The sequence below is a fragment of the Cynara cardunculus genome (assembly GCF_001531365.2).
Source record: "Cynara cardunculus var. scolymus isolate 2C chromosome LG 12, CcrdV1, whole genome shotgun sequence".
Lineage (NCBI taxonomy): Eukaryota > Viridiplantae > Streptophyta > Magnoliopsida > Asterales > Asteraceae > Cynara > Cynara cardunculus.
The window spans coordinates 1254025-1326113 of NC_037539.1; the positions used below are offsets into that span (position 1 = coordinate 1254025).

A 72089-nucleotide genomic window follows, 5' to 3' on the forward strand; every position below is an offset into this window, starting at 1 on the left:
TTTATTTTTAATTTAATAATACAAGTTTTTATAAAAACAATAATTAAGTATTCTGTTATGACTTAATGATTATCTTAATTATATTTTAGTTTTTTTATTATTAAAATAAGATGTTTATTCTTATTTGATTATGTTTATCTGCTGTTAGTTACACAGATTCAAGCATGAAACTTTAATAAGCTATACTTACACACAATTTAATTGTAATATTGAATTTTAAATAATATGCATAAACAAACAATATTTTATGCATAAAAATAGTTTTTAAGAGTTTTTATCAAATGTTTAATAATATAATGTATATATATACATATAATACAAAATCGTTTGTTCTTACAAAACCCCTCAATTTATATGTAGCAAATATGAACATATTTATTCAAAAAGTTAACAAACACGTTTATTTTTAGTTAATATATTGTCACATCAAAATGAAAATGCGAATAAAATTACAGAAAACAGAATTCGACCCATAAATGAATAAGACAAAAAGAATCGAGTCACACACTTTATATCTGATGTTATTTAACATTTTTATTCTACAGGTTACATATTTGGATAAAAAGTTGATTACTGATAGCCCTAACTATTACTAAATCTGGACACCTTAAACTTTCAGTAGTTATGGTTGCACACAGTTAAATCTATGGTTTTACTGCTATCAAACTTTAAAAAAATTACATAGTATGCAACAAAATTTGTGGTTGCACATGTAACCACAAATCATACACGCATGCAACTAACATTAACATATGTTACTTTTATTTGTATTAACATAAAAAAAATATTCAATATTCAGCTTATTTGAAGGTATTGACACAACCTTTCTAATGATATAATTTGTAAAAGAAAATACGTATTTTTAATGTATTTTAATTAATATGAAAAGGGTATAAAATGAAAATTGAAAAAAACTGAAGTAAATTAAAATAACTGAAGTCTTTGAAATATTAAAAGCATAACTGATTTCCAACCATCATCCTCAAGTTCGACATTTTATTCTTAATTTTTCATTTAAGGGACCCCTTCCGTACCTTTTAAGTCAAATCGCCCCCATACGGTAGGGGGCGATCCTGGTGGTTATTTTATGAAAACTCGTTGAAAATTGGCTATTTTTGTTAATACATTAGGTATAAACCGGCTATTTTGATGATTTTCATGGTTTCAACGAAATTTTTTTTATGTTTTCACCGCTAAAAACTTGTGGTTTCAACACCTTAAAGTTTTTACACAGTAAGGCGTTACATTTTTATAGTTTCATAGACAACTATACCCCACAAGACAGTCCCCCCTGTTAATCGACCCCACAAGGAACCCGCCTCCAAGGACACCAATATGAGTGGACATTTTTCGGCTCACTTAACCAGAAGAGAACACTGAAACTGATACCAGAACATGCTATATATTTTAGCAAAGTCACTCCATCTTTTTACCAACTGAGGTACATGTTAGGGGGCGTTTACTAAATGCTTACCCAGTAGGTGCTTATCGGGCAATTTTTCTCACTAGACGAACATGGCAAGACCCAAGAATTTTTACCTGGTAATAGTGATGATAAGGATAGAAAGTCTTGTCCGGTAAGTGAGGGTGACGACTTTTACCTGGGTAAACGCTTACTATACTACAATCTTACCTAGAAAATAAATTATAGTGTTGACTCGTAACGAAAAACGCTTACCGGATAAGCATTTAGGTAAACAGCCTCTTAGTTTACCGGATCATTTGTAATGTGTATGTGTATGTGTATGTCCCACTTGAATGATGTGAAAGTGAAAAGAAAGCTCCCAGACACAAGTCACAAGTATCAGGGAACGACTTAATGTCTCGTGAAGCATCAGTGGATGTTACTGACTCAAATGGGAATCACACATTCCATCCAAACATTAAAAAACCGATGCAGCTTTTTGAAGAGTTTTTTTATCGTACATCAATAAATTTAACTTGTCGTAATGGAAAAAACCCGCTTTTTGTTTGTGACCGGGTGGATTTTAGCATGGTTGTTGTGTCGTAGTCAGCTAAGGGGACGTTAGATTTCGTGGGTTTTTGACGAAATTCTGAAGAAATTGAAATGGTCAATTTTGTTGAATGGATTATGTTTCAGTATTTGGTTTACGTATAGAATGAGATATTGTTTCGTGTGTTTCTATCATTTATGGATTTGATCGTTCCGTCACAAGGAAGAAGGAATTACATTGCATCCCATTTTCTTTAAAAGTGTGTGTGTGTGTGGAGAGAGAGAGAGAGTTAGACTCATACAAAAACAGTAAATAAATAAGAGAGAGTTAGACTCATACATGTAAAATCATATGTGATTTACGCGACTTTGGCTACGACCTAGGTCGTAGGCCATATTGCCTGCACACCCTTTGTTAACTGTTATTATAAAATCACATCTGATTTAACCGTTTTCGTGTTATCTTATTCAGTTATTGTTTTCGTTTGAACTTCCACATCTCTCTCTCTCTCTCTCTCTCTCTCTCTATATATATATATATATATCCATAATTTACTCTTGATTTAATAAATGGTAATGCACATATTTTTTCACATAAAACAATAATAATAATAATTATTATTATTTTAAGGAAAAAAAAACAAACCAATCACTTAATCAAACCTTATAACATTTTATTCAAACATTCTACGAACCAAACATCCGATAAAATTATAGGTTCCACTTTCTAATTAAAGAAACTCAAACAACCGAAAGAAATTACCTGACAATAATAATTATCATAATTATATTTAAAAAAAAGTTATAATATAATAAATAAATAAATAAATAAAAGGATGACGTCATAATTACGTTTGCATTGCAAAAACCAAAAAAAGAAATAAAAAAAGAAACAGTACTTTAGTGGAGTGGGATGGGATGAGGAGAAATTTCAAAGGATTGGTTGAGTGTTGGCTTGGCCATGTGCAATAATATCACATGAATTCTGATATCATCTGTTTTCTGCTTAAGTCTTGACAAATTGGCTACAAAACACAATTGGGTCCATAAACACTGCAACCCATCGTATATGGGTTATGACCATGGGTCCCCTTTTAACCAGTACAACAATTGACCTGCCAGGTTAACCCTTAACCCCAACCCAACCACCCCGTTCGTGCTTCTCATCCATATCTAAATTTGCAGAATGTGGCTTCAAGAAAGTGAACGTCGTTCATCAACATGACTTGGGTAATTGCTGACCTGGTAAGAGTATGATGTGACTTGGGTCAGTAGACTAATAGTATGTCTCTACAACCCGTTGTTTGTAAACAGTTTAACGAGACTCGCATCTTATTTGATCAACTATACGTTATTGTTTGATAGTGGCTTAATTATAGAGAAAATGGCTTATTCAGTAAGCTAATAGGAGAGCTTTACGCCAATCGCCAAGTTTTTTCCGAATCTGCTTTTTCAAATTAAAAAAAAACATGGTTATTCTATTTATGAAAAAATATTACCAACCAAAAACCTTCTCAATCATATTAATACACACATACAGTTTTATCCATCCAGGACTCACGGTCCTTGTTATGTTTTTTACCGGGTAAGATTCTTGGTTCTTGTCATACTCACCCGAAAAGCAAGCACTTACCCAATAAGCGTTTGGTAAACGACTCCCAAACAAAAACACAACAAAATAAGTTCGCTTATGAACAGTGATTCTTTACGATCCAGATTCTAGACCCAAGTCTTTACATCGATATGCTTTCCCTAAACCCCGTTTTTCTAACTTACGAAGCAAGAGGCCGTAAGCAGATAGTAAACAAGAAATCTTGAAAGTTGGTGATTACCTGCAGAGCTTTAAGAACCCTAATCCTCATATTCTGTCTCTTCGTCATCATCTTCGTCATTGTTATTATCACCATAACCCCATCGATCCTCGACATTATCACGATCTTCTTCGGTTTCTTCACTATCTTCTTCCTCGTAAACATCTTTAACCACTGGCCATAGCTGCTTCTTTATTACATTCCCGACAGCAGTAGAAACCTTCCGTTGTACAACTTTAGCTGGCGGAAGCTTTACGTTAGGTTTGGGTCGGTTTTGTTTCTGGGATTTGGTAATTTCTCGTTTCATGGTGTTCCCGTCATGATCGCTGCCCACATCCATTTCATTGTTTCCGTGAGCATTTTTGGGGTTTTCTTCCGGGAAATGGCCCGGGTGTTCTCTTCTTAAATGAAGATTTAGCTTGTATTCGTGAATGTAGGCCTTTTCACATCCTTCGTATGGACAAGCGTACGGGCGGTCGGATGAAGCCGAAGCGTAGGTGGCCGTTGAAGCTTTTGGCGCCTTCGGAGGTGGTTTTTCTATCGGTTGAATGTGTACATACTTGAGGGGTGCTTCTACCATCATGTTATTGTTGTTCTGCTGAAATTTTGAAAGATTTCAAGATTAAGGATGCAAAATCCCTACATTTACATGGAAAAGATGTATATAGTTTCACTTCCGAAGTCAAATAAACCGAATTTTAATTTTGAAAACTGATAATCAAATCAAACCAAACCAAACAAACCCAGTATATGTCACACAGAGGTAGGGTCTGGGGAGGGTAAGATGTACACAAACCTTGTCTCTATCTCTAAAGATAGAGACAGAGGCGGACCCAAAAAGAAATTCTAAGCAGTGGCACAATTTGACTATAAAAAATATCTAATTTTTTTGAGTAAATTACGATTTTCGTCCCTGTGGTTTGTTAATAATTTCTATTTTCATATATGTGGTTTAGAAATTGCACTTTAGTCCTTATGGTTTGCAATTTATTGCTATTTTCGTTCTTGGACTAATTCCAACCTTTAAGTGCAAGGGACCAAAACAGGAAAGAAGTGTAAACCACAGGGACCAAAACAGGAAAGAAGTGTAAACCACAGGGACCAAAACAACAATAAGGTGTAAACCATAAGGAAGAAAACAGCAATGAATTACGAAACATAGGGACGGAAATCGTAATTTTTAAACCACAGGGACAAAAAACGTAATTTACTCTCTTTTTTTCACAAAATTAGTATAGATCTGGTGGTTGGTTCCTTATCCTTGCATAGAAGAACATGTCTTACATAGAAGAGATCCATGTTCGAGTCCTGCCTACATATATTTTAAAAAACAAAAGTGGTATATAAAAAGACACAAAAAAAAATAAGCTAACAAACAACAAATTCGACAACAATGGGACTCGAACCAAGGTCTTTTGTATAAGGGTAGGAACGTTTCCATCTCAGCCATTAAATTCTTTTGTTAACATGTCAGTTTCAAAAACTATATGGTGGCACCCAACAAAACAATACAGTGCCACCCTTCAGAAACGTAACTTTTTCCCCTTACGACAGAACCATGAAGTGGTGGCCCATGCCACAGTATCGTTCCATGTGGGTCCACCCCTCTGTAGAGAGAGACTGTTTCCGTGGAGACCCCCCGGATTACAAAACGATAAGGGTGGTCTTACTTTGTAACGACTCGTTAGCAAATGTGATTTTGAAATGAAAATCGTGTTGAAACAGGGGAAGCACTAACCTTTTCATGGTGAGACATTATGTGATTCTTTAGCTTGTATTCATGAGCATATCTCTTTCCACATTCAGGGTATGGACAGATATGATAATTCTCTTGAGAATGAGTTTTCATGTGTGACCTTAGGTTGAAATCCAACGAGAATGCCTGTTTATGTCCGAAAGTAACCAAACAATATCAGAGTAGTCGGTTAACGTAAGCATTTTTAGGGTCTTTCGAGTTCTGGTCCCTTCCCCCTTTTGCTTCTTTGCCAATCATAAATAGGAGTTAGGGCTACACATGGGTTGGGTTGGCCGGGTTGAAGGCATTTGAACAACCCGATGCTTGCAGTTTGAAAATTCTTAACCTAACCTAACTCAACCCAACCCAAACCTTGCGGGGCGGGTTGGGTTGGGTTGAGTTGGTCGGGTTGAAACTTTGGTACATCATTTTACAATCTAGCTAAACATTTGTGTTTAAACAACGTAAAATCAAAATGATAACATACAAAAAAGGCTAACAAACTCAAAAAAGAAGTTGGAAGGTTAATTCAAATAAGAAAAGTAAAATTACGGTAGAAATTGTAATATAATTTTGAATATGGCTAATTACGGGTTGATATAATGTCTAATGTACATATACTAATCAAGAATTTAATAATCATATTAAATCCATAGTATAAAAAAAAACATCGGGTTCATCGGGTTGGGTTGGGGTCAAATAATCGTAACTGAATTCCAACCCAATGGTTGTGGTTGCCGGTTTGGCCTAATTAGTATCAACTATGTGTCAGGTTACCTCAGGTTGAGTTTTTTTTTGGGTTTTTTCAAGTTGGGTTGGCCGGGTTAGTTGGTTTTTCAAGCACCCCTAATAGGAGTACCATAATAAATGAATGAACTGAATTCCGTTCATTTATACCCTTTTCTCCATTCTCCATTTTGCGAGTCCCGTCTTCATTTCTGCTCGTACCATGTAAACAGGACCCACAAAATGGAAATGTTATAAAGAGGACCTAAATCGATATGCGAAGATAAAACTTACCTCAAAAGCAGTTTGTAATGTTAATTATATCAACCGAAATGGAAAAAAAAAAGACTGTAATGTAACACTTCACTAAAGAGGGACAGAGCCATCACCTTACCACAACCTTCATGAGGACAAACAAAATCTCTCTCTCCCGTATGAATAAGGAAATGTCTCTTTAGCTTCGAGCTGTCCAAAAATTTCTGCAAAAAAACCAATAATAGATTCATTGCACACGATGAGCCTCATGAAAGTAATAAGAATGAGTAAACAACAATCTATAATCACAAGGCAATATATGCAAAGAGGTTGTTCTGTCACTCAAACTAGTGATCTTAGGGTGCGTTTGGTATGTGGACGGGACCGGACGGGGAGAGCGAGGTAGGCGGGTGAAAGAAATCGCTTTAGAGTGTGTTTGGTACACTCGACAGGACAAAACATAAAAGAGATCATTGTTCCATGTTTGGCAAGACTTTTATGTGAAACAAACAGAATCAGAGTGGAAGAGACTTGTTCCATCCCGACCCCATGAAACAAGGTGGAACAGACCTATATTTTATCAATCTAACCTCAAAATAAAACTTAAATCTCATTCTCTTCTAGAACATCAAATACGCCTCCCTCTTTACATGATAATAGAAAAATAATAATAATATAGAAAAGGTATAAAATAGAAATTGGAAACTAAATGAACTTTTTATTTTGGTGTCATTTTAATCGTTTTGACGAAAACTTTCTAACGATATATTTTGTTATAAAAATATTTATTTTATTATAACTTAATAAATTACATAAATTAATCAGAATATATAAATAAGTCGTTAGAGGTAAATTGGTCATTTCATTTGTTATGTTCTGTCCTGTTCAGTTCTGCTTACAAATGTTGAAGAACTGTTCTGTCATGTCCTATCATGTCCGGATACCAAACGCACCCTTATGGGTTTTAATTGTCATGGGTAGTTTAGTAATTTACCAATCTTATTCCATCTCCCTAGTTTTTTGATCCACCTATTTTGATGGGACAGAAAAATGCATTTTTGTCCCACTCAGTCTTATCATGTCCTAGTCTAATGTCATGTCAAACATGGTACAATAAGTTTTTGCACCGTCATATTCTGTATTGTCCTGTGTACCAAACGCACCCTTATGGTCAGAATGGAGTGATCTTAACCAAATCTCCGTGAAGGTATGGACGCAAAAATAGCACTTTAGTATATAAAAGAATCACCTTTCCACAATTCTCATAATGGCACACATATTGTCTCTCTCCATGAATGTGAGCATGCTTCCTTAGAGCCCCAGCATCAATAAATGTTTTTCCACACCCTTCATAGCTGCAAAGAAAAAGAACTTCGGTTGTTGGTTCGGGTTCAGGTTCTATAGCCTCCACCTCTTTTGACTTCTCTTTCATGGCATTTAATTGAGCCTCTGGTTGTACAAAGACAAGAAGCTCGATATCAAACCCCAAGGAATCATATGATAATAGCATTGACATGCCTTGTTAGATGGATATTACTTAGGGTGCGTTTGGTACATTAGACAGGACAGGATAGAACAAGGATCACTGTTCCACGTTTGGCAGGACTTTTAACATAGTGGAACAGGCATGCCCCACCCCACCCCATGGAACAAGGTGGAACAGGCTATATTTTACCAATATAACCCTAAAATAAAAACTAATTCTCTTCTAAAACACCAAACATGCCACCCTATTTATATTTTATTAATTCTTAAAATTTTATTTATTGTATTTTATGCTATTTAAACTTTCACTTTACTGTCCTCAAAATATTACTTTATACGGTTTCTATATTTTGATGTCATTTTAATCGTTTTGACGAAAACTTTCTAATGATATATTTTGTTATGAAAATATTTATTTTATTATAATTTAATGAAGTCCATAAATTAATCAGAATGGATATAGACAACTCATAAGGGGTAAATTGGTCATTTTATATGTTCCTCTCCTATCCAGTTATGTGTTATCATATGTTGAACAACTGTTCAATCATGTTCTGTCATGTCCTGCCTGGATACCAAATGCACCCTTAGAGACAACAATAATGCTGGTAGAAGTTTGCCACCCTCACTACGATGACGTGTTTATTCATTTCTTTAATAAGGCCACGCAAGTTCTCGTGCTTACACTATATTCTAATTAAACCATTACTCAATTGGTTGACACGAACTATTTTCTCGGAAAAATACACTAATAATATCAAAATGAATGTTGAATTTACAGAGATTACTAACCTGTGATCCACCTCATAACAGAGCACCTGCCACCTGTTGCCACAACATCCTGTGGCACCCTGAACAAATAACGATAAGGTTAATACCAAGATTTTACAACAGTTAAGGTAAACAAATATCAAACAACTGTGAAATCTTGAAGAAAAAAGTAGTTTATCGATGAAATGAGTAAATCTTGCTTCATCCCATAAGAAATGGCAACAATTTCCGTTTTGGGATGTACCATATTAATTGCAGCATTCTTTATGTGACAAAAATAATTGCATGGGTTCAAAAGGGCTCGGTTGTATGATGTTAGCAGAAATGATAAACTATTTTTTTGACCAACATGATTGTTACAAATTTATGATGGATTGATTTTGTCACAATATTCAGCCTACTTTACTCGCAACTGAAAATAATTTTAGACATTAGATTAATGGTGAAACACTCCCATGAACTATGTGGTTAGTCAAACATTTCAGTTTATGGAACAAGCCGGGGATATGGAAATACTAAACATAAGTTTTGAATATATTTCTAATGATATTGAATAAGGCATCCACCAAAACAACACAGGATGGAGAATTTTGGTAATCCACTAATCTTGAACCTTTTGAGATATCAAAACAACAATATATAGATATATATACACACACACACACACAATAAAAACACTTCAGAGACCTTAAATACATAGGTTGGTTGTTGTATGCCCCATTAAAGGATGTCCAATCCTTTACTTTAGCACAAGATGAAGGTGCCTGGAATGCAAATACGAGGGGAATGTCAAGAGACTTGATGATGAATATGGATAGAAATGAGGATATCGTTGAAACGGTTGAGGTACCTTCAATTGAAGAGAATTTGACATAACCCACGACCTGTTTGTTAGCAGCTAAACTAGCTTAATGAGACTCGGAGCTTATTCGGTCAGCTATACATGACTGTTTGGTAACTTAATGATATACAAACTGGCATATTCAATAAGCTTCTAGGGGGAGCTTTATGCAAAAAGCCAAGTTTTTATCCAAATCTGCCTATCCCGATTTATAAACATTATACTTCCTTCTATGAAAATACCTTCCCAAACAAAAACATTATCAATCTATAGAGACAGTTAATCTACACATACAACTTAATGGAAAACCAACCAAATAAACATTGTATGGTCATCCCAAAGTAGATCTTTAGATGGTGAAAAGGGGGAGTTGTTTTAATGAAAAAAGAGCATTATGAGATGTAGGAGAAGGCCAAGGCTAACAAAGGGAAAATGTTTTTTGATGTTGACAAATGACTATGGCATTAAAACAAACACATAGAGTGCATTCAACAATCCCTAACATTCTAGAAACCTTGATTACCATTTGCCATAAATCACACAGATCAATCAAAACACGTTCTTTTTTACAACGGCAAACTCATAACTGAACTCTAACTGATTCTACTGGTCTTGCTAGTTGCAAGCACGAAATCATCTTTATCAAGAAATCAAACATGGACTGAGTAGTATCAAAATTTTAAAACCGTAGCTACTTCAAACCCACATAAATAATCAAGTCTATCTCAGTTTTACCCCTTTTTCCTCTTGATTAAAACTTCTAAAAAATTAGGTCTTGTGAGCCAATCACACTCACACGTTCGTACAATATATATAGATATAAGATAATTAAAGGGCGAAAAAGAGAGGATTGTTATTATTTACCATTCTTTGAACCACTTAACAGCTGGAGTGTTAGAGCTGATGAATGTCCGTCGTTCGAAGGGGTTGTGGAATGAGTGATGCTCCATAAATGCAATAGACTTGATGGGTCTGGTTCTGCTAATTGAACTGAACAGAATGGTTTAATTATGAAGAAATTAGGGTTTCATTCACATGGGTCATTCTTGAATTCAGAGGAAAAACAAGAAATGCGTTGGCGATTGCACGACAGCACGAGCTGGTGCTTGAAGCTGGCGGTGGCAGGAAAGTCTGAACTCTGAGGAGCGGCAAAAAGGCATTTGCGAAATGGTGAAAGACTGAAACCCGTTTCCGATTCGACTTGGGTTATGATATTAGAGGATTCGGGTAGTCCGATTCATGAACCAAATGGTTATCCGGATCCAAATTTTTATTTTGTCATAGCATCACTTGTTATAGTTTAAACGGCTTGTTTGTTTACCTTTTAATAATTTTATTAATAGATAGTTTATGAATTGTTAATAGGTGAATTTTATTTGGCAAAAAAAAATCTTAATAGTTTTAAAACTTTCTAAATGAATTTATATCATGGGTCTTCCTTAACCATTCAGTGCCCTAATTTCATTGTGTACTATATTATTGATAATCTCTTGATCATTCCGATCACTTATTTATTCAGCACCAACTCATTCAGCAACTGTCAAACAACCCTACGCGACTTACGAGATATTTGGTTGGTTTTTCAAGTCTTATATGGATAAGTTGTCTGTGTGGATTTATTTATCCGTCTAGATTGTAAATATTTTTGTTGTGAAGGGTTTTTTCATAAATAAAATAAGCGTGTCTTTTAATTGGAAGGAGGGTGGTTAAAAAAACTTGATTTTTTTACATAAAACTCTCTTATAAAATACTATTGATAAGTCATTTTTTATATTATTAAGTCACCAATAAATAGTCACGTATAACCAACAAGTAAGTTATGAATTTTACTGAACTCGTTAAACTCCTAACAAACGAGCCCTTAGGGCTAGGATTGCTCAAAATACTGACTAATCCAACCAACCCAGCCTGGAAAAGCCTAAAAGAAATCAACCTGAGGTAACATGATACATAATTGATACAAAATTAGGTCAACCAGCATTTATTAAGTTGGAATTGAGTTATGGTTATTTGAACCCAACCCGATGTCCTTCTATGCTATGAATCTAATATGATTCTTAAATCATTAATTAACATATGTACATTAGACGTTAGATCAATCTATAGTTTGGTAAAATTCAAAATTATATCACAATTTTAACCGTAATTTTACTTTCTTATTTACATTAACCTTCAGTTTCTTTTTTAGTTCGTTAGTATTTTTTTATATGTCATCATTTTGATTTTACTTTGTTTAAACACAAACACTTACATAGATTGTAAAATGATGTACTAAAGTTTCAACCAAATCAACCCTAACCAAAACGCACGGGTTGGGTTAGGTTGGGTGGTAGTTTTGCTTGAGTTGGGTTGAGGGTTGTTAAACTACAAACATTGGGTTGGTTTGTCCAAATGTCTTAAACCCAACTAACCTAACCCATGTACAACCCTACTTAAGGCATGTTTGTTATCAATTTAACGAGCTTAATGAGACTTATAGTTTCTTCAGTATATATATATATATACATATATATATATACATATATATATATATATATATATGTGTGTGTGTGTGTTCGGTAGTATATATATATGTGTGTGTGTGTGTGTTCTGTAGTGGCTTAATGATATATACAATAGTTTATTCAGTAAGTTTATAGGGGGTTTTATGTATTAAAAAAATCCCAAGTCGGCCTCTTCTATCTATGAAAAAACCTTCCAAACTAAATATAATCTATATATACATATTAATCTATACATACAGCTTTATTTATACATGACTTAATGAAAACTAACAAAACAACCATTAATTATTCTATGTTATTTTATTTGCATTTTTCGCTACATGTAAGGAGCCTTTTTCTAAACACTAACATTGGTAAGTGCTCACCGGTTCAATTACCTTAAAGGATGAACACAAAAAGAACATAGAAAATTACCTGGTTAGAGAGAAGAGAAAGATCGATAGTTTTACCCGGTAAGTGAGGGTGATGACTTTTATCCGTTAAACGCTTACCGGATTATAAATATTTATCATCAATCCATTTGGATGGGCAGGATGATATTTTATAAGGCAAGGGAGAACGGCGAATCTTGTCAGTAAGAGTTAGCATTAAACAACCTAAATCCTATTCTTTATAAATAATATATTTGATAATAAATAGTTAGGTTCGAGGGGAAACTGCAAAAAAAAAATGAAAAACTGAGAAACATCTAGGTGACCATTAATCTGGACGGTATGCAGTTGCGCATACCGTCCATATGAGTGGCTACTAGAGTGATTCTCAGTTCTTTTGGGATTTTCTTGAACCCCATCTGACAATAAATATACAATATATTTGATATACGAAAACGAGACGAGTCAAGGATCACGTTTCTCAACCCCATCCCTAGTCCCGGGTTATACGAGAAATCTCCGAACCCACTAGGTAAGGTACGTCAAGTTTCGGGTCTCATTCTCATACCCTAAAAAAAGAGTACATTTATTGGGCTCTTAACAATAAAAACTGGGCCTTGGTCTTTAGAGTTTTAGTATGGGCCAAGCCCACTTACAGCCTTTTTTAACTCTCCAGAAACACAGTATTCATTCTTCATCAACATTTTGGTACGGGCAGCCGGGCAGCTCTTCAGCAACTCATCATCGTCATCGACATCGTCACTCTTCCCGCGCCTTTCACCACCACCTCCGTCGTACGTTTTCGTCTTTTACTTTATTCTTCCGATTTGAACAGTCTGATCGTCTTTTAGTTATTACATGTACATGAGAAAATCGATATTGATTTCTCTACGTTAACTTTGATTTTAGTTTTTCCATGAAACAGTAATTTCACACACACACACATGTAGATATTCCTGTTTCTGATCTGTATGATCGTGTAGATATTTGAGAATTTTTTTGTTTTAGGAGAAGATCTCTGTTGTAAACCCTAGCTACGACAAGAGGATGTTGGTAGTTTTCTTTGTTTTAATTCACACACATAGAAGTACGTGTGTGTAATCTGTATGATTTTACGGGTTTTTTGAGATTGTTTGATGTTTAAACGACGGAGCGATATTATAAACCCTAACTAGATGGAATAAGCGTAATTCTGTCTTACAATACAAGCATGGACACGGATGGTAATTTATTTTGGTGAAACGGTAACTTTGGTAAACCCTAATACAGAAACGACACGAGGATGACGCTATCGGAAGAGGAAATTAGTCGTTTATTTAGGATCCGAAGAACAGTTATGCAAATGCTGAGAGACAGGGGTTATTTGGTTGGAGAGTTTGAGATCAATATGGGAAGAGGTGATTTCTTTAGGAAATACGGTGAGAATATGAAAAGAGAAGATCTTATCATCAGCAAGGCCAAGGCCAATGATTCCTCCGATCAGGTGCAAAACATTCTCTATTGTCTTTACCTGTTTATTTATCCTTTTCCAACGTTTCAGTTTATTGTTGTATTTAGTCGTTCCATGTAGAAAAAATAAACTTGACATTTTTTTAATAGAAGTTGTGTATGACCAAGGTTTGCCTGTTTCCAGCGTGCACTTGGTAAACTAGACATGACATAACATAACAGCACAAGCATATCGTTCCATGTTTGGCAGGACTCTTTTACGTGTAACAAAACAAAATAGAACAAGCGTGTTCCACCTCTACCCATAGAATGATGGAACAAGATGGACCCGACTAACTATTGTATTTTATGGTCTTTAGACTGTCCTCAAAATATTATTTTTACACGGTTTCTATAATTTGATTAATTTATGTAATTTATTAAATATTAGTAATAAAAAAAATAATATAGGAAAGGTATAAAATAAAATCCAAAAACTACATAAACTTTTTATTTTGGTGTCATTTTGATCGCATTGATGAAAACTTTATGATGAAATGTTTTGCTATAAAAATATTTATTTTATTATAATTTAATAAATTACATAAATTAATCAAAATATATAAAAAGTTTATTAGGGGTAAATTGGTTATTTTATTTGTCATGTCTTGTTTTGTTCTATCCTCGATATCAATCACACCCTTATTGTTCTTGCATGTGACATGTATTCATCATTTATCTTCCAGAATCCAATTTTGTGAAGTTCAAATTGATATTCACGAAGATATCAGTTTCCGGTCAGAATGAATACACTTCAATTTGAATTCCAAACTTCTAATTCGCTTTGCTAGATTTCTATCGAATAACCTTATCTTCCAAATTATATTTCTTGTTTGAGCACATCTTGGTTGCTAAACTTTGGCGAGACCGTGCATCACCATGCATCATCACCGGTGTTGTTTATATAAGATTTCTCATATTTGTGATTTTTGGATGTCAACATTCCACCAACTTTGTTTTACATAAAAATCCTGCCAAACGTTGAACAGTGATTCTTGTTCTGTTCTGTAATGTCCACACACTCTTAATGTGCAGAGACATTCAACACTTTGGTTTTTGGTTACATTTATGATTGGTCTATGATGTTTTTTGCTTGTTTATGTAAAGCTGATTCAATTCATTTTCTGTTGTCTTGTCAACCAGATCTATGTGTTCTTCCCCGAGGAACCAAAGGTTGGTGTTAAGACCTTGAAGACTTACACTGAACGCATGAGATCAGAAAATGTGTTCCGAGCAATATTGGTTGTCCGAGAAAATCTGACACCCTTTGCCCGAACTTGCATGAGTGAGATAGCTACAAAGTTTCAGTTGGAAGTTTTTCAGGTAATTTAACGTTTTCACTATGCTTTGGGGTAGGAGGTCAAGTCCCCGTAAATCATATCTAGACCCCACCTTTGGGTGGGATATATTGGGCTTGTTTTGTTTGGTTTGGTTTGCTGTAAGCTTGTTTGTTAGCAGCTTAATGAGACTCACAGCTTGTTCAGCAAGCTATACATGACTGATGACAGTCTGATAGTGGCTTAATGATATAGAAAGTGGCTTATTTAGTAAGCTTCTAAGGGGGAGCTTTATGTAGAAAACCAAGTTGTTCCTAAATCTGCCACTTTGTTAAAAAAATGCACACATTCCATTATGAAAAACCTTTCTAATCCATATAGAACTTAATGAAAAACCAACCAAACATCCACTATTTTTGGTCCACAGATGTTTTAGAAATTCGGTGTTCATGGATCTTGATTTCTTCAACCCCACTTAATAGATAAGCCAAGAAGATGGTCGTTTTTTCAATCATATTTAAAAAAGTATCATCAACTTTTTTTTCTTATTTAAATTCAGTTGCGTCTCAATGGTCAATCTGCATGTTAGCTTTATTGACTTAAGTGCAATCGTCTTTTATAATCATCCATAATTGTTTGCAAGGTTTTACTTGGTTATGTATTAATGGGAATGATTTTTGTTCCCCCAAACCTATTTGGCTACATGCCTGCATTATATAATAACATGCAAAAAGCATGATCAAGAAACTCTTAAGATATAATAAAAACATTGGAAATTAAACTACAAATAAGTTAAGAACATACAAAAATTATCAGCGTGATTAGTTATTCAGGGCAAAAAGGCGAAATTGAGTTCTTTTGTGCATCATTTTGTGTTGCATCTGGTGCTAACTTTCGTTATCTTTCTTTGCCATGATCAATACGGAAGCTTGGGCTGGTTCAGTCTTCAATAAATAATGTTTGTCATATTTCTAAGAGTACGTGTTTAGTTCTGATTTTCGGTGACAATTTATAGAAATGTATGTGTACGCACACTCATCCATTGATGCATATATGGACATATGTTCAGATATATAGAAAACTATATGAATCATTTTTTTTCGTAACTGGGAAAGCAGGCTAATCGTACCATATATTTGTCTGATAGAGGAGGTATCAACCTCTTTACAAGGCAACATTTGTTCCCTCTTCATGACGGAAATTGCGGTCTGGATTGATGGCTTATGAATCTGATGTTAGTAATGATGCTATGGTTTTGGATTACAGGAGGCAGAATTGTTGGTGAATGTTAAAGATCATATTTTAGTTCCTGAACACCAAGTGCTTACAGCTGAAGAAAAGAAGACTTTGCTGGCCAGATACACTGTCAAGGAAACACAGGTGCCTTTCTCATCATTTCTCAATTACATTATCTAATAAAGTCTAAAAATATCTCCCACTATTTTCTAGAGGAACCACTCTTGTCAATATTTTATTATTTAATATAATATTATTTCTCTCTTCAGAAAATTTATGGTTTTTTCTTTCTTTTGTTCCTGTTGGTCGGAATATATCAAAAATTATCTCTCTTGTTCTAATCATTTTCATTGGTGTTCCTCAAATTTGGAGAATTTTATACTTTGTATTCTCTCTTCTGCTTTTTCCATTTTGGAGACTCTGTCGGAGCAAAGAAACATGTCCGAAATCCTCAAAATTTTCATTTGGAAGAATCTTTGGCATGTCCAGAATCCTTAAAATTCCCATTTTAAAGAATCTGTTTGTTTGTGTGTATTTGTAGCTACCTCGAATTCAGGTGTCCGATCCAATTGCACGATACTATGGGTTAAAGCGTGGTCAAGTTATGAAAATTATTCGACCAAGTGAGACGGCTGGGCGTTATGTGACGTATCGATACGTTGTTTGAGAGAAAAGCTTGACTTTGGTTATTTTACTTTTTTTGTGTGGTTTGTATCTATCATTATATGCAAAGGAAAACCTCGACTTAGCCTAATTCTCTTGTTTTCATATCTAATACTAGATGTTGTCCATCTGATCTGATGTTTTTGCATGCATATACTAATGGTGTCGTTTACCGCATGTTTACATGGTAAGCTTTTATCGAGCGTCATTTACCTTACGGAGTTAATATGGCAAGAACAAAAATCTTACCAGAAACATAATAAAGTCCTAGACGTTAGACTAAATTGAGTTTAAAAAAACATTTTTAAACCACCATCTCTCGCATACGTAACCTATCCCCGTATGGAATGGGATCGTGAACCTTTTTCTTTCAACTATTTTCCACGTGTCATGATGTAATTGGTTGGGTTTAGTTTTTTAAAAGATAAAATGTTAAAAATATGACTTCAACAAAAAATGTTAAAAAAATACCATAATTCATGTTTTTCAGTTCCTTGTAAATGGAAATATAATATTACATATTTTCATTAGATTAATCTTATTTCTTTTTATTTCAATACTCTTATTATTTTGTAAAATTTATTTTTTTAGTTTTTCTCGATTTTCTATTATGAATCCAAACTTTTCAATATTTTTTAAACTTTTATACTTAAAACAGAAAAATAATAGCTATATATGACAAAAAATTAAATATATAATTTTTATAAAATAATATTTTAGATTGGATTGGATTACGTCTGAACAATAAAAAAGCAAGATTGAGTTGGAGTTGAAGATTGTATAGGTAAATGAGATATAAAGTAACATTTTAATTGATATTGAGTTGAAAAAAATTGTGAATAAACATGGTAAAGAAATGAGACCGGTTGAAGTTAAAGATTATGAAGTCGATGAAAAAGAAAGTAACATTTTAATTAAGATTGAGTTAAAAGAGATTCTGAATAAAAATAGTATTAAAATACATTACTGATTATGACCACTGATTTATTACCGTTACCGTTTATCAGGATTAGTCCATTCTTACGGAATAAATATGCCATCTGACAAATGAGGAGTTGTTCTGAATTCTGATTCCGAAAGAGGATATGAATCCAAAAAAGCCCAATTGGCCCACCGGCCAATATTGAAGTGAATTGATTCTCTAGGGCTAGATTCTGGTTTATACGCTTGTCGACGTTCAGACTCATGAATCATCCATACATCCATTAGAGTTTAACAGATGAAGCTCAAGCAATTAGAAAGTCTACTTGGTAATCTTCAACAATTCGACAATCCTAAGGTAGATTCATACACAATCATATACTTTGCGTATCCAATTGTTTTCTTATCGCTTTTTTTTTTCATACTGAATTGCAAAAAATCGAAGGTTAGATTCAAATGTCACATCAACTGTTTGATTTCTATATGAATTGCAGATTGAGCTGGAACAATACCCAACTGGAGCGCACATTGCTTCTCGTATGCTCTACACGGTACTTCTTTTATCTTCGTTTTGTTCTATTTTCAATTGTTTTTGTTGTTTTGCCTTTTTTTGAACTTTGATACTTGTATGTTTGTGTTTAGATGGAATTCTAGGTTTAGAATTGAGATTGGATCTCATATGTTCATATTTGAACCGATTTTGCTCCCAATTCTATTCAGCCGGATTCTAGGTGGGTCTGTTTCTTAATGGCGGTTGGTGCAATGGTACAATACGAAGTCTACGACCTAATTGTTTTGATTTCGATCAGAGATATGGGTGTAGGAGTTCATTTGTAGTCTCAATAAGAAAAAGGAATCATGGGTTCTGTCGAAATTGTGTTTCTAGTTTACTTGATGCTAGTTAACACCGACATTTGATCTATAAAAATGATGCATACAATCCGCTTTTGAGATTAGAAGGATGAAAGGGGTGTAAACGAATTGGACAAGAAAGTTAGGGGCCGATTACCCAAACTCTTACCTGTTAAGCGCTTTTCAGTAAGAGTCTGATACTCCAACTTACCTTACTAGTTAAGATTGTAGTCCATCAAAACAGTATTATATGTAACAATTAACCCGGTAAGCGCTTACCGTGTAAGAGTCGTTAGTCTCACTTATCGGGTAAGACCCTCCATCTTTATCCTCGCTCTTACCGAGTAAGATTCTCGGCCCTTGCCATGTTCATCTGGGGAGGTAAATAACCTGGTAAGCGCTTACCAGTTAAGCGTTTAGTAAACGACCCCTTACACTCCAAATTTAGTGGTTTCAACTTTCTAGTGAATGGTTTAATGAAGTTATAGTCCATTTGGCCAAATAAGAACCAGACTTGATCAGCTAAAATAAAATACAGATTGTGACTTTTGAGGGGAATCAATCACTTTTCAGCTTCAATTTTTATATGAGTCGCTTTAGTTTTTTGGGAAAATAACGAGATACTACATAAAGCTTGATCACAAATGCTTTGATTTGAATAAGTTCTAATCCATATATGACTATGTAAGGTAGTTCGATGATGTCCAATAAATGTTGTGTTTGTTTGGAGAGGAATATGTTGGTGGAATAGTTTGTTTAGAGCTTCAACATATTCTCCAAATTGGAGATTTTGGAGTTTTTATCCTATTATTTTGCACCAACAGATCCTCTAATATTGAGAAAGTGGGAGAGTGTGTAAAAATCTGCAAATTTGAAGAACCCTCGAAACTAAAATTCTGGTAGGGAAGAAACAATATTTATGTTTCCACAAATTAGATGTTGGAGGTTTGCGAGGACATTAACTGTATTGAATATTTTAACAATATTATTAATGCCCGAATCTCCAAAATCAGGAACCTGTTGGAGTTGGATGTATTTTTCTAGAGATTTTTCCTTCTTCGTTTTTGAGAAATTACAAAGAAACTGTTGGAGAAGAGCCATGTATTATGGAACAGTGGCAATGCAAGCTTTGTTGATAGAACTCCTAATTGTTATCATTTCTTTCTTGGAGAGAGACATGTTAATTTCTTTGATAGTTTCTTTTTCTCCCCCTATCTAGCTTCGTAAAATGAATGCTTTTTTGTTCATTTTTACTTGACTAGGCAGAGAATTCATTTGGGGATGTGAGCAACAAAGTAGTAGCGGATTTCGGATGTGGGTGTGGCACATTAGGTCTTGCTGCTACTCTCCTCGATGCAGAGTGAGATTTTCTAACTTTCCCATTGGCCTCTTCTACATTGTTTTTTGTCAGATTTTGTGTTCAACATCTGGGATGTTTTATATGTATCTGCGATTCGAGTCTTTGACTCTAAGTTGGTGTTTAATAGACATGTGATTGGCCTAGATGTTGATGACGAGTCCCTTGAAATTGCATCAATTAACGCGGAGGATCTTGAGGTAAATTCTTCTTTTCTACTTGTGGTTCTTTTTTGTTACTAATATGAACTTTGGAAAAAAAATGCATTATTAGGTCAATACTGATTAGATACTAATGGTGTTGAAGTCTAGGCGAGTAGGATGCTAAAGTGTTTGATTTCATACATATTTTTACTAAAATGTTTAATTGTTTGTCTAATGTCTTAAGCCACCCTTTAAAGAAAGACAAATAATCTTTTGGACCCAAACCAAGGTCATCATTTTTGATATTGATATTAATGGGCTAACATGTAATTTCACCTTGGAATCTTTATTAAGAAAATGAATTGTTGATTTTCTTGACATTTCAAAAGAAACATGCTGTAGTTTCCATAGGAGAATGGGAGTAGTTGTTCAAGACACGAAAACCATATACTCCCTCCATCCCAAAATAAGAGTCCACTTTCGAAAGTAAGTGTGTGCTTTCCAATTCTATCCTTAATTATGAGATAGAGAAATTCATTACGTTCTCTATTATAAAGGGTAAAATTGTCATTTTAGTTTATAAAAAGTGGGATCTCTTATATAGGCACCAAAAGGGTCTTCAAGTGCTTAGAAGTAGATCTTGAGAGCATCTCCAACAAATTCTCTAAAATAGAGAAAATGCGGGGCTTTTGTTTTCTATTTTGTTCCAAAAAATTATCTATATGGTTCTCTAAAGTAGAGAAAACTAGAGAAATCTCGAAGTTTAGAGAATTCTCTAAAACTTGATGTGTGGAGAGAGAAATTATTTTTTTATTCATTCCCACCAATGAGATTGAGTCACTATTATATTATATAAATTATTTTTTTATTCATTCCCACCAATGAGATTGAGTCACTATTATATTATATAAATTATTTTTAAAAAGTGGATTGAGATATGATAAATTTATAGAATATTTTAATATTATAATGAATGTTGAAATCTCTAAAATAAAGAATCTGTTGGAGTTAAATGTAATTCTTTTTAGAGAAATTATAGAGAATCTGTTGGAGATGCTCTAGGACCAAAATATAGAACTACTTTTTCTAGCATCCTACTTCCAAACGGGATTTCGACATCATCAAACATCCTTGATCATCTATTATAAGAGATTCTTAGCATTATTGTGATATGTATCAGGTCGAAATGGGTTTAATTCAATGCGAAATCAAGAACTTAAGATGGCAAGGTCTCTCTCTCTCTCTCTCTCCCCTCTCCTCTCTTTCTCGCCCTCTCTCCGTGATCTTAGCACCATTTTATAAAGTTCCATTTTATTGTATGCAATGCCATGTTAGGAATATTGTGATCTTGTCATTTTTTTGCATTTTAATGACTATCAGATTATCATCTTTGTGCTATTGCATCGGTGATTCATTTATCACATATATCACACTCGCAGACTGACATAATACTCCCTCTGTCCCAAAATAAATGTTCACGATGAAAAAAAGACAATTTTAGAAATGTAATTATCACACTTTTTAATTAACTAAGGGACTGTTTGGTTGGTTTCCCATTAAGTCCTGTATGGATAAAGTTGTCTGTATAATTGGGAAAGGGTTTGTTTGTGAGGGTTTTTCCATAGATGCAAGGAGCGTGTTTTTAATTGGGAGGGGCAGTTTTGGAAAAAAAACTTGGCTTTCTACATAAAGATCCCCGTATAAGCTTACTGAATAAGTCACTTTCTATATCATTTAAGCCACTACGAAACAATCATGTATAGCTGACCGAATAAGCTGAGTCTCATTAAGCTGCTAACAAACAAGCCCTAAATGACAATTTTACCCTTAATAGCAGAGGGAGTAATGAGTTTCTCTGTCTCATAATTAAGGATAGAACTGGAAGTAGGCACCGACTTTTGAAAGTGGATGCTTGTTTTGGGACAAGCCAAAATAGAAATTTGGACACTTATTTTGGGATGGAAGGAGTAATCCACATTGATATGTTCGTTTGCTTGGTCAATTTACGGACCTAGGATGATTGATATTTAATTTTGATTCTCCATTTCGAAGAAATTTTGGAGAATCTGTTGGAGATGCTCCTAATTTCGCAATTGTATCTTTACGAGAACTTAACTACTAAAATGGTGTTATCTTTGAAGGCCAAATTGTTGATACCGTTGTAATGAACCCTCCATTTGGAACGCGAAAAAAAGGTGCTGACATGGAGTTTCTGTCCACCGCATTGAAGGTAAAACTGATGGCATGGATCGCACTTTTAACTTCTCGAGTGTGTTTTTACCCCTATATTTAAGTGACGTAATGCATACGAACTTATCAGGTTGCTTCTCAAGCCGTTTACTCGTTACACAAGACAACAACACGAGAAGTAAGTCCCTGTTTTTGCTTTCGATTCATGATTGCCAAGTACTTGCCCGTTGTCACATAATAATTACATTTGATATCCCACATAGATTATAAGAAGTGTTTGATCATTAACCGTACGTTTTATTTATCGTTTGATAATGACAAAATAGACAAATCTTGTGGCTCAAATTCACGTCAACTATGACTGATAAGTTGGTTGTTAGCTGGAAGTCTGGAACAGTAGTTGGCTAATAAGTAATTGTTAGTTGATAGACTGATCATGTTTAGTAAGAGCTTCTCCAACACATTCTCCAAAATGGAGAAAATAAAGATCTTGGGGATTTTGGGCAATGTTTGATGAGCTTATTGAAAAGTTTGATACGCTAGTTGTTAGCCGAAACGATAGTTGTTGGCTATTAAGTAACTGTTAGTTGATAGACTGATCATGTTTGGTAAAAACTAGATGACAATATAAGATAACCTAAAATAACATGTTTTGAAAAATATAAGGGAAATTAGTGGAAATCAAAGTGGAAAAAGTTTTCTAAAGCTTATCGAAACGCTACTTGAAGTAATGTTTCAAAAAGCTAGTTTATGGCTGCCTAAACGGCAGTTTTTCAATAAGCTAAAAAAATAATCGGGCTAATAGTTGCCAAACATGGCCATCATCACTCGTCATTTTGTTGTAACGAATACAGGAACGTAAGTACATAGATAATTTTTTTTTTTTGCAATTTTCACAGTACATCCCGAAAACGAAATTGTTCCATTTTCATAGGACATCGTTAAACAAACATGTTCATGATTCATAGGGAATGAAGGAAAACTGAGAACATATCGTAAGAACTGCCATTCCAGCTCGTTTTGCAGCTCAAAATCTTGTTCTAATGGTTTAAGGGCCTGTTTGGTTAGCAGCTTAATGGAATCACAACTTATTTGGGCAGCTATACATGACTGATTGATAGTGGCTTAATGTTATATAAAGTGGCTTAACCAGTAAGCTTGTAGAGGGGAGCTTTATGTAGAAAGCCAAGTTTTTCTAAACCTGTCCCTCCGATTAATAAACACGCTCAGTCCATCTGTGAAAACCCCCTCCCAATCTATATAGACAGATTAATCCACACAAATAGCTTTATTCATAAAGGACTTGATGGAAAACCAACCAAAGGTTAACATTTCCGGAGAAGAATGATTTGATCATTTCTCTTGCAAAATTTGAATCTTTTTCCTGGTGTGGTGATTGTAGCATATCAAAAGAGCGGCATTGCGAGATTATGGTGCTAGCAGCGCGGAGGTTTTATGCGAGGTACGTCAAATTCACTCGAGCTTTACCTTATAACTCTTCCTGTTCGGCCATGCTTGGCTTCCAAAAGCTAGCTTATTTTCTAAGTTTATTGAAAAAGACTCGTTTGGTCAGCCATTCAAGTAGCGTTTCAATAAGTTCCACGAGTTTTTTTCTTCCAATTATGCCCTTCAAGTAGCGTTTCGGTATGTCCTTTTATCTCGTTTTACACTTTCATCTAATTTTCATCTAGTTTATCGGCTAATAGCCGGTTCCCAGCCAACAACCTGCTTTTCTGCTAACAACTACCTTCTCTGCCAACAATGACCTTTTTGGCTAACAACCAGTTTATCAGTTATTTAGCCAAAGATAGCCTTACGATCCGTTTGTTTGCAGCTTAATAGGACTTGCAACTTATTCGGTCAACGATACGTAATTGTTTGGTGGTGGCCTAATGATATAGAAATGGCTTATTCAGTAAGCTTTTAGGGGGAACTTTATGCAGAAAACCAAGTTTTTTTTCCAAATATTCCCCCCAATTAGAAAATTTATTCCTTGCATCTACGAAAAAAACTCTCTCAAACAAAAACCTTCTCAATCTATACAGACAAATTATTATACATACATGACTTAGTTGTTTTTAGCTTGTTCAACTATATATGTTTCTTAACCGAGCTTGCAAATTTCCAGCTTCGATACGATCTCCCAAAACAATACAAATTTCACAAGAAAAAAGACGTTGATATCGCTGTGGACTTGTGGCGGTTCGTTCCTAAACCAAAACATGAATCTTCTTCATGACGAAAACTCTTGCATCGATCGCTCATAAAATTTGTTGATTTATGTAATTCTGATGTTCGTGTTCATATTAATCTTGGATTTTATGGAAGGATTTTGAATTTTTGGAGTGTTTGGTTTGTAGGGTTTGGAATCGAATTGAAATTATATGGATTGTAGAGTTCAAGAAAATTATTTAAGAATTATAATTACTAGGGATGAAGCTGGTACAGTACCAAGTTTTTTTTTTTTTTTTTTTCTTCTGTGTATCAATCAGTTATAATTGGTACATAAATTCTTGTATCGTGTACCAACCACGTGTACTTGATACCGACTTTTTTTTAGGTTGATACATGTTTTTTTAAGTAAATAATATTTATATACGACAAATAGAACAAATAAACTTACACATTCTTCTCACTCTTGGTGAGGTTTGAGCCCCTGACTTGTTAGGAGGCCAAAGACTCACATACCGCTAGGCCAAAGGCCATTTGGTTGGACAACGTACTTTCAAAATTTCTATTTTAGTATCTAAGATGTAAAGTTTTAAACATTTAAGTACCTGGGTATTCGGTTGAAACATTAACCGTTTACCATGCTGATGTGACGAGTAATGTGGTATTTAACTCAGTATTATTTGCTGACATAAATATCTTAATATAAAATTAGTTTTTTGGTTTATTAGAAGAAAAAGTTAATGTTTCAACCGTTCATCCGAAAATTTTAGAAAATTTAAATGTTTAATATTTTACATGATGGGTATTAAAATGAAAGCTTTAAAAATATGTTACTTAAAATAAGAATCAAATTAAAATACGTAATTTTTTTTTTTATGCTATTTGATTTTTCTTTCCAACATTACTTGCCGGATTTTCTCATTAATATATTTTTGTTTCCAAAAAAGAAAACAAGGAACAGCGGAACATGTACGGTCTAAAGTAACAAAAAATGCTAGCGTTCGATTTCACGTCGCTAGAATCTTGACGGTTTAAAACGTATGAACCTCTCGTTAGACGGTGGACGCCGAAACACTTGATAATTTCTCGTGCTTGGAGTTCAAGGAACGAAAAAAGGAACTAATTCCAAGTTTCAAACCTGTGGAAAGTTTCTGTTCACGAATTCGAAGAATTTTCCTGTAATATGCTCGATTGATATGAGAAAATGACGATGATGATGTTAAGGAGCGGTTTACCGGCGGCGAGAAGATTGATTTTTCTACGTTTCTTCTCATCATCGTCGGCCAAAATTGATGCGATGCGTTCTGGTGGTGTTGCCAGTGGTTTAGCGGCAGAGGATCTGCTGTTGGACGAAGAATCTGCTCCGACCACCGCTGTAAAGTCTAATATAATACCTACGCTTCTACAGCCGCGCGTTGTGGTCTATGATGGAGTCTGTCATCTCTGTCACCGAGGTTTGGTCACGATTCCTGCTTATGGTTGATAAAATATGCTTTGTAGTTTGTGATTTGGCGGTCTAAATTGTTTGATCTTTGTTCCAATCCGTAAAACCTTTGGAAAGTCTGGCTCGTTATATCTTTGTATCTTCATAATTTGTTGTTGAGCTGTTCGTGCATTTCACACATAATGTTCAAATTTAGGGTTAACTGATGATTAGTGATTACAATTCCAGTTTACTAAGCATGTCTATTTTTGTTCCTCTAATTATGCTTTTGGAAGCTGGATAGGATTACCTGCCAGTGAAAAAACCTGGATTCCAACATTTTTGCAGGCAGGCAATTAGAAATTGATGGCTGAAATGAGATGTTAATGATTTATTTCCGGAGAAATAATGTCTGATTTTAGCATTTTCAATTCAGCAATTACTCATTGAATGCTAAAATGAGATGTGTTTTGTACCACCACTAGGGAACTAGCAGAAGACCCAGTCCATGCTCACAACCCATGTGTCACAGGATCTCACATGCTCAAGGGTCTGTTTGGTTGTTTTCCATTAAGTCCTGGATGGATAAAGATGAAGGAGTGGATTATCTGTCTGAATAAATTGAGAGGGTTTTTGTTTGCAAGAGTTATTTCATAGATGGAAGGAGGTGTTTTTGTAATTGGGAGGGGCAAGTTTGGAAAAATCTTGGCTTTGTGCATAAAACTCCCCCAAGAAGCTTACCGAAGCCACTTTCTATATCATTAAGCCGCTACCAAACAGTCATGTATAGCTGACTGAATAAGTTCTGTGTCTCATTTAGCTCATTAAGTTGTTAACAAACGCCTTAAAGTTTACCCCTTCACAAGAAACTTTGGATGATCTTTAACTTGTTTCTGTAGGGGTGAAAGTTGTTATTAAAGCAGACAAAGATAGGAGAATCAAGTTCTGTTGCCTACAATCTAAGGCGGCTGAACCATACATGAGAATTTGTGGTGCCGATCGTGAGGATGTTCTTCGTCGTTTCTTGTTCATCGAAGGACCAGAGGCATACCACCAAGGGTCGACTGGTTAGTGCTCTTTTTTATACTAATGTTCTTGTTTATTTATATGGTCTACTTCTTCCACCATTAAAGAGCTTATGCAGCCACCTACAAGACGTATAAGTCCTCGCATTAGAAGTCATACTTGGTTCATGGGATTGCTGTCAAAGTTAAGTCACTTTTAGTTTGATATACATGGGTTCTTTCTGCAAATGTGGATCCTTGTTGGCATGAACAGGTTCTGGATGGTAATTTTATTGAGTAATTGACATTTGTTAGTTGTAACTGCAGAAATTCCAACAAAAAAAAACTATGCATGGACACCTTGAACATTTTGTCTCAATTTCTGCCATTACAATGTTTTTTTCTGAAAGCTAAACCAATTACCAATTTACCATGGTTAGAAGTGTTCATGTTTTCTAAGTGTTAATGTGTTATTTTTTCTTTTTTGAGATTTATGCGGCTGCAATGTTTTTTTAAGCCAAGCCAAGTACAATGATTACAAATGCTGTGCACTCTATTATAATTTAAGGTGCCTATCGTAAATGAGTGGTGGCTTGGGTAATGCCATTCGATGAGACGATGATGGATCTAGAGTTTCTTTGGGGACATACCAACCGACAGTTTAGACTGAAATGTTGCTTAAGAAGGAGAGTAGGTTGTGAACAATGTTTGATTGTGAAGAGAGAACACAATGCCTTTATACTCTCATGTCATGAAAATTGCAACTACTTCATTTTGGGACTTTTTTTCTTTTTAGAAAGTTCTAAGATTTGGAGTTGGTTGTTTGCTATTTATCACCATTAAAAGTAGATTTTAGGTATGAATTTGGGTTCCCAATATTCATTTAGTTCGTCTTTGCTTGATGTTATTTTAGGTATTTGACTTGATTGGCTTCCTGACACTCACAAATCTGATAGTCAATCATTTTGCTTAAACTATATGCCAAGTTATTCATTGATGGTTGGAATGTGATTCAACAATAATAGTTTTCGGGAGCTACTTCAAGACTTGCAAAAGAAACTTTATACTCTACTCAGAGAACAGTTTTGGATAATTATATATGTGCAACTGTGCTGGGACAAACGATTTCCAAGATGGTAAAATCTTTAGACTTAAGCTCCTACTAAGAAAATTTGCAGATTTAAAATCAAGTATGAGACAGGAATAAAGGACACATAGAATGAAGGGACCTATTTGGCTATTTGTGAACTGTAATAGTCAGGGGTTGTTTTCCAATTGCTGGCCTCCTCTTATTGGGTAAGAGACTCTTAACTTGGTAAGTGGTGAGGTTGTTAATTACACACTTTGACCGATAAATGATGCTGATTGAGATGCTGACTCAGTAAGGCAGGAAAGACTCTTACTCGATCAGCGCTTATCCAGACCAAACCTCTTACCCAGACCAAACTCTTACCCCTTTAGCGCTTACCCAGGTTGTGTTGGTTAACACCCCCTTAGTTTTTCTTTGACATTTTTAGGTCTCAACATTTTGATTCATATTTTTAGGTATGAACATTTAGTGGTCGTTTACTAAACACTTACCTTGGTAATAGCTTACTGGTTCAATTACCTTACCGGGTAAACATAACAAGGACCGAGAATCTTACTGGTAAGAGGGAAGGCAAAGATCAAGGGTCTTACCCGGTAAGTGAGGGTGATGACTCTAACCCAGTAAGCTCTTAGCGTGTTTAAGACACTTAATCAACAATCCATTTTGATGAAGGGGAATGTTAAATAATCTACTATCTCTTGCCGGCAAGTGCTTACCGGGTAAGTGTTTGGTAAATGGCCCTTTAGATGTTTAGGTATGAACATTTAGATTCATATATTTTTAGGTAATTTGGATTAATGTATTTTAAGGTATGAACATTTATGGGGTGTTTGGTTCAAGCGGGGGGGATGGAAATGGGAATGAAAGTGAAAATGACAACCATGAATGAAAATTTGGGCTTATGAGGGAATGAACTCATTATATTATATAAAAATAAACAGTTTCTTTTATTTTCAATCCCATTAACTACTGCTAATACCTCAAATCGAACACTCCCTAAAATTCATATATTTTAGGTATTATAAACATTTGGATTCATATATTTTTGCAGCTGCACTGAAGGTGCTTTCTTACTTACCATTACCGTACTCGGCATTAAGCACTCTCATGATCGTGCCAACTCCCATAAGAGATGCTGCATATGACTACATTGCCAAGCGCCGATACGAGTGGTTTGGCAAGGATACAAATTGCTTGGTGTTGAAAGAGAAGGAATTGCTTGAACGGTTCATCGATAGAGACGAAATGGTTAAGAAGAAATGGTCAGATGACTAATTCTGCATCTTTAAGGTTATATACCTAAAGAGTAAGATTCAGGGAAACACCCAAAAAAAATGAAAAATTGAAAAACACTCTAATAACCGTTCATCTGTAATACAGATATGCACATGTTCATACAAGTAATTGAAGATGTTTCTTGGATTCTATGCGTGTATATACTGTTCAGATGAACGGTTATTAGAGTGTTCCTCGGTTTTTTATTTTCTTACGGCTTTCCTCTGAACCTTACCCTATACATAAATATCTCTTTTTTCCATATCTCAGCAAGAAGCTTAGTTTTAGGTTGTAAATAAGTAGCAAGGTTACAAAGTGAGTTGGGGGGGGTTAGTCTGTTGATGAAGGGAAAGAATAGAAATCCAAATCGTTCTTCTATTTTCCGAAATGTTCATCTGAGTCCTCGTAACTCGGAATCCGAAGGAATTGTTTGGTAACATGAACGGGGAAAGTTCGAAACTGAACGGTTACGGATTGTGGTACCTGTTGGCTAAATTTACACTTATTACTTGTTAAATGCACACCTACTTACTAATTTCCTTTTCATAAACACCGGCTTCAAGATTGAAGACCAACTTTTTTTTGTTTTTAATATATGATTTGACCTAATTTTGATGTAAATGTGCACGCATATAACATCCATAAACAAATTTTGTATAAGGACATGGGTATACATGTAAAATTTTAGACAAAATGATGGGATTTTTGAAGGAACCATAACTATGGGTTTTGAAGAAATTTCAACTTATTTAGGCATTTAGCAAATCATTGATACAAGTTATTTGAACAAATCCATTTATTATTATTTGAAGATGGTTCATAAATGCTCGTATAACTTGTAAAAGCTTATATAAAAATGGTGTATTAACTCGTGAGATTTCTAAGAAATGGTGTATCATGTGCTGTTTCATATGATTTTTTTAGTTTATGGTTAGAATTTAACATAGTGATTAACATATATTTGTTTCATGTGTATTCAGCGTTCACAATGTGAAGCTTTTTCGTGTGTTTGTGGGAAAAAAATACATGTAAAAAAGTTTCAGGTTATGAACTGAATACATATAAAATTAACACATTGTGAAACAAATATTTGTTAATCAATATATTAAATATTATACTTGGATGGAAAAAAACATGTAAAAGGAACATTTTATAAAAGTTCTTATGGATCTCATAAATTTTAAAGTTCTTAAATGATTAAGTCTCTCTCTATATATATATATAATCTTAAACTAGAACGGTACCCGCACAAAGCAACGAACTATATCTTCATTTTAATGTTTCTTTACATTTTGTCCGTTGATATAATACGATTTATGTGGTTTTGAGAAATATAATGTTTTTTACGATTTAGTGAAGTAATTTATTATTGACTTAACAATAAAATTTCATAAAGATAATGATTCTATTAGAACTTAATGATTATTCTAATTATATTTTAGATTTTTTATATTTAAAATGAGATGTTCATCACGTATTTAATTATTTTTATCTGCAATTAGTTATACAAATTCAACAATAGGGCTTTAATAAGTTGTACTTACGCACAATTTACTTGTAATCTTAAATTTTAAATATTATGCATTAATACACAGTATTTCATCCATAAAGAATGGTTTTTAAAATTTTTTGTCAAATGCTTTATAATACAGTATAGATAAACAATTTTATCTTTAACAAGTCCGAAAAACATAAATTTAATTACAATCTAATATTTCATACAAATTAATTTTTTTTACAATGACAAAAAGTAAAAGTAAAAGTAAAAATGGTAGTGATTCTATCATACAAATAAAAGCCCAAAGACATGTTTTCATGAATAACTTAACAAATTTACAGCTTCAAGAAACAAAAATGAAGTCATAATAACATAAAAACCATAACAAATTTACAGATTAAGATGACAAGTTTTCCAAAAGAAAAAAAGAAAACTCTTGTTTTATAGAAATCCTATCTTAAAAGCAACAGTAGCAAAATGTACAAACACAAATGCATGATGAATACAAATGCTATATAGATTTGTTATTTCCATTCAGCAGTTTCTTTTCACATCATCTTTCATTTCCATTCAGCAAGTTTTCCTCTTGTCAACCTTTACATGAATATTGAACCATTTCTTCTTCTTTCCTCGATGGTCCCTTGACGACGCCTTTTGATGCCCATCTTCTTTCGACTCTTTTCGGTTTTTACTTCTACGACCACTGCTACTAGTACTACTACTGCTACGTTTTGTTGTTGGGCTTGTAGTTGTGTACGACGCATGTATCTCGTTTCTTTCTTTAAGAAGCTCATCAATCTACCAAAACAGTTAATCGTACCTTTTAATTTGACAATGTAAAATCATAATCCAAATATTATGCAACAGCCTAGAGTAGAGGGATCCTTGCGGGTGAGTTTGGTACATAAACAGAACTGAACTGGCGAATGTGTGGTAGGCAGGTGAAAATTGTGCAAGTTCGTAGGGTTTTTTATCTGACATGGGTAGTTTAATAATATCTCCAATGAAAGGTTTTCATAAGCAAAAGATGTCATTCTTATAAGTCACTACCATCAGAGAGAGTTCTAAGCCACTCACATTTTAGTATTTACGTTGAATTTTGTGTGAAATGACATTTTATTAATTTTTATATATTTTTTACTTTCGTTATTAAAAATATAATAAGCATATCATGTTGAAAAAGATACATGTGCCCACAAAAAGGGTTCTTATAAGAACCCAGTTTTTGCAATTTTTTTGCCAAATCATTTCCAACTCACCAAATCAATAACCTATATAAAACCCCATAATGATAGTTTTTATAAGAACCCATTTTGTAGGTCCTAACTCCTACGTATAATATAAGTTAAATAAATATATACATATTAATTATTATGTTATTATGTTACTAACAGATTGTCACTCCACACAAACTTCAAGGTAAAAACAAGGTTCTTGTACAAGAACTCAAACTCAAAGAAGGTGAGGTAGTTATAAGAACTCTCTACAATGTTTGGTTCTTGTAAGAAGCTATATTTTGAGTTATTATGATCCCATTGGAGAAGCTCTAATTTACCAATCTTGTCACATCTCACTGATTTTTGTTTTGACTATTTGGTTTGGGATAGAAAAATTGATATTATTGTCCCAGTCAATCCTAACTTATCTCAGTCTCACTATCGTACCAAATACGGGACAAGAAGTTTTTGTTCTGACTTGTACCGTGACACATGATTATGGAAACAAGTTCAAGTCTTGATCAAGTGTTCTAACTCACTGACCCAAATCGGTAACTATAAAATGATGACAATGGAAAATTATTTTCTTTTTATACAACTAAAATCGGTTGTGCAACATCCCGGACTGATAGAGGAGGTATCCAATTCCTTACAAGGCAACCTTCGTTCTCCTCTCCTAAACCGATGTGGGATCTTACAATCCACCCCCTTGGGAGCCATCGTCCTCGCTTACACACCAGTACGAAACCTGACTCTGACACCATTTGTAACATCCCAAACTAACCGTACCAGATTTTGTCTGTTTTATCCACACCTAGACTCACGGTTCTAAAAAGCGTCTGATAAAGGAAGTGTCCAGTTCCTTATAAGGCAACCTTCATTCCCTTCCCCAACCGATGTCGGATCTTATAAATTATAGAAAAAGAAATGCGAGAATTATCACGAGATGGTGCGAGTGTCGTATTTAAAAGAGATGGGAAAATATTTTTGCTTACCGCTTGCATTTCGTGAGCGTATCTGCTAGTCATCTCTGTGAATTGTGCAAGAACCTGTCAACATACAAAAAACATCGAATACGAGCATTAAACACAGGAGATGCCATTTATTTTGTAGACAGATGAAGCCGATCATTAATTAACTGACCTGTTTATATTCACTTTCAAACTTCGAGAGTTCCAACCGTTTCGACAAAATCTGTGCTTCAACTGCTCTCAGACTTTCCTTTTCTTCTACAAAAGAAGCTGTGCAGATAACTTCTATTGTGTAGCTTACACTTTTAAAGAAATTGTCACCTACAAAAGTAGCCCACAGTATCAACAACCATCATGAATATCTATCAGGTTTTCAAATATTAAGGTTCTCATTTGACCCTGCCCCTCCCGATATAAAAGCCACATTTGCCTTCTTGGCATTGTTACGGTTAAAATGACTTGTTTGCCCATTTGTGACCATTGCAAATGTCAGCAGTAATTTGTTTTTGGCCCCTTAGACTTCTCTATTTTGCCATTATTATGAGATATATGCAAGAAATCTGACTAATAGTCAAACACTTTTTTCTAAACTATATGATCAGTTGCAACTAACCATAAACAGCAAATGTATGCATGCCAGCTTTAATTTCATTTATTTCACACGGCTGAAATCCATCGAGCTTTTGGAAGAATGCAGCATCTGGATCCTTCGCAGATGCCATCTGAAGCCGATTCAACAAGAAATTACAGAGAATAAGATTATGTGAATCGAAGTACCAGTTGAATTGTCACAATTACATAAATCTGTGGCTCAAAATTTACTCACCGAATTAGATGGTCGATCCAATCGATAGACTGGGAAACCAAGAAAATACATTCCAGCAGATGTCACTTTTCCTGTTTTTGCACTATCTTCCTGCAATGGTAATTGATCTTATAAAGTACAGATTATATAATTAACTGGAACTGATATGAACACAACTCCGGCAATCGCATACACTTCCTCCGTCCAAAATAAGTGTCCACTATAAAAAACAAGGGTCCGTTTGGTATCCAGGCAGAACAAGACAGTTGTTCACCATTTGATAAGATGGAATTGTACAAAACTGAACAGATAAAATGACCTATTTACCCTTGATGAGCTGTTTATAGCTTTATATATTTTGATTAATTTATGTAATTTATTAAATTATAAAAAAATAAATATTTTTTACAACAAATTTCATCATTAGAAAGTTTTCGTCAAGAATATTAAAATGACACCAAAATAAAATGTTTATGTAGTTTCCAATTTTTTATTTTATACCGCCAAACGTGGAACAGTGGTCCCTGTTCTGTCTTGGCCAGTGTACCAAACGCACCCTAAATGTTTGGTTTCCCATTCTATCCTTAATTATGAGATGGAGAAATTTTCTCCATCTATTATTAAGGGTAAAAATGTTCAATAGTTAATTAAAAGGTGTAATAAAGTACATATTCCTACAACTTTGTGCTATTTTCATTGTGGACACTTATTTTAGGACGGAGGGAGTAATGAATTGGCCCCTAGAAAGAATATGATTTTGTGAAAATACAGACTTTAAATCTTCTTACACCTAATTAGTTGTAAATGATTTTTGAGTTTCTACTGTTTTAACAGGTAATAGTAATTATACCTGCAGGGCAAGATTCAATCCACCATTTTCTTCCTGATCAAAATACAAAAGCTGCACAAAGTTGAAGCCTTTTAGGTAAACAAGGGGAAATAAAATTGACTTTAAAAATAAAATTCGAGCATATGGTGCAACGAGTAAGATACAACCCATCTGGAATAATACAATAAAGCCTATCTGGCAAAAAATTAACTAAATATCAATCGTTAATGACCATATTGGGAATGGCGAATGACCTAGGCAACTTTTGTTAACATGGAATAGTACATACATATATAAAGGTCACTGGAACTCCATTCAAGTCTGTCAAGGAAAAGACCAGTTACAAACCTTGAACTTGCTCTTGTCTGCGGATTGCACTCGGCAAACTAATCCAGCCTGTGCTTCCTTCTCTGTTATTGTAACAGAATAGAAATGAGCACATTGCTTCTCAACCTGTAAAGAAATGCTAAGATTCCTTATGAACAATAGAATGTAAATAAAACTGGAAAAGAAGAAAGTGACAGCCTACCTTTCTAACAACCGGTTGCCCAAAAGCAATCGGGTGAATAGTAACTGTACCATTTAGTGCCTCCTCTAACACAGTGGCAGATACGGTAGTTTTTATGGGCACTCCAAGTTTGCTGCAACAATATGCATCATATATAAACCTCAAATTCAGAGATGGTTGCAAGCTAAAACAAATGAACAGAAGAAACAAAAGCGTTTGAACGTTTTCATGTCAAAAGACCTGAAAATTGCAGCAAACATGGTATTCATAGCGCCTAAACTTGAAAGATCTAGCTCCAAATCTTGGCCTTCACTTTCAACAGCCTGCACCCATGACTTTTTTGTCAACATAAACCAAATACCCACATCTGTAGATCCTATATAAAAATCAATTGTGAAAAATGGCCAAGCAGAAAAGTAAATTCAGATTTATTTCATGACAATATGAAATATACTGGAGAATTTGACCTCAAAACCAGCAGTGTCATATTGATGCCGTTTATCTGGATCTGACAATATGTTATAGGAAAAGGTTATCTCGTTAAACATATCAGTTGCTTTAGGGTCATTCGCATTCTTGTCAGGATGGTACCTAGGATACAGTTATCAACATAAATTCATCAGCCTCTGAACTGCCAATAAAAGATCTAGCATATGAATACCTTTAGAAGCGATACATTTGCAACAAAACCAAAAGTTTTAATCTACTGAATGTTGACACTTGAGAATGTAGCTCAGAAACTATCATCCCCCCAACTCATAAAACAAACATAAAAGGTCCAGATCCATTTACAGATTGATATACATGTCAAGAGGAAAAAGTATAGACCACATGGGGCATGGCTTAAGAAGCTCATAACTGCAAACTAAGGGAACATCAACCTGAAACTGCTAGCTGAATAGAAATACATCAATTATCTAACTTTTTTGCAAAGCTGTTGTTATCTTGAATTCATAGGCTTTGCAACTTGCAAAACTGGAGCGATATGCGAAAGAGTATTATTTAACCAAAATGAGAATGTTGTTACATGTTTGGGAGGAAGTGATTTGGGGATCCAGAAGATGAAGAAGAGAAGTTATAGGAGGAGAAACAGTGTAGTTTAAAGAAGATATTGACTGACTTCCACCTGATACATATATCAGTTCCATACTCTCAAAACACAATTAAACCAACAAGTATCTATAGAACAATCATGCAGATTTACCTTTCCAAGTGAAAGCATAAAACCCTAAATGAAACCCTAAATCAATGAGGAGTGAGGTCTTAGTTTCATCTTTAAGGACAGTAAATATATTTAAGATGAAACAGAAAATGCCTCTTAAAATCAATTACTTGTAATAATAGCATTATTTACAATGGACTTGGTATCAGTTCTACAATATGTGACAACCGTTCACCTCGACTGTTTTTCATGAACACATTGGTCAACTACAACACCACCAAAAACCACATGATAACACCCACGAGGAGATTCATAGCTATAGGTTATGGTCATCAACATAGAACATGTTTTAATCCGCTCTGCAAGAAGTTTAACCCATTAACCAAAAACATACAGACCCATCTGATGCAAAAGAAATCCCTCAAATATGCACCTAGGCTAGCAAGTTATGTATGATATCAATTATCAACAACGTCCAAAATCCTGCTTTCAACCATATGTGTCATCTAGACCACAAATGATAATAGGCAGGGAAGCCTTCCACTGTATTCAAGGCGTATATTACTTGGTAACATCAACAAACAGCTGATCTGAAGACCTCCCGTACTCAAATAACATTTACTCCAACGCGAAACATCAAGTGTCTAACGATATAAATCGTTTTGGGAAAACTGTGAAAAATCTATAAGACTACAATCACACGGATACCAAGTCTACGTTTAATGATTCATAAGAAATTAAGAATTGCTACTACATCCCCAAAAATACGAATAAACCCTACGAGATCAAAAATTCTAGGTTACCATAGTCATAACGCAGAATTTATCTGTATATCTAGATATAACATACATAACTAATTCAACCGAATGAAAACCTACTTCGAATCATGTACAGAGAAATAAAACCTGACAACTAATTTCTACAAAAATTATCAAAAAAAAAGTAGTAACATAGCTTACTTCAGAGCCAATTTACGATAAGCACTTTTGATTTCTTGATCTGTGGAGTTGCGAGGAACGCCGAGCACCTCGTATGGGTCTCTAAGCGACTGCTTTTCTGCATCACTCTTCTCCGATTTGGACTTATTACCCGGCATTTTCAACGATTTTGAGCTACCGAAAACTCGGAGCTCAGAAAAACCTAAAAATTGTCTTCCAAAATACACAAAAGACAAAGTTTGTCGATATGAAAATTCGAAGGTGAACCGTAATCAATTTCTACGAAATTTGAAGGCCAGATTCCGTTGTGACGGAGAAGTAAAAGAAGCTATGAACAGTTGGAAAAACCCTTGCGTTGTAGAGAATCGCAGCTCCTCATGGTTTGGTGGCTGGCCTCCCTCTTTGGAGGAGAAATGAAGTGTTGTTGATAAAAGTTTTGTCATGGTATGAAATGTTGCAAAAATCCCCCCTTGAGGTTTTGGATATTACAAATACAGTCCTTGTGTATTTTCGGTGCGCTTTTGAAATACAAACAGAAGAAATCGATCACGGTGTAAAGTTTGTGAATACAAATATGCTTGTGTAATGAACAACTCCGCTCATATTGTTGGTATCCAGTTGCTTGTAGCTCCTGGCAACTGACCTCGTTGGAGAATAACTGACAACCGGAAAAAAAAAAATCGTTGCAATCAACTAGAGCTTCATTACAGCAGGGAAAAAAGCAGATATAGGATTTTCACTGATTGAAAGACCTAAGTTTGTTAGACTGTGTTAATAAAACGTTTTTTACATGAATCTTTATGGACTAGCTATATCAGATATGTTACAAGCTGACATTATTAAAAGAAAAATGGCTATGCATACTGCTTCACCATTAACAACAGAAACATTGGCAACCCTGGTGCCAACATAGTTTTGTACCTAGGGTATACTGTTTTAGAAAATCTGGAATTTTGGGAAATTTTACTCCAACAGCTATGCTAAACTCTCTTAAAATAGAGCAAAAAATGAGAGAGAATGGAGAATTCCCCAAATTTGGAAGAAAATATAACATACTTGTTGGAGATACCCCAACACTTGTATTTAGAATAGAAGTAGATGTAAAAAAAAAGTATGTGGTGGGACCGTTAAAGATGGTAAAAAAATTCACATCATGTCGAAACAATTTTGTGATGCCATAAGACCCGTTGACAGTAACATGGATCCACCCTTAATTCAGAGACATGTCAGAAAAATTTCATGATGCCATAAGACCCGTTGATAATAACATGGAACCGCCCCTGATTCAGGGACATGGGTTCAACCTTGTTCTTGTCATTTCGTATGAACAAGTCATATATACGTTTCTTGAACAAGGTAAATATATATGGTTCATATGGAACGTTGTTTTGCATTAATCGTTGTAGACTATAATTAATCGTAAGTTAAAACCGAACGACCGGCTCACTTCACGTCTTCACCTATTAGACATTGGTTTATTAGGGATGTAAAATGTAACTTTTGATTGTTAAGGGGGTTAAAATGAAAAAGCAAGTTATTCAAGTATATACATAATAATGACAAAAACAATAAGCATTGCCATTGGTATTATGAAAATAGTGAGTATGTCATCATATGGTATCATTATTCAATTGAGATGTTCCATTATGCAATAATATCTATGTCTCAATGAATTATTAGATTCTTTTATTTATTCATAAATATATAAAATTGGTTTATAAATATACGATATTTTTATATCTGTTAAGTATATAGTACACTGGAAACGTTAAAGCAGTATCGCTGCTTTATCTGATTTGTCTTTCTTATTTAAATAAAATTTAATTTGTTGATAGTATTTCAATTTGAATTCATTTTATGTTCGTTATTAATCAGTGCAAAATACAATAACTATTGTTTTTCATATGTAATAATAATTTATGATGTCGTGAGAAATAAAACTTTATCTGAATTAAATGTTTGTGACGTTGAAATCAGATTTACGTGCTTAGAGAACCAAGATTCTGTTACTACAATTACCCAAAAAGTTTGTTTTAACGGACACTGAATATTGAAATAATAACCAAACATAGTACTTAAACTACGCATCAAATCAAATATTGTATTCATTTTTTTTCCTATAAATGAAGTTTAAATTGGTTTTAAAAAGTAAATAATCAACAATCAGTATCGAAATGATGTTTAACTGATATTTAAAATATATGTATAGTTGTATTACATGTATTTTAGTAATTATTAAATTTTAGCGATTCTGATTCACATTAATTGTGTATTTCTTATGATTAACTGATTATGAGTTTTACAGTAATTTTGCATTTTTATAGAATCATGTGTTAAACAAAAAAAAATAATGATTGTTATAATGCAAGATCCTCGGTTTTCTATACAGTTAGAATCTATCCAATCAGTTATAAATGACTTTAGTTTCGTCACGGAATACCATATGTATGTTAAACCCAAACAGCTATACGTAACTTAAAGAAAGGTACTCAGTTGAAATCTTGTAAAAACGACAATCAACTTTGATGTTAGTTTCAATCACCGAAGTTTGAAAATCAATAAACAGAAAAGCTTTGAATTTTGCTTGAAATTTTTTCGCGTTTGATAATATGGACCGAGTTCAATGTTATTCTTTGTATTTTACTCAATATCAGTTCAAAAATTACAACCAACTTGGCATGTATAACCTTTGAATGAAACTTTTTACAAACTTCGACTGTTTCATTAATATATATATATATATATATATATATATATATATATATATATAATTTCTATACGTATAGGTTAGCTATAAAGAGTAATGTGAAACAAGAACTTATATTGACGATTTATCATCTATCAAAAGTATCGATCTTTCCACAAACAAGCTCACGGATGGCATTCATGATAGTATCAGAAGTCTGAAAGGTATCCAAAAGGTTCTTACCGTATTCCATTTGTTAAACAATTGTTGAGATTAATCATGACAATGAAAATTTTATGAAAATCAAGAGAATTTTGCAAAATGTTTGCACCTGATTTTACAAAAACAAATTATTGATTCAGATTTCAGACTTCAGCACCACCTCTTATTAATCAGAAGTGAAAAAAGAATTCAGACTTCACCACCTCTTAAAAAACAAACGCCACCTTAGACTATCATTATTTACATTTAACCCATATAATAACTAGAAAAAGAACGTTATAAATCCATCAGATGTGAATTTTTTACTACCGTAAAAAATGTAAATTAAGAATTCACTTTTACTTTTTATAAAAAAAAGAAAAAGAAAAAGAAAAAGAAATAAAAGGAAAAGTAAATAAGAATTCATGAAGGAATTAATTATTACTTAAAAATTAAGCAACTTAAATAGAGGTTGATTTGATACCTAATCGAAAGATAGAGAAGCTGTTCCTCAATTTCCCCATTTTTGATTCACACTCCTTTGTTGACAAAGTCAACATCACCATCATCCAAAGTCAACAAAAATATACTTTAATATATATATATATATATATATATATATATATAAATAAATATATAATATATTTATATACGGTAAATATAACAAATAAATTCACACACTCTTCTTACTTATGGTGGGGTCAATAACTCATATACCACTAGACCAAAGATCTTTTGTTTTTTTTTTAATTTAACTGTAACAGATTATCTATATTAAAGATTTAATAATCCCAATATAATTAAAAATTATATAAAATAATAACGACCCAATTATACCAGATTACTAGTAGAATCTCTACACAACAAGTTTTAGATAATTATTTAAAGGGCAAATTGCATGAAAAAGTAACGTACTTTAACTTGATTCCTATTTTGGGTAGCGTACTTTCAAAACTTCTATTTTAGTACCTAAGATGTAAAAGTTTAAACATTTAAGTACCCGGGTAACCCGATGAAGACTAATTTTAGACTAAAAAAATACTAATTTTAGATTTAAAAAAATCCATGTCACTGGCCACGTCAGCAAATAATACCGAGTTAGATACCACATCACTCGCCACATCAGCATAATAATCGGTTAATACTTCAACCAGTTACCCGGGTACTTAAATGTTTAAAACTTTGTATCTTAGGTACCAAAATGAAAGTTTTGAAAGTATGTTACCCAAAATATGAATCAAGTTAAAGTATGTTATTTTTTCATGCAATTTGCCCTTATCTAAATTTGGAGTTTTTTTTATCTAGTTTTTCTATTTTAGATAATCATATGGAGAATCTATTGGAGTAAAATAGAGAAAAGAAACATCATTTTCTTTATTTTAGAGAATCTGTTGAAGATGCTCTAATATTCCATATCAGATACGGTCGCATGAATTTATTTAGTTTGATATAGAGGTGGGAGCCTCCTCCTATCAAGAGAAAAAAAAATCAACAACTTAAGCACTCGGGTGGGGGCAAACCATATCCATCAGAAAGAAACCAAGGCTTCTAAAGGGAAAGAAAGGAAGAAAAAGGGAGGGAAGAGAGAAAGACCATCCACTAGGGAAAATTCCAGGCAAGACGAGTCCGGAGTCCGGACAACATTCGAAGAAGACTTAAGGGTCGGGCTAAGAAGCCTAGACCGGATATCACCAGTGATGATCTTGACCACTATATCACGAGATCTCATAAAAATAAAATTTCATGAAAGATAAAACAACAATTAACAGTATGACACGTTTCATTAACTGACATTTGATTAAAAAAAATATATATATATATCATAAGTTTTACAGATATTTTAGGTCAAAAATTGTTATAAATACTGATAAAAATGTCTTAATTATTGTCAAGATGCTAAATCTTATGTCATGATTTTTAATATTCCAGACAAAAGTTGGGTTGTGAGTCACTTCTTACATTAGATGAGATAAATGCTAAATTAAATATTATTGTTGGATAATTAAGTGAAAGCTATTTTATAATTTTGATAACCAACTTGCCATTAAAATTCCTATTTATGCACCTTACATTACATGTATGACTTTTAGGGACGATTCAGTAAATACTTATCGGGTAAATGTTTATCGGGTGTCATTTATTTTTTAGAAGAATCTGACAAAGATCTAAAACATTATCCAGTAAGAGACATAACAATAAAGGATAATCTTACCCGATAAATGATTACCAGATAAACGACGTATACCAACAGTCCATTTTGTAGGCTGAGAATATACCTGGTAATGTAAGTTATAGGGGAAATTAATTGGAATAACCATTTTCAGAGACCAAAATTATCTCTTACTCATTTATCTCTCCAGATTTTCAAAAAATCACTACCTCCTCAAATGAAAGAAGAAAGAAGTTTTTAAATATGGTCAGCAAATACAGATACCAAAATCTGTAAATTAGTCCAAATACTTCTGCAAGTAGCAGAAGCGCTACTTGCAAACCCAGACAAATTTACATATTTGGTCTTTGTACTTACGAACCATGCTCATAAACTCTTTTTCTACATTTTGACCCCTCCGACAAATTGAGAGTGCCACTTTGCTGAGGTAATGATATTTTTGAAATTTCCAAAAAAAATGGCTAAAAGATGAAGTTGGTCCCTGAAAATGGTTATTTATATTAATTTCTCTAAGTTAGAGTGGTACTCTTGTCAGTATGTGTTTACTGGATAAGCGTAAATACAAATAACGTACTTTATTATCATGAGGTGTCTATCCATGGCTATCGTCACAATTTAGTCAAATTCTCTTATCCTTTACTGCTACAACCGATCTGATTGATTCATTTGCTGCAAAAAAATCACAAGATATTCAGTTACGCATACAACCTGATGAGAACAAGAGTTTCTAAACAATAACATGGACATTTAATAATTACACTGAAACATCTCATACAAGCCATAAAACATCACATGAAACTCAATGAGTGGACTCAAAGCTTCTCGGGTTCAATGAATTTCCTCTGAGTTTAGAAAAAAACTTATAACATATGAGTTATCAATAACTTTCATCATTTAATTAGGATGGGCCCACAGAGAATTCCCTATGAATTTAGGGAACTTTTTGTAACATATGGGTTATAAATAACTTTCATCATTGTTCTAAGCTGATTTGGAAATTATCGGGCAACTTTCTACTTTGGGCTTGGAACAGTACAAAATAATACAAACCTACCAGAAAATTGAACAACGGTGTAGATCATAGCATCATTTGATTGATCAATGACAACGGAATCGAAGTCACAAATGGGTAGAGAAGAAAAGACCCGAGTCTATTTGAGGATCGATGGATCTAAGATTACGACTCGATTTTGGCATTTTTTTGGCCTTTAAAATAAACTTATTTGTTGGGCTAAGCAATAATGGGCCCAATTGATTTGGGCCATGGGCCATGAGTTGAGGCCATTTTAGGACTATAGGAGTGTTATGATAATATATGTATTATCAATTTTAAAGTGTAATTAATATATAAATACAACTTATCATGACAACCTTTTAACATATTTTTTCTCTGACATTAAACTCTGTTACATATGACTAAGGGTTTGTTTGTTTACCTTTTAATAGTTCAATTGATGTGAATCTTGTTTGATAAAAAAAAATCTGCCTCTTAATGGTTTCAAAACCCTATGAACGATTTTGTATATTGGGCCTTCCTAAACCATTAAGAGCCCTAATTTCATTTTGAACAATTACTAAACAACCACATTTCATTTTGCAACATATCATAAGAGTTTCTTAATCATTTTTGATCATCTTGCACTAAATCATTCAGCAACTGTCAGACAATCTCTAAATCATTTTACCTAAAACAAAACTGATTTAATGTTGCTCTTTGTTGTGATAAAAAACATGGTTTTTACATGGCCCCTACAAAAGAGAAATTTGAATCTTATCATGCTCTAATTTTTGTTAAAATTCATTAACAAAAACGTTCATAAGTATTTTAAAATATTTTAAAAACGTTCGTTTTATAATAATCAAATATATAAAATATAATTTAATTATTTTCATAAGTATTTATAACTTGTTTTTATAAATTATCTATATGGAATGAAATTCAATTATACAAACAAATTATTTTTATAATTATAAATAATTAAATTGTCTTTTTATTAATGAATTATTAAAAGATAAGTGATTTCAACATATTTAAAAAAAAATGATTATACAGAAATCTTGTGAAATCCCAACCACCACCATGAGATTTCAAAATCCTATGTTTGAAAGATTTCAAATAAATCATAGATTTCAAATCAAAACAATCATTCAAACCAAACATGAGATTGAAATGAACTTGAAATCCAAATCCCTTCAGATCCATTCCATTGCTGTAAACCAAACGGACACAAGGATTACAAATCAATCCAATTCCAAATCATTTTAGAAAACTCAAATCCCTCAAAAACATTCTGTCGTACCCAACATATCTTTTAATTTCAACATTTCTATATAATAATTAAATTAAAGGTTATAATAGAACAATAATTTGCATTTTGTACAGTAACATCCAATTATTACATTAAATTTATCTCAAAATTTTTAAAGGTGTGCATCAGGTGGGTCGTGCAGGTTTAGGTGAGAAAATCAAGAACCTGATCGGATTTTGGATATAAAAATCAAACCTTAATCTTTGGATTTCGGATTGCTTCGGGTTCGAGTTGGTCGTGTTTTGGGTTGAGGTCGGTCGGGTTCAGGTTTAGTTATAATGCAATATATATATATATATATATATATATATATATATCCAATCAACTTTGACGATGAATTCAATTGATTTAGAGAATTGATAAATCGATAGTATAGCTAGAAATTAGAAAAACAACACGACCGACTAAGTTTTTTAGAATTTTCAAAAGATAATTAGATAAATAAGTATATTCATATAGTATTCAAAATATATATGTATATATATTTCGGGGTTTCGGACGGATCAGATGACCTAAAATAAACCCAACCCGAACCGAATTTTCCCAAAAAAGCCGGATTTCGGATTTCGTTTCATTCAGGTTTTACATAAATACCTTATTTTCGGTTCGGGTTTGAGTTCAAATTTCGGATAATTCAGGTTTTGCACACCCGTGATTTTAACATTAAAGAAGATATATAATATGTAGTTGGGGTTTAAAACTTATCTAGTTTGCTTTTGTCCTTGGAAGATTAAGCATTTAAATTAACAAGGTCTTTGTTAGGATCAAGCGCTTACCCACTACACCAAAAACAATTGCCTTGGTGAAGACGCAACTTTATTTCCCTTATACGTAGCAGCCAGCGCCACGTTTCGATTTAGGAAGATGCTGGAACCGTGACCAACAATCCCCCCCCCCCAGCATCTGCCGGTACTAATAAAAGCTTCGTTAGAAGTCAATGGCCGCGCAACATGTCTTTCTCATAATTATGCACTCCTTGCATATTATGCACACCATGAGATTCGAACCCGTGACCTGCTCTGATACCAATTGTTAGGATCAAGCGCTTACCCACTACACCAAAAGCAATTGCCTTGGTGAAAGCGCAACTTTATTTCCCTTATAGCGTAGCAGCCAGCGCCACGTTTCGATTTAGAAAGATGCTGGAACCGTGACCAACAATCTTAATGCTTTCTTTATGTAATTAAGCTAAAAAATCTTGATGCAAGTTCTTTTCTGTGAAATAAAACACGTGTTTGAATTAGATTCTTTACGCCCTCTTTTATATCTCGATCAGTATTCAGTAGTTTACAGTTTGATTAAGCAGTCTCAGTATAAAATAATTTTAATCAGTATTTTCAAAGAGGGAATATTATTAGAAATACAATGAATGATGCAAATTAGAAAGTATTGATTTAACAAGTAATTGACAAAAATTAAGAGAAAAAGGAAGAATCATTTCAAACAAGAATTACATATTGGGAAAAAGTTAAACCTCATCATTCCAAAAAGACATGGTTATGTATATCTCATCATTTCCAAACATTTAATTCCCAATTCCCAAATTTCTATTTTTATTTTACTCCAGTTGATTCAGAATAACAGATCGAAAACAATCATAAGAGTGATGTCTGATTGGTTTGAGCTTATGTTTCAAAGGTCAAAAGTGTCTGGAAGTCTCATGTTTAAATACAAGGAGGAAAAAGAATCCCTTTGTGGCCATAGAGGTTCAAATGCGATGACTTCGAGCTATCCATAAAGCAGGTAGTCGCCTAAGATTAGTCTACTCGATAGCGGATTGGATATCTAGGTTAATTTTTTTTTTGGTAAATAATGAACAAATTAAGCAATCAATTGACTCACATGAGAAACCTTTAAACCAAATTTTAACATTGAGGTCAAATTATTGATGGTTCAAAACTAATACCATAAAAGGGTTTACAAATTTCATAATAAGTTGTTAGTTGTCACAAACTTTTTTTTGAAGTATATAATATTTATATACAGTAAATAGAACAAATAAACTCACACATCATTCTCACATTTGGTGAGGTTTGAACCCTTAACTTCGTAGAAGGCTAATAACTCACATACAGCTAGACACAAACTTTTCCACTTAAATTCTTGATATGTCCTTATCAGTTCTACCCAATATCCTCTTTGTTCATCAATAATGTGCTATTCCCCTAGAATGCTACATACATCCCCTAGAAACTCATTGTTCTCGACGAATTTACCCCACGATGAGACGACTCCGATAACATTTGTATCAGTCTAAGCCCAAAGCAACAAATGACGATAATAACCTCCAAATTTAAACTTAAAAGTTAAAACAATGATATAAGTTATTGGTAGATCAATACTAATGGTTTATATGGAAACTTAATATAATCACACAGATTAATTTCTCTATTCAACCCCAATTACAGGTTGCACTTTTCAGTGATTGAGGAACACGACGAGATTTATTAAGAGAATGATTTATTCTCGAAAACATCTGAATAATTCATCTAATTACAAACTACACGAAAGTTCTACATCATCCAAGAATTTGGCTAATATTTCTACACCCTATAATAAGATAACAAGACAAAATAATAATACTGAAAATGCATTCAATTCAGACGCTGTTGAAACGAATTTTTTTACCTGTAGAGACGTATAGGTCACGGTCACTCCACCTATGTCCGACAATGCTTACAGCTAAAATTTCTCAAAGAAGGCATAACTTTTTAACAATTATTTGTACTTAGAGCATCTTTAACAGGTATGTTATATTTTTTTTCTTTGTGTTTCTAAATTTGGAGATTTCTCAATTCTCTCTTTTTTTCCCTCTACTTTAAGAGAGTTTAGAATAGTTGTTGAAACAAACTTTTTTCAGATCTCCAAAATCTCTATGATAACATAGTTGTTGGAGATACTCTTAATATCCCATTTGTTATTGATTCACTTGCTATACACAAACTATACATACAGGGCTGAGTTCACGTGAGACAAGACTGTTTTATGAGACACGTGAGATACGATTTTTACATTTGAAATTCACAGCAAAATGCTGTTAAGGTATAAAAAACCGAACTTTCATAGTGTTTTACCTTCACAGTATTTTGCTGTGAAGTTTCAAATATAAAAAGTAGTCTCATGGGTCATACAAAAACAGGTTGATCTAACGTGATCCCAAATCAATATATATATATATATATATATATATATATATATATATGCATTGAGAAAAAACAAAGAACCAAATCATTCTTACTCAATATGTAGGCTCTTTTACATCATCATTATGTCAAATGAGAATATATTTCCCAAATGAAAATAATGGAAAAGATGTCAATCCTTTCCCTTTAATTAGTGCTTTTTTTGACTTTTAAATTCTTTAATTAATTTAAATTATATAATTAGATTTTGGTTTTTTTTTCTTCATGATTTTAAATTTATTTTCTATTTAAATATTAAAATATTAAAATGACAAATGATAGAGATGAAAAGGAAATGCTAACTCAATTGATTCTAGAAGTTATAGATTTACATTATATTTATATGAAGATTTTTTTTGTGGGTAATTTTAGATTTTTTAGACCAGTTTGTACTTACCTCAACTGATTGATTTAATATGCATCGAAGATAGTGTTTTTTTTAAATATATAATATTTATATACGATAAATAGAACGAATAAACTCACACACTCTCCTCACATTTGGTGAAGTTTGAACTTCTGACCTCCTAAAAGGTTAAAGACTCATCACATACCACTAGACCATGGTCACTAAAGATAATGTTAATAGCCACAAAAATCCTCAACAGTCTTGAATAGAATCAAACAGACGAATAGTAACAAACAATCAAAATCACATTCAAAATGTATTGTTAACCTGGATATTCAACCTGTTATGTGAGCCGACTTATCTCAGGATGACCACCTGTTTTACAGGTAACCCAAAGTCAACTCATTTGAACCTCCGTGGCCACAAGAGGATTTTTATTCCTCCTTGGATACCAAATTGTTATAAAACCTCTAAACTCACACAAGGTTTTAAAAAGTACACACACACACACACACACACATATATATATATATATATACAAACGCTCGTATATGTATGGGGACCTTCTTTTGAGAATAGATACATTTGTGATAACCTTGGGAACTAGTGTATCATGTGCTATTTCATATGATTTTTTTCATCTAAGACTAAAATTTTAGAACAACTATTACCATATATTTGTTTCACAATGTGTTTGGTTCACATGTATTTATTTCACAATGTGTACCTTTTTAGTGTGTTTGTGAAACAAAAGTTACATACAGCAAAACAAACACATTGTGAACTGTATACGTATAAAGCAAATACATTGTGAAACAAATATATGTTTATCAATACATTAAATATTATTCTTAAATGGGGAAAAATCATGTGAAACAATAGATTAAGATAAAAGTTATAAAATTAAACATATATTTTCTACTTTTATTCAATTAATCAATGATATTAAACAATTTAAATTAGGATCCATATTAAAAACTAACAAATAAAACAATAAAATTAAGGTAAGAAAAATCACACATTAGGCCACAACGTTCTACAAATTTAACGTGATGTAAGACACTACTCTTACAGTCATTGTGACTATTGTGTTGAGCCTCTTTAGAACATTGATATACATACGAATACATAAATATGTGAATATATATATGTTACTTAGGGACCGTTTACCAAACACATACTTAAGCGTTTACCGATAAATTCAATACTATCAGTTTCTTATCCGGTAAGATTTTTAGTCCACCAAAACCATGGTAAAAGTCGTCATTCTCACTTACCAGAAAAGACTCACATTCCCTGCCTCGTTCTTACCGAGTAAGATTCTGGTCATATTCATCCGATAAGTTAGATGTGACTTGGTAAACACTTATTCAGATAAGCGTATGGTAAACGACGCTTTACGCATACTCTGTGTGTGTGAGAGCATTAAGAATATAGGTTTGGTTTTTATCATCAAATATCAGAAAATTACTTCGATTCTTAATATATAATTAAGTTTGTTGTATTCAAAAGATTATACCATATAATACACTAATCTCAAAAGGAAAAAAAACAACTAGAAACATGGATGCTAATTAGGGTCTTTTCGATCATGTTAATCGCTTAATTACATTTGATTAATTTTCAGATGTAAAGAAACTCGACATAGGTATCCGATTGTATTATCCAAGAATCCAAAAGTCGATATCGAAAACCCTAGTTTGAAACAACATATAGATATAGATATAGATACAGATACAGATATAGATACAAATATAGATATAGATACAGATATGTAAACAAAGAGAGATCTATATAAGTTTGAATAGATCATGTATATATGCATCGTTTCCATGCAATATAAAATGGATCCACAATGATGTAAAACATTAATATCTTATATAAATATGGAAACTTCATACATATATCTACCACTTTCTTTGTTTCAACTTTCACAACATCAACAGCAAATCATTACGAACACATTTATTATCTTCTTTCAACCCCTTAACAGAGATCTTGATACCAAAAACAAGAACAAGAACAACACGACGAACATACACAAAAGCAAACAATTACATGATATATATATATATATATATATATTAAGGATATATAGGGTTGTTTGATCTATGCAAACAATCGGACCAATATGCTTTCATTCCCCATGAGATCGAGATGAAAATAGTTAGAGAGAGAGAGAGAGAAGAGAGAGAGAGTGAAAAAAGGGATTTTCAAGAAAGAGAATAAAGAGTTGACCTTTGACCTATCTAGGGTTTCTTTTCTTCTTCTTCTTCAATGAACCCATGTCTTTTTCACTTCTTCGATCGTCTTCTTAATTCTTATTCAAATGAAACAGCTCCTTACCTTCTCTCTAACTCTCTTCACCGATCTTTTCTTTTTGGGTTTTGTGGGTTTGATCGATCTTTGAGGAGGAACTAATGATGAGAGAGAGAGGTCAGCAGACATGATCATTGCTGCTAGCTGCTCTTGCACCTGCTGGAGAGAGATATATATATATATATATGTGTGTGTGTGTGTGTATATATATATATATATATAGAGAGAGAGAGAGAGAGAGAGAGATCCTCAGATATTGAATTAAGCAGAATTGAAATGAATGATGTACCAAGGTATAATTAATACTGTAGATATCATGAAGAAAGGGTTTCTTTTCCTTTTTTTTTTTTGCTTATTAATTGTGTTCCTATATGCATTACAACAATGGCTGCCCTCAACTTGAATAGTAGTTATGATGAAACCCATGAGAGAGAAGTTAAAAAAAAGACCCTTTTACTTCCATTTTTCACTAGAGTTCTTCAATTCACTTTAGAAATGGAAAGAGATTTGCTTCTTTTAAGGAATATCACAATATCTTATTTTGTTGATAATGTTCTAATTAGAGACTGTTTGACAATTACTGAATGATTTGATGCAGAATGATTAAGTGGTCAGAATGATTAAGAGACTCTCATGATATAGTGCAAAATGAAATATAATTGTTTGGTAATTGTGTACAATGAAATTAGGGCTCTTAATGGTTAAGGGAGATCCAGGATACAAAATCATTCAGAGAGTTTTAGAACCATTAAGGGACATATTTTTTTTTTGGCAAACAAGATTCACCTCTTAACGGTTCAGATGTTGCCTCTTAATCGAACTATTAAGAGGTAAACAAACAACCCCTTAGTAAAACAATATAGATTACTACATTATACAAGTTATTGGGTCAACTTGTCTTTTTACATTTTAGGGACGTTGCAAATAGTATTGGAGTCTATCTTTATACCATTTGGGATGGTATGGGAAATCCTCATCGAGGACGGTGAGCGTGAGCCCCTAAGATGTTGTCCATAACATATTATATAAATACGCATCACTGAGGAGTTAGAGGGATGTTGGCGTGGGGAATCCTAACTGATGACGAGGACGTCAAGAATTTACGTGAGTAAGTTTGTAACTGTTCCTCCCACATTGCTGGAAAATAATATGTGAAACTGTATTCATTTAAGTATGGTGTATCAGGCACAGAGAGGGAGTAATAACCCATCTCACGTGAATAAAAAATAAGATTTGTAAGTTTCTTATAAATCCCAAGTTGTGGACAACTAACATATAATCAATTACATGGTTTAAAGTAATTATAAAATAATATGTGAACACTCTTGTACTCTTATCGATTCAAATTTCAAACTTCAGCACCACCTCTTATTAATCAGAAGTGAAATAAGATTTCAAACTTCAACACCTCTTAAAAAACAAACACCACCTTAGGTTATTGATATATAACTTATTGGATCGTGTAACTTTCTTCTCATAATTTGTTAGAATGTAAATTTCCAAAAATGATTTTATTTATTTTATCCTTATTTATCACATAATATAATTATTGCTTAATTCTTATTTATTTATTTATTCCAAAAAAATAAGTCAAAAACACCATAGTTTTCATTAATTAAGTTTCAAAAAAAAGATTATTACATGTACAATTAATGATCACAAACCACATATAGTAGTTAAGGTTAGATGGGCCTTACACTTATTCACACAACAATCCATCTATCAATTTTATAATTACAAGATCAAGAACCAATTTTTTTTTTATTAACTTGGATATCTAACCCGCTATGCGAGTCGACTAATTTCAAGGCGACCACCTGCTTTACAGATAGCCCGGAGTCAACGCATTTGAACATCCGTAACCACAAGAACCAATATTTTAATTACATTGGATGCGGTAAATATTAAAAAGTTGTATGTTTTGATCCAATCTTATCATGAAAAACTCTATTATGTATTGGTTGGATTTCGTGGAGATAGTTAAAATTGTGGAGTGCACATCATAATTTCAGATTTATAAAGGTTATCGAAGCATACGTAAGGGTTGTTTACCAAATATTTTCTTAATTAAGTACTTATTGGTAAAATTCAACAATATCACTGGCTAACCAGCACCACTAGAGAACAGAGTATTAGCGATAGATGAGCGAGAGAGAGAGAGAGGCCAAAAATCAATTCCGTCATTGATTAACGAGGGAATGGATTTTTGGCCTATTCCCTCACAAATCTCTCGCTGATTTGTGACGGAACTGGTTTTTGGCATATTTCTCGCAGATCCTTTGTTGATTAGTGATAGACACGTGGCATCGGTCGCTAATTAGTGAGGGATTTGCGAGAGATTAGCATATTTTTCTTATTTTCTCAATTTTTATGTGTTATGGGTAAGGTTTTAGTTCATCAGAACTGTATCGTATGCAACAATTTACTCTATAAGCACTAACCGTGGTAAGAGTCATGACCCTCACTTACTAGGTAAAACTCTCGTCCTTACCTTCGTTCTTACAAGATAAGATTCTTGGTCATTGTCATTTACATCCACAAAGGTAATGTGATTTGGTAAGCACCTACCTGGGTAAACATTTGGTAAACACCCCCTAAAAGTTATCTTGGAGAGAGTTAAAACATCTGAAACATACGTCTTGATGAATTAATCGATCACATCTGTTTAGTTCTTCAAGAGATCAAGAAGTCTTCTTTCTCTTATATTTTTCTTACACCAGATAGGATTTGTTCACGTAAAAGTTATGAGTTGTAATTTGTATTTCTTACGTGATATTCAATAATAATCAGAACATATCTTATTTTTTTCACGGTAAATAAATTTATTACGATTCAAGAAGTATTGCGGTAATTAATTTTTTAATTTTGGTATATACAGGTCGTAACGGTAACGAACTGAAGCCAAGTAAACCCACGTCGAGGTGTAAACAAGATGAATGTGGTCCAAGTTATGGCGGAGATTAAAAATATATCCATGATTATAAAAACACCTCACTATAATTTATCGATAACATTATAAAAAAAATTAGGGACGTTCTCAGTGTGGTTTAGAATCAAAATCACAAATTAAACATGATATCTGGTTTAGAATCAAAATCATAAATTAAACATGATATCTGGTTTAGAATCAAAATCACAAATTAAACATCATATCTGGTTAGCATAATTCAAAACCATAAAAAAAAAACGTATAGTATAGTTTGAAAAAAAAAAATACTGATCACAAACTGTAACGTAAAAGATCCAAACCATCTGATTTAGCATGGTATAAGCATGTTATATAGTTTGTATGGCAAAATGAACACCTATAAAACACACATACACAGAACTATGTGAAACATCCCAAAGTTCAAAGCAATAAATAATTCCAAAATCAACTTGGGGATTATAAGGAATTCTCGGGTCTCGTTTTATATTGGTATGGATCGAGTTCATATATGCTCGATCTCCCATTTAAGTTCTCGCCAGTCTCGTTAGGCGTACCCAACTTCCACCTTATTCAAAGTTGACGATGTGAAATTTGCATATGATGTTTTAAGCATCCCGACCCCTAAGGAGTCATCGTCATTGCTCTACTATCTTGATGGCACAAGTGTCGATTCTCATACCATTTTTAACGGTTCAAATATCGAAAGAGGAGAAGGATCTAATAACTTTTAAGTCTAATATAAAATCATAGTGATATATCTATATGGAGGGAGTTATAAAAAGTCTATGTAATATATAAGGAAAGGTTAAAACGAGAAGATATTTATTTTATGAAAGCGTGAGAACACCATTTTTTACTATAGTCAATCATAGTGGTAATATAGTCTATCACATATGATTTACATGTGATACTAATTCAGAGATGCGGACGACTTTTGACATGACCTTGGTTGCATGCCAAGTCGCACGAACGCTACTAGGCCCTATCATCTGTATTATCACATGTGATAAGGGCGTTCTTCATATAATACTAAATCTGGGACACTAGCTAATAACCTTTGAGTGACCTAGATCACGGGCCAAGTTGTCCGCACTTCACCACGTCCTCTCACATATATTATCACATGTGATAAGGATGCTCTTGTGTTTTCGTAAAATGGAGGTGTTATTATCAGTCTGTTTCGTGAGACCACTTTTTTACACTTGAAACCTCACAACAAAACTTTGTGAATGTTACTTTCACAGCGTTTTATTGTGAAGTTTCAAGTGTAAAAAAATGATCTCACAAATTTTACGAAAACATGTTGGTCGAACGTGATATGTGTGTGTGTGTGTATAAAGCCCACATATATGTGTGAATGTAAACATAGTCAAATGTATCAATGGTCCATGGATTGGACACTTAGTGGGATGGCTTCAATCCAACCCATGACCCATGACCCATAACCCATATAACTCATTAAAAAGCTATGGACCATAAGCAAGTATACAATAAACCATTCCCATTTTGTTATATTTATTTATTAAAAATTAAAAAAAAAACATATCACCCTTCCTATTTACATAAAGCAATTTTAATTTTAAATATAAATATAAATTCTCCACACACACACACACACACAAATTTAGGTTAATTAATTAAAACAAAACTAAAATTCAAAGAAAGGGTACCCATAATTTCCACATCTTTATTTCACTATCCAAACTCCCACCATATACGACATAAGATGTACCACCATGAATAGCAGCAGGAGTACAATCCTCCAATGCAGCAACCAAACATTTTATTGGACCTTTATGCCCTTCCATTACCCCTAAACACCAATAACTTTTTCCATTTATACCCCTCCTCCATGCTCTAATTGTATTATCCGCGGATCCACTAAACACCACATCTGCCACCACACCCATACACAAAATCGCCTTACTATGCCCCCTAAGTGCACCGGCGACCACCATGTGCCGCCCATCACATCCGCCCCCCTCCGCCTTTTCCCACACTATTATCGACCGATCGCAAGCACCGGAATATAAAACCGACCCGTCGGTGCTTAACGCCAAAGCATTCACCGATGATTTGTGTTTCTCCAAAGTGTCCACCACTTCATGCTTCTTCTCGCCCCCTTGTCTCCGCCACACCTTGATTTTCCGGTCGGCGGAGCCGGTGTAAACGTACCCATCATGGGACACAACGACGGCGTTAATGGCGTCATCGTGTGCGTTCCAAACTGACTCCAAACACTTGTAGTCGGACGTCCGCCACACCTTAAAAGTCCGGTCCCATGAACCCGAGTAAATCAAAGAACCGTCTTTCGATAACGCCAACGCCGAAATGGCGTCCACGTGATGCACCCACGTACGCCGCCGATGCCGCCGTATTTTAACATAGTTTTTAGCTAACACCATCTTCATCAGACGGTCGTGGAGCGTCGGTATAGTAGCCACGTGCTTGACCGTTTTCTCTTTTTCGTCTAGTTTCCAAACCCGAATCTTATGGTCCTGGTGGCCGGTGAATATCTTGTCGCCGTGAACCACCATGGCTTTCACGGCGGTTCCGCCATGGGAAAGAGGGGGCAGCGGTGGCGAAGATGGGTCTCGAGGCCAGATACATATTTGGGTATCGTAGGAACCGGAGAAGAGGTGTCTTTCGGTGAGGGCAAGGGAGAGCACAGAAGATGTGTGTCCTTTGAAGGTGGTGATGTAGTGGTGGTTGGCGGTGGTTGACGGTGGTTGTAAATTTGAAGTTAAAGAAGCAACTGAGGGTAAACTTGGTTGTGAAGAAAGAGATTTAGAATCGTAGTGGATTTCTTGAAGATCTGGTAATTGATCTTGTTGGTGATCATTTGATGAATGGGTGAACAATGTGCATGGACATGGAAGAAAACCCATCACCGGCGGCGGTGGCGGAAGTCAACAGTGGCGGTCAATGACGGTGGAGAAGGAATGTGGGGATGAAGGAGATTAGAGTGAAATATAAGGGGTTGGGTGGTGGCCTATTTTAGCATCAAGAAGGTACTGGCGTATTTTAGAATCAAGAAGGTAGTGGGAATAGAGAGGTGGGACCCAGTGATGAAAAAACGGTACACTGAGTCGTACTTCCGAGTTACGAAACAATTTTTTTTTGGTTTTCTGCATAAAATTACTAAAACTATTTTTATATTATCAAGTCATTATTATACAGTTATTTATAAGATACTGAATAAATTGTAAGTCTCGTTAAACTGCTAATAAATATGTCATCAGAAACATAAATGGGAATCATATAATTTTTGTTAATTTTTTAATTACGAATTTAAATATTTATGAAAAATATTAAAGGTCATTAATTACAACAAACTTTTTATATTATATTAAAATATTTTTGAAATCAAATATTTATTAAAATAGATGAACGGTTGAGATTGATTTATATAATTTATATGAATGAAATGATTTGTATTTAAAACTCCTTCGTTTTTATATATTTTAAGTCAAACAATTTTTTGAATAACAAAATATTTAAAATTATTTATAATAAAAAAAAAAAAAATACTCAAAGTTATCCTGTCGACCAAAGGTTAAAGAAAAAAAGGTTTATGCGTTTGGATTGCTTGCAAGTTGTACGACACTTTTATGCTCCCATAGAACAAGACCGGCGACTCCTAAAAATGGATACTTTTTAAACCAAAATCATCATTTTTTTCTAATATAATATTTATATATAATAAATAAAACAAATAAACTAATACATCCTTCTTGTTTTTGATGAAGTTTGAACCCTTGATTTCTCATAAGACCAAAGACCCATATTTATTTTATATTTTTTTTCTGTTTCAGATTAAATGTATGTATTTCTATTTTAGCTTGTTCTAAAATAAGTGTTCATAACCATAAGGGTGATGTCTGATTGGTTTGAGCTTAGCTCCAAATGTCAAAAGTATCAGTAGGTCATATGTTCAAATCTAAGCAGGAATAAAAATCCTCTTGTGGTCATGGAGGTTTAAATATAATGACTCCAGTCTATCTACAAAACAGATAATCATCTTAAGATTAATTAGCTTACATAACAAATTAGATATCTAGATTAATAAAAAAAAGTATTCACTTTTGAAAGTTATTTTCCAATTTCTCATTCTACTCTAACTACGAGATGGAAAAAAGTGTATCTCACTATCATGAGGGGTAAAAGTGTAATTTAATTACTTAAGGAATGTAATAATTACATTGCTAAAAAGTCATGTCATTTTTATTATGGAAAGATGTAGAACAAGGGGGAATATGGATTTGGATCCATATTTTTTCAAGTATTTTAATATTTAAGGGATATTTTACGATATTTTTTTGAAGTATATAATATTTATACATGATAAATAAAATAAATAAAACCACATACTTTCCTTATCTTTGATGAGGTTTGAACTATTGACCTATTAAGATACTAAAGACTCACATATCGCTAGGCCAAAAGCTTTTTGATGTATTTTGTTATTATTTTCATATGTTATATAATTTTTTTTATATTTTTTATTATTTGAATTGTATTTTTTTAACGTATCGAACTATATATTTTTAACAACTCACATGTTTATAGAATCATATTAATTACATTACTTTCTTCTAAATTTAGTAAATTATATGATATAGTTATCAATAACGACACATATGTTAAGAATACTTGTGCCGGGAATTTTCTCCTTTTGTCTTCACGTTCAAAATTGACTACTGATGTGAACTATTTTGGTTAAAACTGAAATAAAAGAAATAAAAGATACGATCGTAAAAATATAAATGATATTATTAAATAGATTTTGTCCAAGTAAAAATTATGAAATTATAGTAATTATTTTATCTATTTTTAAAAAAAAAAATACAGTTCATTAATGGTCATTATTGAAATTTTATACATTATTATCTAGACGTTTTTGCACCACATGATATGAGACGGTTTGAAATTGACAAGTCAGATACCTAGGGGTGTATAAAAAACCATCTAATCTGCAAGGGTTGGGTTGAGTTATACTTTTGAATGAGTTTGGGTTGGGTAGAGATTTTTCAACCTGTCATAATTAGGTTGGGTTGTAAAAATGTCAAAAATCGTCTAACCCAACCCACATACACCCCTACAGATACCTAGTTCGTCATACATTTAAAACAAAACATCAATTAGATGCATGAAAATACATATGAACATGAGAGGAAGTACAAGATTATGTCTTATTGCTACAAAACATACTTTAACCATTTTATTACATGTTTCAGTTACTTCATCCGCCTCATTATAAATGTTCACGATAAAAAACGTACATAGTTTTATGGAAGTGTAATTATTATACTTTTTAATTAACAAAAAAAAAGACAATTTTACCCCTGATCATAGATAAAGAACTTTTTCTCCATCTCATAATTAAGTACAACATAAAAAAATAGATTTTTATTTTATAAAATGAACACTTATTTATGACAAATCACTTATTTCCATATTGATGAAATATATATTTGTGTTGCTTTAACTAGGATGCTCATGGGTTTGGTTGATAGGGTTGAAGACATTTGAACAACCTAACCCAATGCTTGTGGTTTGAAAAATCTTGACCCAATCCAACCAAAACCGTACGGGTTGGTCGGGTTAATACTTTAGTACATTAAAATATTCTTCTAACCTTGAATATCTTATTTTTCTACTCATGATTTTTTTTCATCATCAACCATTTGAAACAACTTATCCATACTTCTTACGTATATTACATTCATTTAATTTTCTCAATATATATATATATATATATATATGTTCACAGTTACTAAACATATATAAGAATGAGTTATATAAAATGCGAATGGATTGAAAATTTTACAATTCGATTAGACATCAGGTTGCTTCGATTTAAGTTATTTCACGTTAGGTTATGTTAGATTGATCGGGTTGGTCGGGTTTTCAAACACTCTCAGTCAGCTATGGTATGAGAACCAACTTGAAAAAAACTATGAAGTGTGGATTAGTTTTGTGTTAGTATTTCTTATTTGGGGTCAATCCCATGACCACATTTTCTGTTTCTAACTTTTGCATTTCTTTAAGATTACTTTAATTCTTAAACCTAATTAATTAAGTGTTTGAGAAGTCATAATATGACTATTGATTGTTGAATTTTGACCATCTTTTTCTTTATTTTACATTCTAATACCACAATTAACATGTGAATTTAACCGACAATCTGCGAGTCAGGAAATAACGCACACGGTCCCTCGTTCGCCCTATTTTCGTCTACACTTTAATTAAAATTTAAGGGCTTTTTGGGAGTTGTTGAATGGTTTGGCGCAGAATGATTAAGAGACTCTCATGATATAGTGCAAAATAAAATATAATTGTTTGGTAATTATTTACAACGAAATTAAGGCACTGAATGGTCAAGGGATGGTCAGGATACGAAATCATTCAAAGGGTTTTAGAACCATTAAGAGACAAAAAAAAATTTTGACAAGCAAGATTCACATCTTAACGATTCAGAAGTTGACTGTTAATGTAACTATTAAGAGGTAAACAAACAACCCTTAACAAGAATGTAGCATTGATAACCCAAAAAATAATTAAGAAGACTTTTATGTCTGGTTGTGTCATTTTAAGTATCAAAATCATTAAAATCATATAAAACTCGTGTTCAATATATTTATCTGTGTGTTAGGTGAAACTAGAAACATTTTATAGTCAATCTTGATATTACGAATAATTTGTGAACATGCCATCGAATTATTTTTCGTAGTATAAAGGAATTAAAATAGTTGCATTACACGTATATCTTTTTTATAATGCATGATTACCCGTATCAAAGTTAGAAAGATTTGTTTCATCATTGCTTGATTTGCAAAAACATCTACGTATTATAATACACGGTACGCTAACAAAATGAACAATACAAACGAAAATCGTCCCCGACGTCTCATCAAATCAATGCGTCATAAGTTGTCAGTGACCCAACAATCTCCACCCCCTAGCATCTGCCAGCACTGACAACATCTTCGCTAGAAGACAATGGCTGCACACCTTGCCTTTGGCATTATTATGCACCCCCATGAAGATTCAAACTCGTGACCTGCTCTGATACTACATGTTATGGTCCAAACGCTTACTACTACGCTAAAAGCAATTGCTAGTGGAGAAGGCACAACTTATTTCATTTATAGCGTAGCAGTCAACGCCACATTTCGATTTAGGAAGATGTTGGTCAATGACCTAACACTTATATATTACAAGATATCTTTCACGTTTCATTGAAGATATCAGGAATAATTATAACAACAACCATTTGTAACTGATATCTTCTACGTTTTATAAAACTGACCCAATTTTTCGAAAATTATTCACATGTAGTTTCTGAAATTCATTTATTAGCTTAATGTCAATGACTACTCTAAAAATTTTGCGAAACCGTTATGCAGAATGTTGGCTATTTCATATAAATTTAAAAAAAAGATATATATATATATATATATTTGAAGTATATAATATTTACGTACAACAAATGTAACAGATAAACTCACATACCCTTCTCACATTTGGTAAGGTTTGAACCCCTGACCTCCTAAGAGACTAGAGACTACGATACCGCTAGACTAAAGATCATTTGATAAAAGAAGATATATTTTGTGGCAAGTCCATGTCAAATGGGGAATTATTATAATTAACCCAAAATTATTTCTATTAAAAATTTTGATTAAATTATCAAATGGTCTTTGTCCTAGTGGTATCCGAGCCTCTTGCCTCCTAGAAGGTCAGAGGTTCAAACCTCACCAATGGTGAGAAAGATGTATGAGTTTATTTATTGCATTTACCGTATATAAACTATATTATACGCTTTAAAACAAAATTAGATTAAATTAATGAAAATGGATTGTGTGGAGACAAAACACTTTGTTGGAGGTAAGATTTGTAGGCAATTTTCTAAACAATCCATAATAAACACATCACATGGCTTCTTGCAAGATTAATTAATCCAACAATGTGGGTTTCCTCCTCATTAACCCTAATAACAAGATTAAGCATATAGAACCTTCCATTCAAGTATATGATTTGGGGCAAAGTATTTATGGTTTGGTGGACTACCAAACATGTGTTCACAATATTATTTATAATAATCAAAGTGATTTTGGCCTAGCGGTATGTGAGTCATTATCCTTCTAGGAGGTAAATGGTTCAAACCTCATTAAAGATGAGAAATGTGTGTGAGTTTATTTGTTCTATTTTTTCGTATATAAATATTATATATTTAAAAAAATATTTCCTAAAATGATTTCACAGTTTTTTTAAGAACAATTCTTTATAGTTATGTTTTTTTTTCCTGACAAGTAAAAACATCTTTAAAATAGTTTTTAGAATAAAGAAAAATGAATTTTTTTTAATCCAGTAGGTTTTCTATGTTATTCTCGAAAACAGATAAAAAAAAAGTTCAAAGTTAGAGAATTTTCTGAAATTTGAAGTGAGGAGAAAAATGATTTTTTTTAGGCATGTCAACGGGCGGGGATGAGGCGGGTTTTGTAATCCCTGACCCTATAACAGCCCCCGGTCTCGGTTTCTGGTCAAACCCTTGTCAAACCCTGATTAAACCCCCGTTAAATAATATCCGTTAGTTCGAGTTTATAAGGTATTCTGGCGCCAACCCCGGTTTGAGTAACAGCCCACGACCCGACCCGACCCCCATCCCGGTTGGGGATCTCCGACACCGGAACCCGTTTTAGCGGAGAATCCCAGTCCCTGTGCAGGTCAGGTGAGCTGGGTTCCCCACCTATTCAGGGCAAATCACCAACCTTAATTTTTTAGTCATTCCCACCAATTTGAGAATGAATTATTATTATTTTATGTAAAGTTCTTTTTGTAAAAAGTGTATTGAAATGCTAAAATTATAGAATATTTTAATAATATAATTTATGTCGCAGTCTCTAAAATAGAGAATTTATTGGAACTGAATTCAATTTTTTTCGAGATTTTAACTTTTTATTCTCTGTTGTAGAGAATTTCTTGAAGCTGAATCTAGTTCATTCCAAAGATTTTAACTTATGTTCTCTATTTTAAAGAAAATGGAGAACCCATTGGAAATGTTGTAATAACTCGAGGTTGGTCCCATATCTAAAGACTCAACCCCCCTTTTTTTTTGGTAAATAATATTTATATACGACAAATGTAACAAATAATTTTATGCCCCTTTCTCACCTTTGGTGAGGTTTGAATCATTGATCTCCTAGGAGAACAAATACTCACATACCGTTAGACCAAATGCCCTTTTATTGAGTTTCTACATGTCATATTTAAACATTTTTTAAATTCAATCTTATAATTCATCAGATAACTTTTATACTGATAAAATTCTAGTATTTGATGAAGTACAAACTACTCAATCAATTTAATACCTTGATTGTATTTTGTCACCATAAAAAACATAAGTCAACTAAAACATTAAATCGCTACTAGGAATATGGAATTTTGCGTATTAAAGTAACAAGTCTTTGTCGTAGGAAGACTTTTGACCCTTAAAAAAATCTTGTATGATTTTTACATACCAGATGCATAACTGTAAATATAATGGTAAATTGTATGAAAAAGTATCGGATTTTAACTTAATTCTTATTTTGGGTAACGTGCTTTCAACACTTCCATTTTGGTACTTAAGATGTAAAGTTTTAAAAATTCAAGTATCCGGATAACTGGTTGAAGCTAGTGACATGGTATCCAACTCAGTATTATTTGCTGAAGCATTAACCGGATGCCACATCACTCGCCACATCAACATGGTAGCCAGTTAATGCTTCAACCGGTTATCCGGGTACTTAAATGTCTAAAATTTTACATCTTAGATACCAAAATAGAAGTTATGAAAGTACGTTATTTTTTCATACAATTTGTCTTTTTCAAATAAGCATAATTGAAATTATTAGTTAATAAACCTTCATCCGGCTTATCACTAACAGTCTATTCAAGGTTCCAAACTACTATGTTCACAGAAGCAATAACGACATAAATTATTGAGAGGATTAAAAAAGAATAATCTTAGTAATTAATTTATATTATTATTATTATTATTCTTATTTTAAATTGTTTTTTTATATTTGATTTTATTTCTTTTGGATATGAGGCTCCAATTACAAGTTGCCATTTTGGAACCCTCATAAATACTTTTGGGTCCACTTCTTTAAATAATTATTATTTTTAAATAAATTCTAGAACCACAAAATTATGTTTACAAAAGCAGCGTTTCACTTTCATGTTGGGTCGGGTTGGGTTACAGACGAACATAATATGTTTTAAAATCAATGCTTATAAATACTGATGTATGACAAGTAAATGACAAATATTTATCGCCAAATTTATTAAAATAACCATTTTTCAAGGTTGCTTTCACCTTTTAGTCATTTTTCTCTTCAAGTTTACCAAAATAGCCATGGGTCCACAATTACGTACCCAGCTACACGATAAAAAATATTTACACTTTCTACCCCTGTTCGCAAAAAAAGTTATATTTCTCACCTAGGTTCACAAAAAAATTTACATTTTTCATCCAGATCTGTAAAAACGAATTAAAAATTACAGACCTAAGACTATTTTGATAAACCATAGTTAAGAAGTAAAACCAACCAATTAAAATGACTATGATCGACCGTACATAATTAATTAATTAATTAATAATAAAATATTTCCACCATGGAAATGATATAGATTTGAAAGCTACAAAGGTATGGAGACAATAAAGTTAATAGGGTTTAAAACATTATCCTCCAACCCAACTTGCACAACATTCCTTCTATCTTTTTGACATTATCACAAACTCTTACTGCTTTTTATGTTTAGGGGTCAAATCAAGAAACAACATTGATGGACCGTTTACTAAATGCTTATTTAGGTAAACGTTTATCAAGTTATATTATCTTATCAGATGAATATGATAAGGACTAAGAATCTTATCTTGTAATAATGAGACAAATACCGAGAGTCTTATCCGGTAAGTGAGGGCAATGACTCTTCCCACGGTCAGCTCTTACCGGGTAAATTGTTGCATAGAAAGCCGTTTTTGTTGACTAAAATCTTACCCGGTAAATAAATGATAGTGTTGAATTTTGCCGCTAGGTGCTTACCGGGTAAGTGTTTGGTAAACAGCTTTTGATTACAAAAAAATAAACCCTTTTGTCGTTTTTTTAGAAATGTAGAGAGAGAAAGTTGTTCAAAGGTTTTTGTGTATTGATCTTCAAAGATTATAATGCTTGAATGAAGTGTTATCTACGATTACAAGACAACTACACTATCTATACTAAGGAAATACAAAGAAAATTACAAAGCTTGAATACAACAGTTAAACATATTAGGGTTGAGTTCACGTGAGACCAGCCTGTTTTCTGAGACCCATGAAACATTTTTTTTACACTTGAAATTTCATAGCAAAAAGTTGTGAAGATAAAAAAAAAAGCCGAACATTTACAGCAAAAACACTGTGAAGGTTACCTTCACAACATTTTACTGTAAAGTTTCAAGTGTAAAAAATTAGTCTCATGAAAACAGACCGGTCTCGCATGATCCCAAGTTCAAAGCGCTACGATGGATAATATTTGATTTGACTTTAATTAAATAAAACAATTAATTAATAATTACATTTCTTAAATTATTTCTAACAAAATAAGTATATAAATTTATACTATAATCTTATTAAATGTTCCGATTTATCACGTGTCATATATATTTTAGGTTTTTTAATATTAAATAATGAAATTAAATAAAATATTAATTTTGTTTAAATTCAGATATTTTAGATTTTCCATTTTCTCATCAAATATTAAAAAATATCTTGGAATAAAAATGTTGAAAAAAATTAAATTGAAAATAAAAATGGAGAAAGAAATTGTGAGGCAGGTAAGAAACAGCGAAAGCGGCACCTCAACAACATACGTTTACACCAATAATCCAACTGTAAACCATTTTATTCCCTTTTTTTTCTTTTTCTTTTTCTTTCTTATTTGGTATAATTATCCGTTGAAAACGATGACATGACAGTAGAAATGAATCTGGTTAACGTATTATTACTGGTAATTGAAAATTCAAAAGGAAAATGTATGTTTTTGTAATATTACCATCTAGAAGCAGATATGTCAAACGGGTCTTTTTTTGTCGGCATATCAAGACGAGTTAAGTTTAAATGAGCAAGACCCACTGACCTCACATGTGTTGACGTTATATAGAAATTATGTTTTTTTTTTATACAATTACTCCTGATTTATATGGAACTTATAACTGTATCACACACATGTTCATCGGCTGACATCTATTGGATGTGAGGGGAACCGGACCGATCTAATCATCTATTCGATGTTGGATTTTGCCAACCGATCTGATCCGATTAATATTGGATAACCGATTTGATCCAATCCAATGGATGATTGGATTGGTTTGGTTTCATCCAGTGGATACTTTTATTGGATATCCGGATGGATGATTTGTTGGTATTAGATTCATCTGGTGTGTTAATTTAATCTAATTCTCCAATAATGATATAAATTGATTAATCACTTTTAGAATTCGTAAGTTCAATTCCTATTGGATGCACGCCAATGGGACCCTCCAATAAGTCTATTGGAATTAGCTCTGTATCAATGAAATCTCATCATCCATAMATAACGAATTGATGTGGTATATTCATATCATACTATATGAACAGTAAGAATTAGTAGTCTTATTTATATGTTAAAACCAACACAAAGGAAGTTAAAAGTTCAAAGCCTCACATAAAACAAATTTTGATTTAAGCAATTTGAAAATAAATTAATTGGATAATAGTTGGATGATGGTTGGATGGTTATTGGATGATTAATTGGATGGGTAATTGGATGTTGATCGGTTCTGGACTGTCATCCGAGAATCGATCGATCCAAAATTGGATATTGAAATTTTCAATCCTATCCGAAAAAATGGATTTATATTTATATCTATAAATGCGTACAAAAATAAGTAGAGGGACTAACTGGGTAACTTGTTTGACGAACCAGATCAAATGCATAAGAACCAGTATTTGATGTAGAGACCTGCATTACGAGTTATATTATATGTCATGTTGCAATAAATTGTATTATATTATTAATTTAATTTGCAGATTTAAACGTGTGATGTAGTTGTTTAAGTTGTATGAATAATTTAAGTCTTGTGTTTTCGATGGTTATGATATGTTATTTGATATTAAATCAAAATCTGGGTAAAAGCATAATGCCAAAAAAAAAAAAAAACCCTTTAATATTAGGCAAAATGATTTGGTATAAAATGATTAAATGGTCAAAATGATTAAGAGACTCTTATAATATAATGCAAAGTAAATATAAATGTTTTGTAATTGTTTAGAACAAAATTAGGACACTGAATGGTAAAAGGGAGACTCAAGATACAAAATCATTCAGATGATTTTAAAACTATTAAGAGACAAATTTTTTTTTATTAAACAAGATTCACCTCTTAATGATTCAGAGACTTTCTTTTAATAGAACTATTAAAAGGTAAACAAAGAGCCTCTTAGGCTTATAACCATCTATTATACCACCTCTAAACATTATATGTTTACCCATATATAAACTCAACAATCAAGTAATGCACCGTTTACTAAACACTTACTAGGTAAGCACTTGCTAATATCACTTATCTTACCGATTAAGCATGAATAAGACCGACAATCTTATCCGGTAAGAGACATAGCAAAGACCGATAGTCTTACCCAGTAAATGAGGGAAATGCTTACTGAGTTTAAGGATGATGTCTCTTATCGGTAAACACTTATCCGGTAAGCGTTTTGTAAACAGCCCCAAAATGTGAATAAACTTATTTATTTAATTAAAAATTGAAAAAAATGACTTAATGGAATTTAGTACCCAATTGAACGTTGAATGGAATGCATTGCTACAAAGTTCTGTTTACTTTGAATTTTTCACATTTTCTTTTTATCAAATTAATATTTAATAAAAAAAAAGAATCTTTTATAACAAAAATCCATGAAGAAAATTACAAAAAATAATAATTGTGTGTATATATATTTGTATCAAGTAGGAATTTTTTGTATGTATATTAACATGATGGAGATGGTTTATAATTATAAGACATTAACGTTAAAAACGTCACAGTTGAATATAGCAGTCGATACAATATCTTTTATTTTAACGATATTTTCTAAATGTCAATACAAAAACGATCAACGTGATTGTAGAAACGGGAAGATGTAGGGGTGTGTAGAAAATCAACCGATCAAATTGGAACCGCTTGATCCAGTTAGAACCGACTGACCATAGTTGGATTGGATCAGATTGAAAATTTCAACATCCAATTTGGATGGGTCGGTTCTTGAATGGTAGTCTAGAATCGACCAAAACCGAACCGAACCGATCAATATCCAATTAATCATCTGATGACCATCCAGTTATCCATCCAATTAATTTATTTTCAAATTGCTTAAATCGGAATTTTTTTATGAGAGACTTTGAATTTTTAAGCAGTTTGTTTGACACCGTATAAACAGTTTTTTTTTCTTATCCAAATACCATAAAACAGCTTATCACCGGTGCCAGACTGAAATAAGTTAAAAAACAACTTTTATAAGCAATCCCAAACACCCCCTTAGTTAGCTATATATTATTGTTTGGTAGTGGCTTAATACAATAAGCTTTTTAAGAAGAACTTTATGCAAAAAACCAAAATTTTCCAAATTTTCCATTCCAATTAAAAATGACGCTCCTTCCATCTATGGAAAAAACATTTCTAAACAAAAACTTTTCAATCTATCCAAAAAGATTAACATCCACGTACAACTTTTTTTTGATTAACATGGGTATCCAACCCGCTATGCGAGCCAACTAATCCAATGGCAACCACCTGTTTTACGGGCATCCCGGAGTCACCGCATTTGAACCTCTGTGACCACAAGAGAATCTTTATTTCTCATTGGATTTTAAACCTGAGACCTCCAGACATTTTTGACCTTTGGAGCGCAAGCTCAAACCAATCAGACACCACCCTTATTTATACATACATGAATGATGAATCTGAGAAACCAACCAAACATCCTTAGATCAGATAAAAATATGTAATTATTGATCTCAAAACCTCGTGCTAAGTTAAACTTCGATCTGTAAATAGAAACAACAAACAAAAATTAAAATTAAAATTATTGGATTTTTTATTTTATTTTATTTTATTTTATTTTATTTTATTTTATTTTATGTAAATTGTGAAATAAGATTAAAATGTGATAATATTGTCTAATACATGTTGGTTTGGAGGAATTGATGCAATTACATGAACCCAAATGTATGTGATGATTTCATGGGGTTCATAATTATAACCAACTCCACATTAATATAAAGTTTGTTTTATATTTTTGCATCTTTTAAAAAAAATAATAAATTGTATGAAAAAGTAACGTACTTTAATTTGATTTCTATTTTGGATAACGTACTTTCAAAACTTTCATTTTGATATCTAAGATGTAAAGTTTTAAACATTTAAGTATCCTGGTAAGCGGTTGAAACATTAACCAGTTATCATGCTGATGTGGTGACAAAATAAGAATCAAGTTAAAGTACGTTATTTTTTCATGAAATTTCCTCTTCAAAAAAAAAATGTCTTAGTTTCTTCCAAATATTAACTTGTAGTTTGAAAATGATACGACTTAAGATCATGTGATACCATACTCTGTTCATGAGACCTGTAAGACCACATAAATAACACTGAACCTCTACAACAAAAAGTCGTGAAGGTAAACCTTTACAGTGTTTTTGCTATGAAAGTTCGATATTTTTCGTACTTTCACAATATTTTGTTATGAAATTTCAATGTTATTTTATGGTCCTGTAGAAATAACATAGTCTCACATGAATCCAACCCAAAATGAAACAATTTCTTTTGTTATTTGTTTAATAATATGTTTTTTTAATCAATTAAATAATAAATTTCAAGCTCAATGATTCAACTTACAATAACAACATTTAAACAAACTAAATATTTGTTTTAATTGATATCTAAATTAATAATTAATTTGGAAAGAAAATGGAGCTTTCAAATGTTTTAGTTTTCGTGAATTAAATTAAATATTTGATGTTAATACAAACTAATGGACCGTTTATCGAACACTTACCCGGTAAATGCTTACCAGTAAAATTTAACATTATTATTTACTTACCGGGTAAGATTTAAGTCCACAAAAACGACATCGTATGCAACAATTTACCCGGTAAGTGATTACCGTGAAAAAAAGTTGTATTCATCCAGTGAGGTAACATGACTTAGTAAACGCTTATCCGGATAAACGTTTGATAAACGGTCCTTAAATCAATTTAAACTCAGCAGTCCTATTAACAATTGACAAATAATAATATTCATATACTTTTAATTAAAAATAATATAATATGAGATTGAACTAAGTTTATTTATCATGAATTGTTAAGTTGGGAAAACAATAATATATTTATGGTATGGGTAAAGAAGTGTCAGAATTAGGCCCAATGGGCCACCAAATTCTTTGCTTATATGACCTTTATTGTTATCACAAGGAAGTAGAGATGGCCAAATCGGGCCGGGCCGGAGGACCGAGACTAGGACCGGTTATGCAGGGACCGGTTATGGCCGGTTATGAGAAATGTGAGGACCGATTGGGACTGGTCCGGAACCGGTTTTTGGCCATCTCTACAAGGAAGTGTTATAAAGGGGTTGTGGAGTTGTTTCTCACTATTGCATGGATAATAATCTATTTGTTAATGAGACTCGTAACTTATTCGATTAGTTATACTTGATTGGTTGGTACTTGGTAGTGGCTTAATGATATGGAAAACGGCTTATTGAGTAAGCTTTTTGGGGGGGGGGGGGGGGGGCTGGGCTTTATGAAGAAAGACAAGTTTTCTTTTCAAAACTTATGTCTCCTATTTAAAAAATTTACTTCTTCCATTTATGAAAGAACTCTCTCAAACGAAAACCTTCTTAATCTATATAGACAGATACCATATGCAACTTTATCCGTACAAGACTTAATGAAAAACCAAACAAAGAACCCCTAAGATTGTCTATGTGGATTAATTTGTCTGTATAGACTGTGAATATTATTGTTTGGAAGAGTTTTTTCATAAATGTAATTAGCATGTTGTTTAACTGGAAGAGCAGGTGGAAGAACTTGACTTTCTGCATAAAACGCTCACTTAGAGGCTTACTGAATAATCAATTCACTTTCTATACCATTAAGTCACTACCAAACAGTCATGTATAGCTGACCAATAATCCCTGAGTTTTATCAAACTCATTACTTTTAAATGTCGATAATAACCATCATTGATCGATGCACCAATTTCAATGTAGAAGTCACCTTTTGTCCTAGAGGCTCATATTCAAAACGGGTTATGGCTTCTGTTATTCTTGATACGTTCAAACTTCATTTTCCGTGCTCTAAATGGATTGACTAAATAAATGTAAGAATACATATCGATTATCTAATCATGAACGTATTTCTCTAATCGCATTCTATCAAATGACTGTAGACGTTACTCACGCTATATATGATATCTTATTTTGAGCATGCAAGTCTCATATACGATATCTTCATGCACACTACGCAAGAATACACATTTATAATTAGAACGGGATTTCCAACTCATTATGGAACACAAATTTTTTTTTCCTGAAGAATTTGTCATGATATATCTGATCTATGCATAATATCATAATATAAATACAATATTTTGCAAGGAAAACAAGATAAAAATTTAGAGTCAATTTTTAGTATTCTATCTCTCAGTTACATATGATTAAATCTAACATCAAATTATACGAGCCACATAGTTAGGCTTCAAGATCATCGAGCCAAATGACGTTATTTATAATGACAACATGAAAAATACTGATATAACAAACGCATATGAACTTCTATGCAATTTTCTCATATTGGATTTGTACACTCCACGCTCCACAGGTTTATAAACTTATATCCATTTATTAGCTTTAGACAACCATAAGTTGGGTTGGGTTCACGTGAGACCACTTTTTTACATTTGAAACTTTACAACAAAACGTTGTGAAGGTAAAAAAAAAAAAAAAAAACAGAACATTTACAGCAAATATACTATGAAGATTACCTTCACAACGTTTTACTATGAAATTTAAGTATAAAAAAAATGGTCTCACGAGTCTCATAAAAACATGCTAGTCTCATGTAATCCTATGTGACCATTAGTTTCTACTTATAAATTAAGAGCCTCAATTATACTATTTCAACCAAAATCTAAAATAACACTTAACTAGTGGGCTTTAAAAATTAATTATTCTATGGGTATATTTGTAATTTTCATCATATAATACATTGTATTTAAATGAGTATAATAATTAGATAATATATTTATTAATGAAAATTATAACTCAATTTTACAAAATACAACAATCCAAAGATCAATTGTAAAAAAATATTTAAATCAAAATTGATGTTTTCATGAAGCAAAAAGCCAAAAATAGA

At 32.9% G+C, this 72089-nt stretch overlaps 6 protein-coding genes across 11 annotated transcripts; 3 read left to right on the top strand and 3 right to left on the bottom strand.

The window, feature by feature from the left end:
- Positions 1-3115: 3115 nt before the first annotated feature.
- LOC112523331 (zinc finger transcription factor YY1-like) lies at positions 3116-10702 on the bottom strand. 6 transcript variants are annotated; one of them, XM_025132887.1, is made up of 7 exons: positions 10443-10702; positions 8759-8817; positions 7731-7930; positions 6616-6705; positions 5504-5647; positions 3787-4363; positions 3116-3196 (listed from the first exon to the last, which is right to left on the bottom strand). In XM_025132887.1, the coding sequence occupies exons 1-6, from the start codon at positions 10526-10528 to the stop codon at positions 3806-3808; spliced, it is 1137 nt and encodes a 378-aa protein (XP_024988655.1). In that variant the 5' UTR covers positions 10529-10702; the 3' UTR covers positions 3116-3196; positions 3787-3805. The 6 variants fall into 6 exon arrangements, with proteins under 6 accessions (XP_024988655.1, XP_024988657.1, XP_024988656.1 ...); XM_025132889.1 differs by lacking the exon at positions 3116-3196 and adding an exon at positions 9425-9501 and having other exon boundaries at positions 3498-4363; positions 10443-10466; XM_025132888.1 differs by lacking the exon at positions 3116-3196 and having other exon boundaries at positions 3498-4360.
- A 2453-nt stretch (positions 10703-13155) lies between these two features.
- LOC112523199 (DNA-directed RNA polymerases II and IV subunit 5A-like) lies at positions 13156-17276 on the top strand. Its single transcript, XM_025132710.1, has 5 exons — positions 13156-13247; positions 13723-13936; positions 15085-15264; positions 16485-16598; positions 16996-17276. Exons 2-5 carry the CDS (start codon positions 13736-13738, stop codon positions 17119-17121), a joined length of 621 nt encoding a protein of 206 aa, XP_024988478.1. The 5' UTR covers positions 13156-13247; positions 13723-13735; the 3' UTR covers positions 17122-17276.
- A 951-nt stretch (positions 17277-18227) lies between these two features.
- Positions 18228-25014, top strand: LOC112522905 (methyltransferase-like protein 5). The gene is made up of 9 exons (XM_025132241.1): positions 18228-18396; positions 18533-18589; positions 20153-20250; positions 20378-20447; positions 21571-21619; positions 22532-22620; positions 22711-22758; positions 23983-24042; positions 24709-25014. The coding sequence occupies exons 1-9, from the start codon at positions 18337-18339 to the stop codon at positions 24817-24819; spliced, it is 642 nt and encodes a 213-aa protein (XP_024988009.1). The 5' UTR covers positions 18228-18336; the 3' UTR covers positions 24820-25014.
- An 808-nt stretch (positions 25015-25822) lies between these two features.
- Positions 25823-30056, top strand: LOC112522428 (uncharacterized protein YuxK). Its single transcript, XM_025131528.1, has 3 exons — positions 25823-26206; positions 27075-27242; positions 29321-30056. The coding sequence occupies exons 1-3, from the start codon at positions 25957-25959 to the stop codon at positions 29542-29544; spliced, it is 642 nt and encodes a 213-aa protein (XP_024987296.1). The 5' UTR covers positions 25823-25956; the 3' UTR covers positions 29545-30056.
- A 1335-nt stretch (positions 30057-31391) lies between these two features.
- Positions 31392-37880, bottom strand: LOC112522565 (chaperone protein dnaJ 16). Its single transcript, XM_025131768.1, has 11 exons — positions 37494-37880; positions 35840-35963; positions 35613-35695; positions 35394-35505; positions 35213-35317; positions 34886-34936; positions 34057-34146; positions 33844-33952; positions 33403-33551; positions 33255-33308; positions 31392-31840 (listed from the first exon to the last, which is right to left on the bottom strand). Exons 1-11 carry the CDS (start codon positions 37628-37630, stop codon positions 31613-31615), a joined length of 1242 nt encoding a protein of 413 aa, XP_024987536.1. The 5' UTR covers positions 37631-37880; the 3' UTR covers positions 31392-31612.
- A 17384-nt stretch (positions 37881-55264) lies between these two features.
- Positions 55265-56505, bottom strand: LOC112523657 (protein JINGUBANG-like). The gene has a single exon (XM_025133344.1). It carries the CDS (start codon positions 56503-56505, stop codon positions 55273-55275), a length of 1233 nt encoding a protein of 410 aa, XP_024989112.1. The 3' UTR covers positions 55265-55272.
- Between the last annotated feature and the right edge of the window lie 15584 nt (positions 56506-72089).

Excerpts from the sequence above, each read along its gene's own strand:
- LOC112523199 (XM_025132710.1), top strand. The coding sequence starts at position 13,736 with ATGACGCTATCGGAAGAGGAAATTAGTCGTTTATTTAGGATCCGAAGA. Across the intron at positions 13,937-15,084 it reads CCAATGATTCCTCCGATCAG|ATCTATGTGTTCTTCCCCGA; the intron begins GTGCAAAACATT and ends CTTGTCAACCAG. Across the intron at positions 16,599-16,995 it reads ACACTGTCAAGGAAACACAG|CTACCTCGAATTCAGGTGTC; the intron begins GTGCCTTTCTCA and ends GTGTATTTGTAG.
- LOC112522905 (XM_025132241.1), top strand. The coding sequence starts at position 18,337 with ATGAAGCTCAAGCAATTAGAAAGTCTACTTGGTAATCTTCAACAATTC. Across the intron at positions 18,397-18,532 it reads AACAATTCGACAATCCTAAG|ATTGAGCTGGAACAATACCC; the intron begins GTAGATTCATAC and ends TATGAATTGCAG. Across the intron at positions 21,620-22,531 it reads CAAGAACTTAAGATGGCAAG|GCCAAATTGTTGATACCGTT; the intron begins GTCTCTCTCTCT and ends TTATCTTTGAAG.
- LOC112523657 (XM_025133344.1), bottom strand. The coding sequence starts at position 56,505 with ATGGGTTTTCTTCCATGTCCATGCACATTGTTCACCCATTCATCAAAT.
- LOC112523331 (XM_025132887.1), bottom strand. The coding sequence starts at position 10,528 with ATGGAGCATCACTCATTCCACAACCCCTTCGAACGACGGACATTCATC. Across the intron at positions 7,931-8,758 it reads TGTTATGAGGTGGATCACAG|AGGCTCAATTAAATGCCATG; the intron begins GTTAGTAATCTC and ends TTGTACAACCAG. Across the intron at positions 4,364-5,503 it reads TAATGTCTCACCATGAAAAG|CAGAACAACAATAACATGAT; the intron begins GTTAGTGCTTCC and ends TCAAAATTTCAG.
- LOC112522565 (XM_025131768.1), bottom strand. The coding sequence starts at position 37,630 with ATGCCGGGTAATAAGTCCAAATCGGAGAAGAGTGATGCAGAAAAGCAG. Across the intron at positions 33,953-34,056 it reads TGGATCGACCATCTAATTCG|ATGGCATCTGCGAAGGATCC; the intron begins GTGAGTAAATTT and ends AATCGGCTTCAG. Across the intron at positions 33,309-33,402 it reads TTGAAAGTGAATATAAACAG|GTTCTTGCACAATTCACAGA; the intron begins GTCAGTTAATTA and ends GTATGTTGACAG.
- LOC112522428 (XM_025131528.1), top strand. The coding sequence starts at position 25,957 with ATGACGATGATGATGTTAAGGAGCGGTTTACCGGCGGCGAGAAGATTG. Across the intron at positions 26,207-27,074 it reads CTGTCATCTCTGTCACCGAG|GGGTGAAAGTTGTTATTAAA; the intron begins GTTTGGTCACGA and ends TTGTTTCTGTAG. Across the intron at positions 27,243-29,320 it reads ATACCACCAAGGGTCGACTG|CTGCACTGAAGGTGCTTTCT; the intron begins GTTAGTGCTCTT and ends ATATTTTTGCAG.